Raw genomic sequence first — 71,395 nt, 5'->3', positions numbered from 1 at the left:
TGGACAGAACAATCGAAAGGCAAGGAGAGGAGCCAGCTGTGGTGGCTCGGGCATCTGTTCCAGAGTCTCCTGGAGGCCCCAGGGAAGACGCAGGACACACTGGAAGGACTATGTCTCTCTGTGGATCTAAGTCCCTGCTTAGACTGCTGCCCCCGTGATCCAGCCCCAGCCGGATAAGTGGAAGAAGATGGGTGGATGTAAGGATTTAAAATATGAGATTAATATGACAGGTTTGTGGACCAAATCCTTTAGATTCAACATCATGGATCATACATTTTAATATATCTTTCAAAAACAGCAAATCTCCTACAGAGCTAAATAGCCACTGCCCTCCTTCTGAAATTATGACATCATCAAACTAGAATATGAACATGTCCTATAGATACACTTCTTGTTGAATTGTATTATATTATAGCTGTTATTGTTTTTCAAGGTTCCATTTTAATGTACTATTTTCTCACTGCTGGATAAACTCTTTAATGAGAAGTGTTTGTCTCTTACAGGGCCGGCCCAGCCTATAAGCGAACTAAGCAGCCGCGTAGGGCCCCGAGGCGTTAGTAGGGCCCCCAATCTGGCAACCCGTCTTATGCGAAGTGCAAGCGCAGCGTGCGCCACTAGTGTAGTAGCGCTGCTGGCGCGGCAGCGCACACAGCGGTAACATATAACGCACAAACCGCATTTATTTGTAATCAAATCAAATCAAATCAATTTATTTTTGTAAGGCCCAAAATCACAACAACAGTTGCCTCTGAGGGCCACAGGGAGAAATGAATCAACAATGTCTGTTGTGGCGATGGAGTCAGACAATGTCTGTGGTGGCGAGGGACGATGTCCCAGGGTCCTCTGTCCTTAGACTCTCCTTCTCGGCCAGGAAAAACTACAAAAAAAACCTCTTTGGGAAAAAAGCGTAGAAACCTGGAGGAGTTCCAGTGAAGGAGAGATCCGACTCTCACAGACGGACACGAGGAGACTGGAGCTGGACCCACTCTTCAGGCAGATGAGGGACCGACTGAGGCGAACTGGACCCACTCTTCAGATGAGGGACCGACTGAGGCGAACTGGACCCACTCTTCAGGCAGATGAGGGACCGTCGGAGGCGAGCTGGACCCACTCTTCAGATGAGGGACCGACTGAGGCGAACTGGACCCACTCTTCAGGCAGATGAGGGACCGTCGGAGGCGAGCTGGACCCACTCTTCAGGCAGATGAGGGACCGTCGGAGGCGAGCTGGGCCCACTCTTCAGGCAGATGAGGGACCGTCGGGGGCGAGCTGGACCCACTCCTCAGGCAGATGAGGGACCGTCCACACAGGGCAGGGACCACTTCACCAGGGGAGGGGCATCTGGGTCCACAGGTCCTCAGGAGTGAGAGAAAGAAAAGAAGGCGGTAAACAATTTGCAAGTGGAATCAAAAAATAAATATTGTTTGATAGCATAAGTAGTCAGAAGAAGAAGAGGATAGTGCTCAAGCTGCCATACTTCCCCCAGCACAGTTACTCCTAGGGCAGCGTAGCTAAAGCTGTGGGTTTATGTTTCTGTTCCTAACTAGTCTGACCATAAGCGATTTCGAAGAGGAACGTTTTAAGCCTGGACTTAAATGAAGAGACTGTGTCAGCATATTTAACATGGGTCGGGAGACCCATGTTAAATATGCAACCAAGACACCAGACCTGCGCTGATTGGGCAACTTCATTGTGCGCGAGCAGAAGAGCAAAACATAAACACAACAGAACGTGGTCCCTGCGTGGTCCTCATGTCCAGAGGAATATATCCCCCCGATGCCGAAAAACGAAAGAAGAAACTTCTTGACGATGTAAAGAAACTGCAAACTCAACAACACTCTCCAGGTATTGAACTTCTCTTACAAAGAGACGGTTAATGCTGCTGTTTGAAACAACACGATTCTGTCACGTTAGTTCGATCAGGCTGGAGGCGACGAGAGCTCTGCACCGCGCATAATAATATGTGTGAATGAAAGATAATAAGCTTAACATTTACACCAGCCCGGTAGTGTGAGCTGCAGGTGAGGCCGGTGAGAGGCGTCTATGGCCCGGTCACTAAGAGGCGGAGATCCGGTCCGGACGAGCGCCGTCTCGTCCAGAACCTCTGACGTGAGACTTTAGAGCGAACAGTGTGCGGCCCCTGTCCCGGGCCCCTGTCCCGGGCCCCTGTGCAGCCTCAGTCAAAGATGAGCTGGTTTGAGTTTGCGTCCCTCTCTCTCACATCACCATGTTGTTGTTGTTGTTGTTGTTTTATGGCGGTTGGCATCCAATTGTTGCATTACCGCCTGACTTTATTCCTCAGACTTTTCGTAGTCCTCATGTGAGATCAATCGTGACTCGTGATGTCTGTTTTACTTTGACTTCTTAACGTGGAATGAGAGGAACGTAAAGGTTTATGCACGTCAGGTCCATCAGCCAATCACATCGCAGCATTGTTTCATGCAGGAGTCCAGTGTGTGATGTTCTAATCAGAACAAACATTTATATTGTAATTCACTTTTAATAGAGCAATAAAACATTTCAATTTATTTAAAAAGCATCATTAGACTATTTGTTATAAATTATAATAGATAGTGAAAAATAACCAGACATATTATGATTATGTCTGTTAAAGAATAATACTATATATTTTTATACAAAAGTGGCAAAGTTGCAGAAACGCAGTCTCTTCACTATAGCTAGGTTTGGACCTTCACTTCTAGTTCTGTTCATTCTCTGGGAATAACATGTTTGCACTGTTTTATCAGTGTTAATTGTTAATCAAGCAATGCTTATGCCATTTGTTTAATTTAATATAACTTGTTTTGTCACTTTGGCAAGAAGGAACAGTTGGGAGCTGTAAAAGATAAATTAGTAAGGACAACTATTACTATTAAAATGAATCAATTTGACCATAATTATTTTTCATAGCCAATATTGTATTGAGTAATTAAGTACACTAATGTATTACTAACTGGCTTTAGTCATTTTCACCTGGCACAGTTTCATCACATCATCATTTTATAGCATTACAACCTCAACATTTTACTCTTACTTTAGCCGGCTGGACCACATTAAAATGCAGCAGAAGACCCAAAAAAGGTCTGAAAATTTCTGGGGGAGACCCCCCAGACCCCCCTGTTCATTAATTTAAACTGCTAATGTGGCTGTCGACCCTTAATGCCCACAAATACGCCCAAAAACATATCTGGGACGTGTGTTATTTGTACAGGGAGTAGAGGTGATGTCAGCGGAATACCAAGTTGCATTGTGGGATTTAAGTTATCAATATTTGAGCTTGTGAGGTGCTGAGAATAAACTAACTGGCAAACAGATGCCCTGGAGTTTTGGTGCTTTGTTTGCGTTGAAGAAAGTTCCCATATGTGAATTGTTTACTGACAATGGCAATAAAACTGATTCTGATGACGTGGTGAGGGGCCCCCAAAAATGTTTTCGCTTAGGGCCCCCTGAAGGCTTGGGCTGGCCCTGGTCTCTTATTGTGAGTTTTGCGACTCAAAGTGATATTTTATTACAAAAACAATCTTTTCAACAGTTGCTCAGCTTTGCACGTTCAAAGGGTTTAGTAACTATTCATGGGTTTCAGGCATAAGAATTCCTTCCTGATTTGAAGGACATGGCAACGGCCCTTCTTTGTTATACTAATAGTTCAAATCAACATATTATATCTTTTGAATGGGGAACAGCTTCCTTCAAAACAAGAAGGACGCCTTAGCCTGAAACCCATCAATACTGTAAATGGCCATTTTGGTGTCATTTTTTTTTTAAATAAATGCAGGGTTAGTGAGCTTCATGATCTTGTTTACCTTCATTATTGGTTCAGAAACGTTTATACAAATTTGCCCCTGATATATGTCTTACAGGCACACTATCAACCTCCAAACACCATAAACTGCTTTCCTCAATCTTCTGTCATCAATCCCATCCCACTTCTCACCAGCGCTTTGAGGCAGATTGAGGCAGCGGTGATTACATGCTTGACAAACTGATACCGCTGCCGCCCCATCTCTTAAAAAAGGAAAAGGAATAGAAAATCTTTAGTTGGCCGTCTCACCATGCACAGAACTCCATATCCCTCTGACAGCAGGAATCCCCGCGGCAGCTCATAAAAAATTCAAGATGACTTTTGGGTTGTCCACTGAGGGAGAGACACACAAAGGAAAGAAGAAGTGATGACATGTAGCTCACATGTTGTGCGATCGCAACAGCCTCAGGTGAATACTGTTATTGTGTCCTTGGGCAAGACACGTGCCCCGAATCGCCCCCAGTGTCTTCCTTGATGTAAAGCGCGTTGACGGTAGAAGAGAAGTGTACGGTAAAGAGCAGGACCAGAGCAGAAGCAGGACTAGAGCAGAAGCAGGACCAGAGCAGGACTAGAGCAGAAGCAGGACCAGAGCAGAAGCAGGACTAGAGCAGGACTAGAGCAGAAGCAGGACTAGAGTAGAAGCAGGACCAGAGCAGGACTAGAGCAGAAGCAGGACTAGAGCAGGACTAGAGCAGAAGCAGGACCAGAGCAGGACCAGAGCAGGACTAGAGCAGAAGCAGGACTAGAGCAGGACTAGAGCAGAAGCAGGACCAGAGCAGGACCAGAGCAGGACTAGAGCAGAAGCAGGACTAGAGCAGGACTAGAGCAGAAGCAGGACCAGAGCAGGACCAGAGCAGGACTAGAGCAGAAGCAGGACCAGAGCAGGACAAGAGCAGAAGCAGGACTAGAGCAGAAGCAGGACTAGAGCAGAAGCAGGACTAGAGCAGAAGCAGGACTAGAGCAGAAGCAGGACCAGAGCAGGACTAGAGCAGAAGCAGGACTAGAGTAGAAGCAGGACCAGAGCAGGACTAGAGCAGAAGCAGGACTAGAGCAGAAGCAGGACTAGAGCAGAAGCAGGACTAGAGCAGAAGCAGGACCAGAGCAGGACTAGAGCAGAAGCAGGACTAGAGCAGAAGCAGGACTAGAGCAGGACCAGAGCAGGACTAGAGCAGGACCAGAGCAGAAGCAGGACCAGAGCAGGACAAGAGCAGAACTAGAGCAGAAGCAGGACTAGAGCAGGACCAGAGCAGGACCAGAGCAGGACCAGAGCAGGACCAGAGCAGGACCAGAGCAGGACCAGAGCAGGACTAGAGCAGGACCAGAGAAAGACCAGAGCGGGACCAGAGCCGAAGCTGAACCAGAGCAGGACCAGAGCAGGACCAGAGCGGGACCAGAGCGGGACCAGTGCAGGATCAGACCAGGACCAGAGCCGAAGCTGGACCAGAGCAGGACAAGACCAGGACTGGAGCAGGACTAGAGCAGAACCAGACCAGGACTGGAGCAGAACCAGGACCAGACCAGGACCAGAGCAGGACCAGACCAGGACTGGAGCAGGACTGGAGCAGGACTAGAGCAGAACCAGACCAGGACTGGAGCAGAACCAGGACCAGACCAGGACTAGAGCAGGACTAGACCAGGACCAGGACTAGAGGAGGACTAGAGCAGAACAAGAGTTTTTTAACTTGTCCCGAAAAGGGAAAAAAAACTCCCAGGATGCCTCTGGTAGATCAGTATTTGGAGGGAAGGAGACGGCGATCCTAGGAGGGCTGATTATCTGTCATTCCCCCACGCTTTAATGAGATACGTGCCAACGGTCTCAGCCTGAGAGTCAGTGGGAGGAGGAGGAGAGATGGATGGATATTTTTAGGGTTTTCCAAAAGGGCTAGAGGGCTGGCTTTAAAAAAAGAAACTTAAGATTTTTGATGAGGCAAGACGCGGAAAGAGGAAGCAATAGTGTGTGGGTAGAAAAGGAAGGAGGAGGTTGTCGATCAAGTGTGTTTTGGTGTTAAAAGGAATGAGCTCATTTCATCTCAGCGGTGAAAGGAAACGCTAGCCAGGCTGGATGTGATGAGACGTAATGATCAAAAGATGTTAGACGTGGTGAGGAAAGGCTAATTTTGAGGCAAGACTTTCTAATGGAGACGTACACCAAGACATGGGCTCCATCGAGTATATGACATGATATTTATGTGTCACTACAGTCAGTACCAGAAGCACACAAATCTCAATTTAAAGTAAAGTTGGTTAACCTTTAGCTCAAATGCCAGTTTTACATGCTAATTATTATTATTAACAGTTACATTTAATAAGACCTAAACGTGGTGCCAGCCCAAGCCCTCTGGATTATTCATAACGAGTTTTTCCGGGCTATTGCTAATGGCTACAAGACGAAATACTGGGGACTGACTCCAGAGTCCTCCGAATGAAGTTACTAATTTACATGTGACTCAAACCAGTTTAGTATTCCACTATATCAAAAATAAATAATAGTGTCATAAAATGGTTTGTTTACTGACCTTTAGTGATCAGAGTTAAGTATCAGAAGCGCAATTGCACAATGGCACAAAACAACCCAAAAAAGTGTATTTTTCTGACTAACTAATAAATCTGGTTCATGCCAAAGCACAAGCCAATTTACCAGTGTTTGGCATCTGCGTCCACCTTCTGCTGCAAAGTCCAACTGGGAGCACTGTGTTCCTCCAGCATGACATTGGTTTTTCAGATGGAAAAAACAGCCATATGACCAGAAAAGTTTGAAGTGATGTAACATTAGAATGATTTCACCAAACATTGTTAATAGCCAGGTTTACATATTTTGTTAGTTAGTGGAGCCTATTATGTTAATGTGTGTGTGGGAACAGCAGGTGCAGCGCTGTGGGCAAACAGCTGACGCCTGCTGCCCACAATGAGCCACTGATCTATCCCAACATGCACATATCAAAGTATTGTAATATCATTGTTGTGTTTGTTCATTATATATGATACTCTTTTTCTTGAGACATGTTCTCATCTGTGTCTCTTTGTGTCCACAGCTGACCCTCTGGTCGGGAGCATCGCCACACAGTACCTGACCAACAGAGCGGAGCACGACAGGATAGCCAAACAGTGGACCAAGCGCTACGCCACATAGACTGATGTGTCACTGCTGTAACCCCTGAGCCCTGCAGCCCCCCCCGACCCCCCTTTGACCCCCCCGTCTGAGATCTATGGAAGCACACCCACTCTTCTCATCCACCGGACCCCAAAAGACGAACTGTTATCTGTTCCATACTGACTTGAAAGCTTCTTTTTTATACAGAGTCTATTGGGATTGTATTTTCCAATACACTGAATGTTGATATGGTCATGAAAAGCTTTAATACTGTTACTGTTCTTGTTGATGTTGATGTTCTTATTGTTAATATGGGGCTGGGGTTGTAGGAGAACTATCTGCATCTGTATTTAGATCGATGTGTGGCTCTTAAACTGTATGTTTTTATTAGTATGCATGTGTTAGGATGTGTGCATGCATGTAAACATTTGTAAAACAGTTGTATACAAGTGACATGTATTACATCACCCAGCCTTGTATATTGCCTTGTGTGGATTTTGGTTTGTTGGAAGCTACAGTTCAGCTGTTACATAAAAAGAAGGAAGAATCTTGTCTCACTAAACTTGTCTTCAAAATGCAGTAAGATCTTGTCAAACGACTTAAAGGCACCGGATATTTTTACTGCCTTAAAATGAGAAAAGCCGACTGGTTCATTTTAAACTTTCAGCCGTCCACATGTGTCGCTCACTAATGCGTTCACAGGGAATATTCACTGAGATGAGCCCAGAGCGAGTTTTGTCACAGTCAAGCTAACAAACATTAGCATGCTAACCACTTCGCGCAGAATAAAACTCTCAATAATTAGAGGCAGATAAAGTACATTTCCCCCCAAATAGATGCTTTCACAATATATATTGTACTGTGTTAAAACATAATTTACTTTATTACATGTAAAAATACTGGCTCTGTAACAGTGTGGATCAGTCACTCTTCAGTCTTAAGGGGAAATGCCACAGGCAAACTTATTTTCTACTCTTTTGGCATATAAACATTATCCAATCTGCACCTAAAGAAGTTTAATATTTAATTTAATCCACTTGTATCCATAGATTTATATGGGACCTTGTAACTTCTTGTAGAGACAAAGAAAAAGTAGCACCTAAACTCACCAAGCTTTATGATCTTGGACCTAACAAGATTTTGACAGATCTTACCAAACGTTTTGATCAAATTCTAAGCCAGATTTATTAAAATTTTAACACCAAAATGTTCACGCCAATTTTCAGTAGCTCTGGTTCAAATACTAAATAAGAAATCCCAAACCGCTGTTATTTTGTATCTAATTTAGGAACAAAATGAAACAAGAAATATAAACTATCCACGTTTCAGATGTATACATCCCAAATATGTGCATTTTTGACTATTGTTACACAAAATGCCTTATTCATAGATGAAAACATGACATGGTTAAAAGTGTGTACAATATTTTGAAATTGCGATCTCTAAATGTACATTTTTTCCCACTGCAGTGTCTCAGCTCTCAAACAAATTCAGAATCTGTGGATTGATTTCAGTATCGTCATGTTCAGTCATTATTGGCTTATTTTAGAGACTCGCCTCAGAGGTTCCCAAAGCTGTCTTTTCCACACTTAAACATTTGCTTCGCTTTATGAAAATATCAAACACCTTGTCACTCAGCAGCCTCAAAACCTCTTCCATCCATCTCCTGCCACCATTATTTCCTGTCATGTTTGTTTTTGCTGGTAACAACCCTCAGTTCCGCCTCATCTAAACACGTTCGCACAACTCACGCCATGAGCACGACTGTAGCTGGGATTTGCACACATCACACACAAGCCTTAGCACAACTCTCGGTACAAATCCACGTTTAGTTCTGCCGCAGCCACAGCCCCATATGGTATTGCATTGTTGATAACATTGTTGCCACCCTCCTTATCTAAAGTGTGCGTGTTTTCCTGTTTTACGTGACGGTATCATGTGGAGACGAATCGAGCCAGAGCTTTTAGTGAGTACGTGAGTGTTTCTCAGCTCCTGGTCAGTAGTAGTGCATGGCGTCCGGAGGCTCGCTGGTACCCTGAGGCTGCCGGTACCGTTTGTGTTGCCGGTACCGTTTGTGTTGCCGGTACCGTTTGTGTCGGGCAGGTCTGGCCATCACCGTGTATGACGACGATAGTGCTAGTTTGCTGTACATTTATTGCCTTGTGAGATACAATTAAACACTGGTTGTAATGTGATAAGTTGGTGTTTCCGTTCTTGTTTTTTCTGAATGTGTTGGGTTTGATTGTGACCACTTCCTGTTTCAGATGAGCAGACGGGGGGACGCCGAAGACGGTGCATCATACATTTGCTGAGCTTTCCTTTTCCTCTCATTTGGGGTATTTAAAAATAAAAACCGCCTGCATGTTCTGTTCTCATTTCGCAGGGTTTAAACTGAGTACAATGTTCAGGGGGAATCAGGGTCTGGATCAAGGACACAATAACGGCATCGAGGCATGTTTCCAATGGTTCACTTTGGAGCTGATTGGGAAGTGTTTCCACTGTCTTGAGAACTGCACCGGCTCATTTAAGCGGACCCTGAGAATCTAGCTTCCCCAGCGGTCTGACTCGCTTTAGGCTCCCAGAACACTGTAGAGCCAGATTATTGGATAAGAAACTCAAATGAAAAGAGAAAGAGAATATAATCATTTCTCACCAAACGCTAACTTGACCTTGTTGTAATCTCTATTTTACACTGATGCTAACTTCCATGTTGAGCTCACATGCTTTGCAAAATAAAGCTAGCACACTGCATAGGCTTTGGATAAAGAGACGTTAAAGCACAATCTGGAGACACCGAAAAGTGAAATAAATGTAGAAAAAGATGACACACTGGAAGTTGTGTCTTTGTTTAATCTTACTTTAGCCTCGCCTCACAATGACACAAAGTTACTATTACTAAACCTCTTTTTGGCTTCAGGATTAAAAAGTATAATTCAGACAATTTCATTTTATTTATTCAAAACACATGTGTAATGTTTAGGTGGCATCGTGGCAGACGCCTGTGAGCCAGGCCCAGCATGAGCATGGAAGCACAGGGCGCTCTTAAAGAAGCAGTCAAAATGAGGCTAATAACAGAATGCCCCAGTGCATCGTACCGGCAACCCCCTGGTTAGAAGGCAAACACTCGCTACATAATATTTGTCTTCTAAATAGTGCGAACTGATTAGATTGTATGTTGTACATTTTGAGGTTCTTTGGTTAATCAATAAAAACTGAGTAGATTAGATAGATATTGTGTGATATTGTGGCCTCCATTGGGATGTACATATACTGTATTTTCCCGATCGTTGTCCGCCAAAAAACTGTCGGGTGAAAGACCAAAGTGAGCAGCTGAATGGTTCTAAACTCTTATGTGTTTGATAGTCCAGATAAGCCCTGCTCCACTGGTGAACGTCTGTCAACACCAATCGAGGTCCTTGAATTAGCAGAATATTAACCTCAGACACAGACTCCTCGCTCAGCTGTGCGTCCGGTCGTGCTCAGGCTGCAGCTCATTCTCCTGAACAAACTGCAGAGTGTGACGGGGAAACGCACACGCCGGCCCGCACCGCTCAGTGTCTGCTGTATATGCATTTTTATAGCTGCATTTGACCATCATTTCAGCTGAGCTATCACCGCAGTGCAGCGGGCCCCCGAGGACCCTTCTCCAGCGCTGGAGCCAGCGTCTTGGTCAGGAGTACCAAGCTGGAGGATTACCCCAGTATCCAGAGTATCCAGGTCTGTGTACAGTGAGGTGAGACACTGAAATGACTGCACCATATGAGCACGTGACATGTATGTGACACCATTTTCACCCCTCGACCATTTGCCGAATGTCCCTTTCTCTAATACATACATATATATATAATAGTTTTAATAAGTTTTGTTATAGTTTTGGAACGTAAATAGTGATACTCTTGAAAAAATAAATACAGTTTAAAAGTAAAAGGTATTTCATGCAGGTTTTGGGAATAATATCAATAATGAAAATATCAATGTTTTTGGTAGCGATTAAAATCAGTTTATTCTTTTCATGTGATTTGAATATATATTTTTTTGTTTTCACAGAGCTGGGGCTTGAACTCAAACCTTTAGGCAGAAAGTCACCATGAATGTACTAGATATACTCCCAAAGTGTGTGAAAAGTACCTTCTACTTTTCAGTCCAGTTCAAAAGGTTAAGAGTAGAAAGTACAAATACCTGTGCTCAGATGAAGTAAAAGTAAAAACTATCCACTGTACAAATGACTCAAGTCAAGTTTAGATATCTAAAGTACAGTACTTTTACTTTTGTACTTGTTACTTTCCACTATAGATTAAAACCAGAATTGAATGAACTAAACTGACTCAACCTTGACTTAAAATGTGTTTGTATTTGGTCTCACGTGTTTACAATGATTTTGACAGTGTACTTTTGTATTGTAATTATTATCAGGAAGGTTTAGAGTTCAAAAGACTCTGATACGAAAGAGTTTTGATTATCACGGAAACACATTCAAGACAAGCTGTACATGAGCTGAATTGTTAAATATTATTCAAACAACTTCTCCCTGTTCAGTGACTAATCCTCAGACTTCACCCTCTTCATCATCAACCAAATGACGCAAACAGTCAAATATGTGCGAATAAAACAATGTTATTTAAATATTAAAAACACATACACACACATTCAAGTTGAAGGATGAAGGATTTGGTTCTTGTGTGTTGATAATGAAATGATGTCATCTTTTATAATCACATACAGTACGGCTGAGATATGGAGCGGTGCTACGTTTATGACACTGATTATCTTGAGCATGTCGTCATTTATCCTATCCTATTTTTCATTCACATGCTTTTCAATTTATACTTTTTAGAACTGGAGTTTATTTAACTTTATATTAACAATTATTTAGTAAGTTTTCTCCCCTCTTAGTCTCACAGAAACACTCAGTTTCAATTTCCCCTGTTTTGTCCATAATTCCTCAGAAGAAATTCCTCAAATCACATTCATTACAACTGCCTGCTTACGGGGCATGTCGGGGCAAGCTAGCTTTTGTTTATTTCCTCATGGTAATTCCCTCTACTGCCAGTAGATGGAGCTCTAACACAGCTCATGTTTAGTGAACAGCACAGAAATAAAGTAATGTGTGCTATACAACTATTTGACATCACAAGGTGGAATAGATCATTCAACCTTTCTCATTCCTTCAATTTATAAACTTATATACGCAAATAAAATGTGTTAATTTGTGTGGTTTGAGCGTTTTAACACTTGGATTAGGTGTTTGTTGCCCTCTACTGGGAACAGTGGGTAGTGGAATTTGTTGAGATACTGATTAGCAGCAAGGCTAATCAGCATGGCCTTTTAACTTTATTTGATGGATGAAATTCTATCAAACAATAACGATTAACCTTTATTTAACCAGGTCAATCCCACTGAGATTTTTTACAGTTAAACTACAGATATTTAAAGGTTGAATGGACGATTTTTTTGGCACAAATCTGAGTCTTATTTCCTCGTGGCGTGGACGGCCGATTAGTCCTGCCACGTATCAATCATAAAACGCACCTACCGCTCACCTGCAGCCGCGTGCGGTTCGTCCCCACGTTTCTGAGTGTCTAAGCGCATGGATCTATCATAATATAGTTCCCTCAGTGTACGGGGCAAAATGAAGACTGAGAAAGACAGTTCAAGCTGACGCAGAAGTTGACAGAAATCTACGGGAGACGAGAGATGCGATGCGATCCATCGCGCTACTAAACAAACACACGTGTGTGTTGTATCAGTCCGCACGGGGGAGTGCGCATGCGCACTTCCACCTGCGTTCTCAAATCGCCAAAAAATCGCCCATTGCACCTTTAAGAAACTACATTTTAAAGCACAGACAAGTTTGGTAGGATTCTTGATATTTGTTATTTAAAACTTTGCAAAAACAAGCCCACATAAGCTCAGTTCAGACTGGCCAGAGTTCCAAGCTGTGGGAGCAGCATAACAGAAGTCTCGCTTCCCCAAATCAGTCAGTATTCGAGATAGGGATAAGCCAGAGTGACCTTCAGCTCTCTGCACAAGGTCGCACACTTGCAGAGAGTCCTCCTCAGCCCCTCAGCCCTCAAGTTATGTCATTAACAAAGTGATTCAAATGTTGAGCAGGTTGTGTTTTCAGCACTTGAAACTGTGTGGTGTGACCATGCTTGTGCTCGCCAGCTTCATTTTCACAGTGAGATGTTGGTAGAACCTGTGATCGCTGCAAAGGAAGCAGAACAAAGGACTGCTCGCTGAAGGCACTGTTTTGCAGCAGATATGACCGTTTTACTGCTGTTGTTCCGCGGTGTTGCCGAGGTAGTGAAGTGGAGCAGAGTGCATGAGTTAAGTACAGATGGCACGGCGAGAGAGGAGGGGGCCCGGGGTCCGAGGGCAACTCTGCGCCAGGAATAAAGAATGTTACAATGAGAGTTTGCACAGAATAAACAAGTAAGTATGGAAATGATGAAAAGTCTATTGATAGCAGCTTTGTTATATCTATATTTTTGGTCACTGAAAGTCACATAATCTGATTTATTTCTGATTGTCCACACTCGTGCAGGTTGACAGGGGAAACGATGCAAAAAAGGGCAAACTAATATAGCAAAGACAAACATGAAAGAGAAAATGTTATTGCTGATGTGACGAAGACGTGTGAAGAGAAAGTGTCAAAGGTTTTATTTTAAAAGTCATTGTACTTTGTCTCCCAAATACAACAGTTACTCTAAAGATCAACTAGGTACTTAAAGCTGGGGTACTCATCCTTCACTCTCACAGACCTTTAATATTCCCATGCATTCATTTTACGGCACGAGCGCGGTTAGAACTGCTTTGTTCAGACAGTGAAGTAAAACTGGGCTGGGCCTCGCAAGCACAGCCAATCAGAGCGCTGCTTTCAGCTCTCACGAGAAATAAAAAAGCTTTATTATTAGCCATAGATAATGCAGTGGTTTAAGTTTGTTACAACGCGTTTACAAGATACTCTTTGGTAGAAAACACCAAATGAACTCATTTACAACTGTTTTTATGATCGTAAACACTCAGATCTAATTAATCGGATCATTTTTTACTAGATTTTTTCACATAAAGCAGTTGTAGACTTACTCTCAGTGGGAAGAGGATCCAAACCTTTAACTAAAGCAAGACTCCTTTTACACGGCCAAAACCCTTTGCATACTGTACAAAACCTACTCTGAGAAATATTATAAAGTGACTCAAGTGACTGCAGTAATCCACACGAGTAACAGAGTACTTCCCACTGCACAGTCGTCTTTGATCCACGCCGTGCCTCTTCCTTCTGCACGTTAGTCGGCCGTCTTGTCTTCAAAGCCGTCCTGCACTCGCCCGGTGTAACCGGACTCCTCTTGTGCAGGGATAAGTGATAGTCCAGTCTGCCGTGACAAAGCGCACTGGTTAATGCTAACCTTTCTGTGTAATTAACTCTTTTCCCCCCAGAAGCTCCGCTCTGCTCCAGCTGCAGCTTGTTAAAGTGGGCTACATGCTAACAAATGTCAATAAATATGCCACTTCATAATTCGGCAGATGCTTTACAGTCGCCGCTTTGTTTAATGTGTATTTAAGCTGCGGCGCATTGGACATGGCAGGCCTGTTCATCAGAAACTCTAATGGTCTCTTAAAGTGTCACTCCTCGTCGTGTGGTTTTCCGTGAGGTAGTAACTCCAGCTAATGGCTAACAGTAGCGCGGCTTTACTGCTCCTGGAGAACGTTAGCTCTAGTAAAGGTTTAACTACCGTGTGCAGTATTGACACGTTATTATTGCGTGCAGCATCGTCTGGGCACTTAAAGCTATGCTATGTCATTTTTCGGGCGCTTGCGTGTTTCCGTGGAGATGTTATGCTTTGCCTGGAATGTTCCACACTACAGCATTTAACGTATCCAACTCGACGGAGACAGAGCAGGCCAAGTTACAGGTAAGATCTGTGAAGACCCACTCCATTCTAGACGCATTGCACTTGGGCCTCAAAACTCCTGCCGTGGACACAATAAATGGATACACCTTTGGAACGTACTTTTGGCCACAGGAAAAAGGCCCTCACAAAGAAATGGATGACATAAACCTCACAAACGATCAAAGACTGGACTGAGATTGTGACAGACATCAGACAAACAGAAAAAAACACATTCTGACTACATTTGTAAATGGATAAATTTGACAGACTTTGAGCTAAATGGGACTTTTATTTGAATTTAAATGTGTCATGATTGTGTTGACCTTTAATGATTGTCCACTTGTGTTCTTATTTTGATCACCTGATCGTGTTGTGTTCTGTATTATTCTGTCTTCTATGTTTATTCTTTAAAGAAGTGATGGTACTTGTGGCAGAAGTGGGCCATGCAATAAGAAACATTGCCCATATTTGGCTAAATAAGTATGGGCCACTGTAGATACAAAATGTCCCAAATATGTCTTTGGAAGGATAGACCCTTGAGACCTAATGACAGATCCTCCACACATTAAAGTATAAATATAAGAACGACAAATAGAGAGAAAACAAACAATTTCACTAACATACAATTTAGTAAATCAGTGACATAAGCTTAAGAATAACATATCCAATTACAAAAGAAATACAATAAACACATTTAGTTTTTGTAGAGACAGGAGCAAGTTATCAAAGATGCAAAAGGCGGGAAAACAGGGATAAAAAGTAGTTCCATCTTAGTCAATTTAAAGTTTTACATATACAATCAAAGAAATAATCAATTGCAGCTCTATCTACCAGCAGTATTTAAAACAATGACTTGATGTTAGTAATTTAAAAAGAACAAAGGAACAACAGGTACACACATATCGTTCTGGTTGATTCATCAACAAACTCCAAATGAATATCACGTCGATGAGAGAAAAGAGAGATTGTGATGTCATTCTTTGGGCTGCAACTTTTAAAATGTGTCCAAAGTTAAGTTTAAGGGATTTTGAGGCATTAAAACACCTGTGATGCAGAAATGCAAACTGGATTCAGCAATAACCCTCCCCTGACTTTGCCAGGAGCCTCCAATAACAAAGGATTAGTTAATTTACGTGCAGACTCTTCTGTTCCTGCTCAATGATGGTCTCATTCTCACTTTAGACATTTTTGAATATTTGTTTGACTGTTGCAACAGAATCAGAATCAGAAAGTGCTATTGTCATTGTCAATGAACAGGATATAAAAACTAGGAACTTGCTTTGGTGTTAAGGTGCAACTTACAACAATGAATAATAATGATATATATGAAATATATTAAAAAGGGCATTTACAAATGAAATAGACTTCTGAATATATACACAATTCATAGTTCAGAATAGTGCATCAAGTGAACGATGCATGAATAGTATTGGTTAAATTATGGTTAAAGTGACAGTGTTCAAGGCAGAAGGAAAGAAACTGTTCTTATGGCAGGAGGTTCTGGTTCTGATGGACTGTAGCCTCCTGCCTGAGGGGAGTGGCCTCCTGCCTGAGGGGAGTGGCCTCCTGCTTGAGGGGAGTGGCCTCCTGCCTGAGGGGAGTGGCTCAAATATTCCATGTCCAGGGTGAGAAGGGTCTGTGATCTGACCTGTACGTCTCTTCTCAGCAGAGCGCACAATGCGCTGTAGTCACAGGGAGGGCATCTGGCATAAAGTGACATCAAATGGGCTGGTTTAAACTAGGGCAAAATTAAGTTTCCCTTTCTTTCGGAGGGCCAAGGCCTCTGGGCCGAGGGTGCACAACACACCAATGTTACAACATTTTGGGTCACACACAATATCCCCAACACTGTTTGAATAAACTGAGTCAATACAATACAACACTGATACTGGCCATCCAGAACTGAACCAGAATTAAAGCCACGCTAGCTGCGATGATGGCTCTCGCCACCCGCGCGACCGCCTTCCCGCGCGACCGCCTTCCCGCGCGACCGCCTTCCCGTGCGACCGTGTTTTGAAAGCAATCGCCCCGACACTGCACTTCTCTTAGACCAGGGGTCAGCAGAAGCGCCTCTGCTGGCCAATAGTGAAAAATACACAATATCTCTAATGCACTTTTTTCATGGCGTCTCGAGGAGAATATAACCCATGAGTTTTAAACAAATCAGACAATGTTGAGTTTTTCACACAATGGGTAGGGGGCGCTATAGAGTAAATTTGTTACATGGTATTCATTATTTCCAATCAGACATAAAAACACATTAGGGAGTGAAATATGAGCTCCGTTGATCAATTCCATTAGGTGTGACTTGTCCTCGAAAAAACAGGAAATTAAACCTTTTTTGAGGGCGTGTTACGAGGAGACCATAAGCTGACTTCCTGTTTATCATAGAGCGATGCTTTCAGGTGTTTTACTAGTCAAAGGTCAGAGGTCACAGTTAGCTCAATCACTGTCACACACAAGTTTCATGTACCTAGGCCAAAGATTAAGAGTTTCATGTTTTTTCTTTTGCTCTAGGTGGCGCTGTTGCAACGGGTGTTTTTGCAAGTTCCATTTAATCCGATTTCGAGCCGAGCCGATCGCGTCTATGTCCCCATGTGCGACATTCATCAATGTTCAGGGGGTCAAACATGCCCGAGTTGTGGCAGAAAACCATGAATAATAATAATAATAAGAAGAACAAACCAGGGGAGAACGATGGCGTCTCGTGTTTCATTCCATTCCATGGCTCAAGCCAATTAAACTAGGAATAGACTTGGAATAGACTTGGACCAACCAGGTCTGAACCGGGTCTAACCCTGAATCAAAACAGGTCTAAAGCAGAACTAAACAAGGACTAAATCAAGATCAAACAAAGTCCAAATTAGTGCTAACAAAGAAACCAGAAAACATGATGGGTTTTGGCCAGATAAAATCGCATGGAGGGCCTGATTTGGCCCGCAGGCCTTATGTTGACAGACCTGGTTCAGACAGAGAAAAGTCTGAAGGGGTAAGTTAGCATTAGAGAATCCTGCCCTTTAAAAGATAACACAAGTCCATGTCTTTTGGCTATAAGCATGCAGCGGGAGGCAGGGTGGGGTTTATCTCTGCAGAAAGAACAGGTCTGGGGTCCTCAAGCCAGGACAAGTGACAGCCAGACGTCTGCTCCAGGCCTTTAGGGGGTCGCGTTTAGTATAGATCTGTATTCACATATCTATTCAAATGAAGCCCTGCCCCTGAGCCTACTTTACAGTAGGGCTGTGCGTGTGGACATCGGTTCCCTAGTAGCTTTACAGTTTGGGGTCAATTCACCATTTCCTCTGAATTTGAAACTAGATATGTTTTATTTTATTTTTCTCTCGGTCTACGACAAGCAGCGGCGCGTGCGTGCTTTTATTTTGTATCCGTTGACCGGAAGCAGCGCATGCGCACACAGCGGAGCATTGACAGCGGTGTCCAGTCGGCGGAGGCACAGAGGCACACACACGGGCCGCGCACACACACAAAGAAAGGTACGGAACCGTTCATCTCCCGCGCGCTATCACCTCTCGGTTCTTTATATGTGCGTGAGCGTGTCGCGTGCGCTCGGGGGGGGCTCGCGCTCGCGCTCGCGCTAATGTTTCCGCGTGAGGAGTCCGTCCATCCTGTGGCTGCTCTCAGATCAGTTCAGCTGCGTGTCGACGGCGGCGCGGCTCCGAAACGACACGGAAAGCGTTTATTTACCTCCAACTGCCTTTTGTATCCCGCCGCCGCTGAGACGCCGCGGCGGAACGAGGCGGGCAGCGCCGCTTCACTTGTGCAGCCCAAAGTTTCCTCCGCCGGGAGAGAGTGCTGAGGTGTTGTTGGGGCTTCTCCGCCTGCGACATCGCCCCGTCCATCTATGTCTGCTTTTCCCTTCGACCTTTCTGCATCGACACGAGCCCCCGGTCCCGTCCGAGGCTGTCGTTCCGCCGCGGCTCCGGTCCAGACGCGGGGCCTTGAGCCGAACTATCTCACTTAACGATTTCCTTTGTCGCAGGCGAGAAAAGCTAAAAATAACGCCCGACTGCAAACATTAGCCGAGGTCATGATTGAGCGTATGAACCGGGAGCCTGCTCGGTAAGTTCCTCAAAGAGCAACACCAGGGCCCTTTAAACCGCCCCGGTGAAACTAGTTCCCCCCGGACCGGGCCGTGCCAGTCCCGGGCCGTGGACCACAGCGGTCTGTCCCGGGACGATCACACGGGCTGAGGGTGAAGGGTCAGGACACTGTAACCGGGTGTTTGAGGTGACGTTAGGCAGGTGAAGGTTTGTGCTGTGATTATTGATTAAAAGAAACATTGTTGATCATGTTATGGTTAGTTTCCCCCCTTGAATAGATAGAATAATAGTTATATTCAGTCATGTTGCACCACATTTTATAATAAGTCCTATTTGAGCTATTAATATCAAGTTTATGAATACAAAAGTGTCCCTATTTGGGATTGCTGGTCCTAAGCGAGATGAAATGTGTGTAAATTGCAAAACCGTGAAGAAACCACTTTTTCTCTTTGCTCTCAATGTAATTATCTCATTGTTTCACACTGTTTGAGTCATAAAAACAAGTTTTTACCCCCCCACCATAGATGATACATTATAGTGATTTAATCAACAAGAAAGTGTGCTCTCCACGTTTATTTAATCAATATCTAAGTACACAAGTGTCTATAAGTGGCTCATAAATCTAGTTACACTTTGTAGAAGGACAAACTCGTGTAAAGTACTTTAATATCTGGCTGCTAATGTCACATTAACGTTTCCATTCATAAAGTTTGATTTCCTGAAGCTGGCGACGCACGAGGAAATGGTCATGGTGTCTGTAATCGTGAATAATCGTGGCGTTACAAAATCAATATCCTTGGACGCTCCGTGGGGACCGTGCAGGCCCTCTGGCCAGCCTCTGTGCTGCTTGACCTGGGTCCGGGCCAAGCAGGTACTAAAAAGTACAGTTTAAGTAGAACAGTAGGGGCAAGTGGGGCTGGTGGAAATAAAAACTAAAATGGTGAATAAAGAAGAAGAATAGCTTAGAAAAGGTCTGGCATGTCCACTTATTGTTCCCTTTTCCAATTTAAAGTAAAAGTCAGTTGTTCCATGTCATTTGTCCCGTGTTATTTCAGTCCAGTTCTTGACAGTTGTTTCCGTTCCTTTCATCCATTTCTCTACTTTTGCCACACGTATCCATCCCTCGTTTCCATTGTTGGCGTTTCATGTCCTCGGTGCATAGTTTCAAAGTGGGACGTGCACATACGTTCCCACTCTTCATCCGTTATAACACAATTTCCTTCTTTTTCCAATTTATTTGAGAATTAAGCCACTTTTGCATTAACTCCCGTGTCTTTCGCGTGTGTCCAGGCTCGGTATGTCGGATGAAGATTCGCGTGCCAGCTCCAGCTCTTCTTCCTCGTCATCTTCCACGCAGCAGCAGCAGCAGCAGCAGCAGCAGCAGCAACAGCAGCAGCAGCAGCAGCAGCAACAGCAGCAGCAGCAGCAGCAGCAGCAGCAGCAGCAGCAGCAGCAACAGCAACAGGACGTTACCCCCAAGAAGCGAGACAGCAAAGGCAGCATGAGCAAGACCTCCAAACTCCTCTCCACCAGCGCCAAAAGGTTTGTCCTGCTAACGTGTGTGTGTGTGTGTGTGTGTGTGTGTCTGTGTGTGTCTGTGTGTTTCTGTCTGTGTGTGTTTCTGTCCGTGTGTTTCTCTGTCTGTGTCTGTCTGTGTGCTTCTCTGTCTGTGTGTGTGTGTGTTTGTTTCTCTGTCTGTGTGTGTGTGTGTGTGTTTCTCTGTCTGTGTGTGTGTGTGTGTGTGTGTTTCTCTGTCTGTGTGTGTGTGTGTGTGTTTCTCTGTCTGTGTGTGTGTGTTTCTCTGTCTGTGTGTGTGTGTGTGTTTCTCTGTCTGTGTGTGTGTGTGTGTTTCTCTGTCTGTGTGTCTGTGTGTGTGTGTGTGTTTCTCTGTCTGTGTGTGTGTGTGTGTGTGTGTGTTTCTCTGTCTGTGTGTGTGTGTGTGTTTTTCTCTGTGTGTGTGTGTGTGTTTCTCTGTCTGTGTGTGTGTGTGTGTGTGTGTTTCTCTGTCTGCGTGTGTGTGTGTTTCTCTGTCTGTGTGTGTGTGTGTGTGTTTCTCTGTCTGTGTGTGTTTCTCTGTCTGTGTTGTGTTTCTCTGTCTGTGTGTGTCTGTGTGTGTTTCTCTGTCTGTGTGTGTTTCTCTGTCTGTGTGTGTGTGTGTGTGTTTCTCTGTCTGTGTGTGTGTGTGTGTGTGTTTCTCTGTCTGTGTGTGTGTGTGTTTCTCTGTCTGTGTGTATGTGCGTGTGTGTTTCTCTGTCCGTGTGCGTGTGTGTTTCTCTGTCTGTGTGTATGTGCGTGTGTGTTTCTCTGTCTGTGTTTCTGTCTGTGTGTATGTGTTTCTGTGTGTATGTGTTTCTGTCTGTGTGTATGTGTTTCTGTGTGTGTGTGTGTGTGTGTGTGTGTGTGTGTGCGCGTGTCTGTGTGTGTGTGTGCGCGTGCGTGTGTGTGTGTGTGTGTCTAATGTGAGGGGATTAAGGAGCTCAACATTGGGTGGACACGCACTTTTTGGCTCTGGAAATAGAGTCGCTTCATGATAAAAATGGGTGGCACAAATAGACGTTTTATTACTAGGTCACGATATAATCATAAGAACTAAAAACGAATGATTGTAAGTATTTTAGAAATTAAATTATGTCATTTCTATTGAATCTGGACTCCAAAAAGTACAGCCAAATGTGTAGTGAAAGTTTGATTTCATGAAGCATAAACATGCTACTGGACCAGCCACGTATTCGAATGAAAGAAAATGAAGGATTTCACTTTTCTTTTGTTACGCGTCAATAATCGTGAATAATCTTCATATCGTGGTGTTTTTTCTCTCACAATAATCGCACTAAAATGTGACATTGTGACATCTCGAGGCACAAATTGAGACACTCTAAATGTAGGGCTTGATTTATTCTCCATATTGATTGAGAAATATTTGATTTAATATGATCAAAAATAATTATTGTATTGTATTTTACGAATGCACAGGTTTTATAAACGGTTTTGGTCTCATTTTCCCCGTCGGGATTCCAAAAAATACTAATAGTAAATGTCTTAAAGCTCAGTTCTAGGGCTAAGTATTATTTTGGTAGTTGATTAGTCTGGCAATGATTCTTTTGATTAATTGATTAGTTTAGAACACAAAAGGCCAGTGATTATGAAACAGACGACGTCCTGGTGGAGATTATTTACAGACTCGATCTCCACATGTCATGTTAATGTGAATAATAAAACCTCTTCTCAACTCAGCCATTTTTTGGAGGTATTGATCAGGTTTATGATTATTCCAGTATCAGTATTTCTATAATCGATTACTGGATTCACTTATTGCAGATTTGCTCAGGGCTAATCAACTATGTAGTTAATAATGAAAATAAGACCTATAATTTTCTGTGCAATTTCTGAAACGTTATGAACCGTAAAATGTGTTTTTGGACTGAAAACCACCGCGTTATGGGCAGTAGTGACCAGAGTCGTGCCCTTAAACTCTTAACGTTTGCATTTTTTACAACATCTATGGCAGGGGCGTCCAAACTTTTTTCACCAAGGGCCGCATTTTGAAACTTAAACGGGGCAGAGGGCCACAAACAACTTGACAATGTCGAATTTGTGTGAATCATTCAAAATTTTGCATTTGACGTAATTGCGATGAGCCTCCACACCTTTAATTAGACCTAGAACATTAATATTAGGTTGGTATAACATCCATATGCCTGAATCTTACCAATTTCACAGTAAAAAGTACTACTTTTTGTTGGTTGGGCCATAATAGCAGGAAGCTGGAGGGCCAACAAAAATGGGTCTGAGGGCCGCATTTGGCCCCCAGGCCCTAGTTTGGACATGCCTGATCTATGGCAAAAATGAATGAGAAATGTACTTCTGGAACCACAGTGAATTAAAAGTGAGCAGAACTGCACAGGTCCAGTGCCCTGCCCTAAATAAATGGAACCTACAAATAATAACTACTGTAGCCAAATGTTTAATGAAGCCTTTTCCTTCAGTTTAGTTTCAACTGGTTTTAACATAGTCGTCACTGCAGTTCAGGGATTCAAGGTTTCCATGTTTTGGGGAAAGTGGGGAAAGATCTTAGTTCAAATGCAATACTGTGAAATGATTGTGCAGATGATTGGCAGATGATCCCCCAAAGCGTGATATCAGCCAATCAGAAGAGAGTGTGCTTTTGGGGACAGGATCACGCTTGAAGCCAAACTAAGACGTCTGATTAGTGTTGGTAACGTGTCTTCTCTTTGTTTTGGCAGAATTCAGAAGGAACTGGCGGACATTACACTGGACCCTCCTCCAAACTGCAGGTGAGTCCAGGAGGTGGAGAAAGGCCTGTGGTGTGGAAACGGTGGCGTCTGTGGGGGTCTGTGGGGGTCTGTGGAGGTCTGTGGCGGGGTGTGGAGGTCTGTGGCGGTCTGTGGGGGTGTGGAGGTCTGTGGAGGTCTGTGGAGGTCTGTGGAGGTCTGTGGAGGTCTGTGGGGGTCTGTGGGGGTCTGTGGGGCTCCGGTCAGGGTCTGTGGAGGTCTGTAGAGGTCTCTGGGGGTCTGTGGAGGTCTGTGGGGGTCTGTGGAGGTCTGTGGGGGTCTGTGGAGGTCTGTGGAGGTCTGTGGAGGTCTGTGGAGGTCTGTGGCGGTCTGTAGAGATCTGTGGGGGTATGTGGGGGTCTGTGGAGGTCTGTGGCGGTCTGTGGGGGTGTGGAGGTCTGTGGAGGGGTGTGGAGGGGTGTGGAGGTCTGTGGGGGTCTGTGGGGCTCCGGTCAGGGTCTGTGGAGGTCTGTGGCGGTCTCTGGGGGTCTGTAGAGGTCTCTGGGGGTCTGTGGAGGTCTGTGGAGGTCTGTGGGGGTCTGTGGAGGTCTGTGGGGGTCTGTGGGGGTCTGTGGGGGTCTGTCGAGGTCTGTCGAGGTCTGTGGAGGTCTGTCGAGGTCTGTGGGGCTCCGGTGGGGGTCTGTTGACAATTTCATAAAGAGTGTGATCTTGTGTAAGCTGTGTTACACCTGAGTGTGGTGGTGGTTCTTCTGCTGCTTGGCTCTTGGTGGCAGATGTTTTTCATGACAGTTAAAGAGACGTAATGTTGGCTTTTGGTGTCTAATAATAGTTGTTTGTAATACATCGTTGTTCTGCAGGTCAAAGGTCTTATCCATTGTTTTGCTTGTGAGTGGAGCTGACAGATTTGTCCCATCTGTGGACAGCGGTCATGTGCAGCTTGTTCACTTCCATTTGATTCTAATCCAGTCGATGGCGTGAACCCACAATATCAATATATTCTATAAATACAGTATAATCTAAAACCAACATGTCAGTGTTTGACCTCCTCACATCTCAGACGCTGAGCAGGGATGGGCCTGGTTAGTATTTGGATGGGAGAACACTGGAATACCACAGTAGTACGCACTGTTGTGTCCTTGGGCAAGACACTTCACCCACACTACCTCCAGTTTGTGAGAGTGAATGTGTGACATCAGATGGAATGAGCCCATGTCCACAGCCTGTGTCTGCAGCATGTGTATCATGTTCATTACCAGGACCTGGCCCCACCAAATACATGAGTAATAATATTTATAATCAATTTACTGTTCGCACAAACGTTATCTTTTACACAAAGTTATTAGTATCCTGGAAAATGAAATGTGTACAATATTTTTTTGAGAACTATAAAAACAGATTTATGAAATACTTAAGAAAAACATGTTGTCTGCTTTCCTCGTTTCTATATAACTGCAGAAATGTAAGATATCCTTTTTTATAACTTTGAAAAAGGATGTTTGACCCTCTTGATACGTCTTGTCTTGTTTGGGAACATGAGCTGCTTCTTACCAGCTTTAAACTACAATCAGCTTTATCCATCCATAATAGTGTTGAGATTTATTTTCATTTTAGTTTATTCATTTTTTCATTATTTAGAGTCGTATTGATATTCCAATAATTGGTCTGGAACATGCCAAACAAAGCAGTAACATCTCCATGGAGACAAGCAGCTGAGCGAATCAGCGCATCTTTCAATTTTCATCCATCTTCACAGTTCTGTATGGATATGAATATGAATATAGCTATGATGTTGAATCCGTTGTTCCTGAGAAACGTTCCATCTTTTCTCTTTGGGAGAGATTCTGAACGTCAAGAACAGTTGTCATTCGTACAAAACTATCATTCAACATCACACTTAACTGTTTTCACGTCTAACTGCTGCTGGCTTGTTATTTATTGGCAGGCTCTCAAACAGGATTTGCGCCGCAGTCTTTAAATACCTGGATGCACACGCCCATGTGGCAATAGTAAAGCCCGACTGTGTTAGATAAGAACACTGGTGCTGAGTAAGGCCTAAAACATGAGCTGGAGGGTCCTGCTCTGATCCAACACGTCTGAGCGCGGCCCAAGTCCACTGGGACTTTGTGACTAACACTCAGCAATAATGAACAGGTTTGTCTTTCAGTCGAGCTAATTACATCATAATACTAACGATAGAAGAGTCAAGTTACTAAAAAGAGTGAGTCACTATTAAACCCAGACAAACAAACATTGACAGATTCTCATAGACTTGTGTTTAATATTCTTATAAATACAATAAATAAAAGTATTAAGCGTGCAAATCGACAAAAAGCATAAATTTTTTTCACAATATAATGTTTGATACAGACAAAGCTTATTTATTAATGTTTTATGTCAGTTTGCTCTCGACACAAACTTTCATCTGGAAAAATCAAAATTGTAGAAACTGAACCTAAAATGTTTTTTTAATTGCAACACACACACACACACAGAGAGAGAGAGAACGGCAAAAACCTGACCTATTTATTTCTAATTTACTCCTGATTTATTCAAGTTTAGTTTTACATTTTCAGTAAGATCTTGTTATTAGTATAGGTAGTTTTAATAAGATGTCCAAAATCACCTTTTCATTTACATTTCAAACAAATCTAATCATCATCCAATCTAGTCATCAAAATTAAGAAAGAAATTTCAATCTTTTTCATTTTTCAGACAGAATTTTGGCCTTTTGCGTGTAAAATGCCATAGAATGGGAAAAAAATAAATAAATTACATTGCTATCAGTAAAATTACAGTTTTAAAGTAAGTGTTAAATTGAATTTGAAGTTTGTTAAGTTGGTAAAGCACTGCTTCCCCTCTGACCAGTGCATTACAGCTCAAATGTTGAATGTGCTTATTGTCATTATTGTCTTATTATGTTTCGTTGAATCAAATTTAAGTGCAGTTTAGTTTTGTGACTGCGATTGGAACGTTTGATTCTGTTCCAAACATAAACCAGTCCAGGAAAGCAGAATCTCATGAATATCAGAACACGTTTGTAGAGGTCTAAACTACAAGCGCAGAAACATTTTTTTTATAGAAAGACAGAATATTTAGTTCTCTTTTGGCTAAAAATATGCTAAATACTGTAATTGCAGCCTTTGCCATTTGATAATTGCGCCAACATTAGGAGTCATGATATCAAGCGTGAAAATGATATGATGAAATGATGATGGGCATTTATGAGAATCTAAGACAGAACATTTTCAGATAAATCATAGTGTGTTAAATGTGTTGCAGTAGAAAAGATGAGAAGACTGTGGTTGAAGGTCTGCGTGAAAAGCTTTAAACGGGCTCTTCTTATGCCACACGTGTTTGAGGCTGCGCTGCCCTTTGTCCTGCCGTTCTCACCGCGCACGGAACGTTTCCCCCGAACGCCTTTGGATCGCCCGCACGCGCTGAAAACCACAAACGTCCACTCTCATTGTCAAGTGGCCGAGACCCCGGACTGACCCCGCACTGCATTCTGGTCCGGCAGGCAAACGCTACAGATCTGTGTTTGATTGAAGAACACGACTTTCCCCTGGGTTACATACAAAATGACACTAATGTGGAACACTAATGTGGAACACTAATGTGGAACACTCCAGGCAAAGCAGCGGCGTATGGAGACCCTTCACCAGAAAGGTCACATGACATTCTCTCTTTAATTTAGCCTCATCTCTCACAATAAATCTGTAAAACACTGATTTGTATTGCACTTTTCATACATTTAAAAAACAAAAAAGTGCTTCACACACACCAATTAGCACCAGACAAACACCCGCCCTTTGCTCCTAAGTTACAGGATAAAGGGTAAAATGAAGAATAGATGGTTAAAATCAAAGACAATCTCCGGGTTCTCCGGCTTCCTCCCACCATCCAAAGACATGCATGTGTTAGGTAAAATTGGTGACTCTAAATTGGCCCTAGTGAATGAATGTGAGAGTGAACTGTCTGTTATGTCTCTGTCTTTGTGTTGGCCTTGCGACAAGTTGGCCACTGTCCAGGGTGTACCCCGCCTAAGGCCCGAAGTCACTGGGATAGGCTCCAGTCACCCGCGACCCCGAAAGGGACCAAGCGGTAGAAAATGGATGGATGGAAATTGTGTCCCCCCGTCTCATCAGCAGCTGCTCTGTGTTCCACTAGATTTAGGTCACGTTTTAGCAGCGTCGCATTCACAAACACGGCGCTAAAATTAGAACCGTTTAATTTTGTTTGACCGCGAGTCATTTATTCAACAGCCATATGAGCGTCCCATTAAATTAATAATCACCACGTCATTATTTATCATCAGTCATGCACGGAGTTGAACAGAAGGATTTACACACTTGGTTTCAGTGCATGGTTCAGTTTGATCACATTGACTTTATATTGGAACATTTGCACTGATTTTTCTTTTGTACGCTCACTCTTCCTTTACAGTTTATAATAACTCGTCTGCAATTTAGTTCCAGGCAAATGTCAGCTGCTAACCTTTCAAATATGGCTCAAACTTTTCTGTAATACTCATTCTAATAAGTCGACTTTGGACGGTAAATCTCCTAAATCCGCTCAAATCCAAACTTCAAAAATCTGTTACACAATGCCGTCTTTAATCTTTTTTGTATTGCTGATGCAAACACTGGCTGTTCATTCTTTCTTTCTTTCATATCCTCCACTTTTCACATGGCGTTTCGTTTACCTCAGTCCTCCTCACACTGTGCGGCGCCGTGACGCTTAAAGGTCCTGCACCATTGTGTTCTTGAACATCACGCCGCGCTCGTAGCACTATATGTCCTCAAGCGTTTCTCAACAGCTGGTTTGTGTCTTTAAGAGGGCCCATCGTCCCCTGGGAGGAAGTGGCGGGCCCCGAAAGCATCACAACACTAAGAGCTGCAGTAATGCTCCGCAGCGTCTCGGTGGAAATACATTTAGAGCAAGATTCACGTCAGGTATGAATTATTAAAGCTGCTGCTGGGTTTGTGATGATGAAGAGGGGTTCACAGAGTTTTACCAGGGACTTTCTGTGAATTCTTTTATTTCTTCCAGTTCAGAAAGATGCATTTTTTACAGTTTATTGCCATTTGTACGAAAAAAAAGAAAACGTTTGATAGTGACGGAGGTACCGATACTCGTGCAAAAGTATGATGTCTTTTTTTAATCAAATAACTTTATATTTTAGTTTTTTGTATGTCACGGATGAGGAGAAAATAATGATCACAATGGTAAAATTATTTCTAGAGGAGTTTACCAAACGATTTTGTTTTTAATTTTCAAAATCAGGTTTAATTTTCTTTATCCGAGTAGTTTATATATACTACAAGATATACTGTGATCAATAAAAAAAAAGTATTACTTGCTGTGTCATAATTCTACAATGATACATTCTAAGTCGTGTCGTGACCCCCAGCGCAGGGCCTCACCCCTAACCCCAGTGAGGGGTCATTGGTATCAAATCGATATCGCGATACTTGCCATAGTATTACTTGTTATCGGATATAATCTATATCTTCCTGCCTGTGACTGTCCCACACAGTGTCTGTCATGGTCCAACATCAGAGTGAGGGAGAGGACCAAGTGGGCGTGGCTAACAGTTTATTCTGAAACGTGTTGGTCAGTCATTTCAAGACGAGGCGGGTGATTCATAAAGACCACAAGGACATTTAGCATTTCTGTCACCAGTACATGGAGTAGTGTTTACATTACATTCTGGGATTTCAGACATCTCAGGTCATGTACTGTATGTGTACTCTCAGTGTACAGTCTACTCTGCGTACAGTCTACTCTGCGTACAGTCTACTCTGCGTACAGTCTACTCTGCGTACAGTCTACTCTCTGTATACAGTCTACTCTCTGTGTACAGTCTGCTCTCTGCGTACAGTCTGCTCTCTGCGTACAGTCTGCTCTCTGCGTACAGTCTACTCTCTGTATACAGTCTACTCTCTGCGTACAGTCTGCTCTCTGTGTACAGTCTGCTCTCTGCGTACAGTCTACTCTCTGCATACAGTCTACTCTCTGCGTACAGTCTGCTCTCTGCGTACAGTCTGCTCTCTGTAGACAGATAATTCATTCATATCAAAACTAGAGATTCAAAGGAATATTGTTTTCTGAAAACATAAAACGTGATCCTGTTTAAGAATGGTCTTGATCTCTATCAGAACTACACTGTCCAAACTAAAGTCTCCACTTGGACTCAACTAAGAACACAGGTCGTCTCCTCCTGCTGGACAACTGCAGGTGATGATCTTTCAGCTGCAACACAGTATTTAAACCTGACAGAGAGCAGCTTCTCATTTCTGAAACAACCATGTGGAAAGACAAATCCCGTGGTCATGGAAATAAAAGATGTCAGTGTGTTTGAGAAGGGTTAAATCATTGGCATCGACAGAGAAAACATCTAAGGAGAAGCTGAAGCTAATGTACAACAGATCTGAACCCCAGAGAGTGTTTGGGACGAGCTGGAGAAGGCTTTGTGCAGTGGTCACTCTCTTTGTGCAGTGGTCACTCTTTGTGCAGTGGTCACTCTCTTTGTGCAGTGGTCACTTTGTGCAGTGGTCACTCTCTTTGTGCAGTGGTCACTCTCTTTGCAGTGGTCACTCTCTTTGTGCAGTGGTCACTCTTTGTGCAGTGGTCACTCTCTTTGTGCAGTGGTCACTCTCTGTGTGCAGTGGTCACTCTCTCCATCATCAACACAAGATCAGCTGGGACAAATAATTACACACTGGATGGAAATAAATCTTTAAATATTGCAAAAGCTTATTGAAACTATACCAAAGTGAATGTGAAAGCTAAAGGCTAAAGGTCCTACCAGATATTACAGCGTGTGCCCCTTTTTTTTTGACCGGCTGTGTATTACAAGACCTCATGGTAATAGCTGCACAGTCACTATTTCTTGTATTTTTCCTTCTGCTCCGGAAGAACTTTGTCACACATTTGACTGACTGTTACTTTTCATATCGGTTACTCTTAAGCTGCGTTCATTCCACCGAGTCAAAGTGTCCAGTTTACAGTCAGTTTTGAGTGTCGGACGCGGCGCAGCAGCCAATCAGAGATGACGCTCCAGTGACATGCTACATACGACTCAGAAGAAGACCCAAACAAACCCCGCAACGATAAAATAATCCTCAAGACGCTGCTCTTGGAGCAAATAATGATATTGACTAAAGTCTGCTCAGCTCTATCTGCGGGTATCTGCGGGTCCCAGACGGGCCCCGGAGCCCATCGCCTCTGTTTTTGGAAAGTTAATACTCCAAAGCCTGTTCTGCCATCGCACCTAGAGGAGTGGAGAACACAACTACTGCTCCACTGCACATGTGCGTTGGACGCCTTGGACATGTGTCTGCTGGGAAGTTTATTTTTTGGACGTGCATTTGGATGCAGCGATGTGAAAGGGCCTTTATTGTTCCTTCTTTACTTTAATAGACAACACCCTAGTCTGCAGTGTGCGCAAATAACCAGAGGATGGAGCCAATGCGTCTCTTACATACTCTATTTAGTGAGCGATGTCTCACCATTTAGCCGTAACATTTTATTTTAACCTTGGAACACTTTTGCTTGACACTGGAGTGAGAAACCAACTCGCTCCCAGTGGCTCCACCAGTCCAGACGCTGTGATGTCCAGTGGAGACATCGGAAGTCTTCCAAAGGTCACGGGTTCAAGACCTGGCAATTAGACATATTCACTGTGTGCGGCCACTCGGAGCAGTGGTCTTCAAACCTGAGGGTCAGCGGTTCATCTCCTCACAGACCAAACTACGAGTCTTAGAGAAGGTCAAATCGGCACGCAACTTCTTCACTGTGCCGACCGAAAGCAGCAGAACGAAATGCAAAAAAAGCCCACTTACTGCTTTCCTTGAGCGCTCCCTCCCTCGTGTCGACACAATCGTGGCCTGTTGGATGCAGAATAACTCCCAGTGAAGCCGCCAGACACATGGACACTGTGACAGACCCCCACCCTCCCCGTGTGACCGACCCCCACCCTCCCCGTGTGCCGGACCCCCGCCCTCCCCGTGTGCCGGACCCCCGCCCTCCCCGTGTGCCGGACCCCCGCCCTCCCCGTGTGCCCACTCCAAAGGTTAAAGGCTTTACCCAAATGAAACAGCTCAAATGTCACCGCCGCTCTTTCTAACCTACACCGGAAATCATCTCAGGAAAGGGAATGACAAGAGATGGCAAGTGCACGCGGCGCCGGGGCTCCGTGTGGGCGGGGCTCCGTGTGGGCGGGGCTCTGTGTGGGCGGGGACACGCGCCAACTGCTGCAAATAAACGCTACAATATCTATTTGCGGCTGTCGCGAGATCTGCCGCCGCGACCACGTACTCTAATGGAAAACACATGCAAATGGTGTTGGCAGAATGTGTGAACACAGACGCCGTGCAGCCACCACGCTGTGTTTGTAGAGGACTCTGAACACGTGTAAAGGGAGGAGAGGGGCGTGGCCGCTTCAGCATCATTTACACGCTCTCACTTCAAACACAATGAGAAATGTGAATGACAATAAGTGTATTATGACAGATCATACTGAAGGATTTGTTCATGTCAAATTAAAAGTTTAAAGGTTGAATGGACGATTTTTTTGGCCCAAATTTTAGTCTTATTTCCTCGTGGCGTGGACTGTCGATTAGTCCTGCCACGTATCGATCATAAAACGCACCTACCGCTCACCTGCAGCCGCGTGCGGCTCCTCCCCACGTTTCCACGTGCCTAAGCGCATTGATCTATCATAATATAGTTCCCTCCGTGTACGGGACAAAGTGAAGACGGAGATAGACAGTTCGAGCTGACTCAGAAGAGTCTGAAATCTACGGGAGACGAGAGATGCGATGCGCTCCGTCACGCTGATAAACAAACGCACGTGTGTGTTGTATCAGTCCACACGGGGGAGTGGCATGCGCACTTCCACCTGCGTTCTCAAATCGCCGAAAAATCGTCCATTGCACCTTTAATAAAAGAAGGGAAAAAAGTATCTTAATTTTCACTTTTTCACAACAAAGAAATTCCATTCAATTCAAATCAAGTTCGATCAAATACTAAATAAAATGTCTCGACAAAATAAAGCAAGACATTGAAAACTGGATCCATCCATATATTTTTTTACACATCATTTTTGAAAACTTTACATGATGGAAATCTTGTAATACAGTTTTCTTTCTTTTTTCCCCTTTTCACCTGCAACTTCTGGTCTTCTCAATCCACCTACAAATATTGCTGAAAAGTACCTGACTTATTATTTTTGAGTATGAATTACAATCTTAAATCAGTCGATTGTAGAATTCTGAATGATCAAATATATGAACGTATGCTGGATTATTTGGGATTGTAAAAATGTGCACGGATACGATGTCATTTAAAATCGAATAACTTACATTTCACTATTATCTGGAATTCCTTAGCTTTGTGCGGTGTCCTTCCCCGGGTCGTCACTTCTTTCACACTGAACCAAACTGAAACGACAGCAGCTCAAATACACTTAAGTGAATTTAAGGCCTTTTTGTTAGCCGACTCGTATTGTAATCCACTTCAAAAGTGCCTGTTTTCTCTTCTTGTTTTAATCAAATGGCTGTAAGAAACACTTCAGAATGACCATCACAGCTGAAGTGCCACATTAGCGGGTCAGCAGTTGTAAGGTCAAAGGTCAGACTAATAACCCACTTGTCGATGTTCATTAGGTCATTGAGTGTGCATTAGTGCTTCGTGGCAGTTTAATGGCTTTTGTGCGAATGTCCTTTTAAATCTGTGTTTAAATGAGAAACAACAGTTTAAAATCAGTTTGTAGCAGTTGTGTCTTCAGTCTTAAGAGAAGGCTTATTCAGAAAGACTGATTTACATGTCATTTGGTTCATGTTCTCATTTTGCATACTGGGAGTGAAAGTTTGCTGAATCCTCTGCAGTCGGCTCCACGACTCAAACTGTACTTTTGTTTTGTCTGTGACGATAAGGCTACTGTCGGAGTAACACATGTGTCTACAGTCAGATAAGAGGGTGTTGTGTAGCTGCTCATGTTTACCACAGTCAGGGGCCAGGGCTTTTGTTACACTTAGGATTCAATTAAGAAGAAAATCAAATCAAATCATAGACATTTAGAGCAAATCAAATGGAAAGAGGTTAAAGGCGTGGCTCATAATACAGTTGTTTTCAGTAAAAAGGTTTTAAAAAATGCATGAAACTAAAATATCCAAATTTAGTATACACTGGGACGGATGGGACTGACTTATTCATTTATTCTTTGGGCTACTCTGTTTCTTTTTTATTTTGTTTTTTTCTTGTTCTGTTTTTCCTTTAATATACCGTAATAAGAGTGTTTACTTTACCATTATGATTAGTATTATTTTGTCCTATGTTAGCTTAAATTTATCTTATTTTTTTTTTTCTATTTATTTTTCAATTTTAATATTTTTTCTCTATTCCTATTAAGAATATGAGAGGTTCTGTACATAGGAGTTTTGTTTATAAGATTTTGTTTTTTTTTATTAAGAGTGTTATCTGTTCCTTTCTTCTGTATCTCCTTGTGTTGCAGCACCGAAATTTCCCCATGTGTGGACAAATAAATCTTATCTTATAAAAACTTAAAAAAAAAGAATATAGTCACAGTTACAGAGAGCGTTTCTTACAAAAAATAAAACAAAACATACAGCTAAATGTTAACTTGGTGGTTTATAAAATATGATCTGAAACAAGTTGCAACTAATCATTTGCTGAAATAATTGTCAACTAATCAGGGACTGATCTGGTGCAGAACATCTTTGTTTTTTATGAGCTTAATGTCTCTACATTGTCCCTTCAAATAAAGATTAAACCAAATTAATTTAATCATTGGAATCATTTATTTTCTGAACTACACACAGGCTCCAAAACAAGTCATACGCTGAGAGAAAAGATTTGAAAGGTCATTAATGGTAAAATAATGGTGTTTGTTCGTGGTAAATATAGTTTATGTTCTTCACTTTAGCTTCATCTCAGTCAAATATTGTACAAAACCTCATATTCACGAACCCTAACAATAATAAGTCAATTCTATTAATCAAAAGAATAAATAAATGAATCTATTTTACCAAAATACTTGTTTGTTGCAGCCCTAAAAATGATTGTCTTTAGTTTCCACACTGAAGCGAGCGTTCAAACCTCTATTTGTTTCAACATATATTCAGATGCAAATCACTTTTCCGCATTAAAAGAACAAATATACTAAAAAGCAGGTTTGTTACATGATGGCTTCTTATGTCAGTAAATGTTTAAAGGAAAAGAGTCATGTTTGTGTTTCTGTGGCTGGGCATGTTTAATGGATCATGGAACTTCACCATGTCACTATATAAATGTTCGGCATCTGTGGATTTATTTCAAGAAATTTAAAAATCCCACGGTATCAACATCAAATCAAATCAAATCAATTTATTTTTGTAAGGCCCCAAATCACAACAACAGTTGCCTCTGAGGGCCACAGGGAGAAATGAATCAACAATGTCTGTGGTGGCGAGGGAGTCAGACAATGTCTGTGGTGGTGAGGGAGTCAGACAATGTCTGTGGTGGCGAGGGAGTCAGACAATGTCTGTGGTGGCGAGGGACGATGTCCCAGGGTCCTCTGTCCTTAGACTCTCCTTCTCGGCCAGGAAAAACTACAAAAAAACCTCTTTGGGAAAAAAGCGTAGAAACCTGGAGGAGTTCCAGTGAAGGAGAGATCCGACTCTCACAGACGGACACGAGGGAGACTGGAGCTGGACCCACTCTTCAGGCAGATGAGGGACCGACTGAGGCGAACTGGACCCACTCTTCAGATGAGGGACCGACTGAGGCGAGCTGGACCCACTCTTCAGGCAGAAGAGGGACCGTCTGAGGCGAGCTGGACCCACTCTTCAGGCAGATGAGGGACCGTCTGAGTCGAGCTGGACCCACTCTTCAGGCAGATAAGGGACCGTCGGAGGCGAGCTGGACCCACTCTTCAGGCAGATGAGGGACCGTCAGGGGCGAGCTGGACCCACTCTTCAGGCAGATGAGGGACCGTCGGGGGCGAGCTGGACCCACTCCTCAGGCAGATGAGGGACCGTCCACACAGGGCAGGGACCACTTCACCAGGGGAGGGGCATCTGGGTCCACAGGTCCTCAGGAGTGAGAGAAAGAAAAAGAAGGCGGTGAACAGTTTGCAAGTGGAATCAAAAAATAAATATTGTTTGATAGCATAAGTAGTCAGAAGAAGAAGAGGATAGTGCTCAAGCTGTCATACTTCCCCCAGCACAGTTACTCCTAGGGCAACGTAGCTAAAGCTGTGGGTTTATGTTTCTGTTCCTAACTAGTCTGACCATAAGCGATTTCGAAGAGGAACGTTTTAAGCCTGGACTTAAATGAAGAGACTGTGTCAGCATATTTAACATGGGTCGGGAGCTGATTCCATAACACAGGGGCTTGGTAGCTAAACGCTCTACCTCCTACAGTACTTTTAGAGACTCTTGGGACCACCAGAAGGCCGGCATTCTGAGAGCGAAGAGCTCTGTTTGGATGATATGGTTCTATAGCATCTTTGAGGTAGGATGGGGCCATGTCATTTATGGCTTTGTAGGTCAAGAGTAGAATTTTGAATTTGATTTTAGACTCGACGGGGAGCCAGTGAAGAGACTTCAGCACTGGCGTAATGTGCTCTCTTCTTTTTGTTCCTGTTAGTAATCTTGCTGCTGCATTTTGAACCAGTTGAAAGCTTTTTATGGAGCTTTTAGGACACGCTGCAAGCAGGGAGTTGGAGTCAAATAAGACTCCAAGGTTTCTTACAGTAGAACTGGAGGCTACACTGACATTGTCCAGTGTGACTATCTGCTCAGATAGAGCGTCTCGTAGATGCTTAGGGCCAAGCACAATGACCTCGGTTTTTTCAGGGTTAAGAAGCAGGTAGTTAAGTGTCATCCAGGTTTTTATCTCCTTCACACAAGTACTAAGTCTGTCTACTTGATCGCTCTGATCAGGTTTCATTGATGAATACAGCTGAGTGTCGTCTGCATAGCAGTGGAAGTTAATGTCATGCTTTCTGATAACGTTGCCTAATGGCAGCATATAAAGAGTAAACAGAATTGGACCGAGTACCGAACCCTGTGGCACACCGTAAATTACTTTAGAGCTTGGTGAGGAGCTCTGGTTTACATTAACAAATTGGAACCTATCAGATAGATAGGATTTAAACCAGCTGAGGGCTGTTCCTCCAACACCTACATCACATTCTAACCTCTACAGTAGAATGTTGTGGTCAATGGTGTCAAACGCTGCGCTGAGGTCCAACAGAACCAGGATTGAGACCAGTCCATCGTCAGCGGCTAATAACAAATCATTTGTGACTTTAACTAGTGCAGTTTCAGTGCTGTGGTGGGCTCTGAACCCTGACTGGAAAACTTCAAATAAGTTATTGTCCTGCAGGTGGCGACAAAGCTGTTTTACTACAACTTTTTCAAGGATTTTAGAGACGAAGGGAAGATTTGAAATAGGTCTGTAGTTTACCAATAGGTCGGGATCTAGATTAGCCTTTTTCAGAAGAGGTTTAATGACTGCATGTTTGAAGGACTGTGGAACATAGCCACTTTCGAGTGAAGTATTTATTATATTAAGAATAGGGTCTATAATTAGGGGAAGAATGTCTTTGAGGAGTCTGCTTGGAATGGGGTCTAGGACACAAGTTGAGCTTTTAGAGGACATAATGGCTGAAGTTATCTCTGCTTGATCAACAGCTGTGAAACTTTCTAGGTTTACAGGTGGATTTCTATGGGACGTTAGATTTACAGCTTGGGCTAGTTCAGGGCTAATAGCGGGGGTAATTTCATCTAATTTATCTCTGATTGTTTTTATTTTATTATTAAAAAATAGGAGGAAATCATCAGAGCTGAGTGTAGCTGGGATTGAGGGCTCTACTGCACTGTGACAGTTTGTTAGCCTAGCTACAGTGCTGAAAAGGAATTTAGTGTTACTTTTGTTGACTTCTATTAGATTTGAATAATATCTGGTTTGGGCCTTACGCAGAGCCTGCTTATAGGACAGCAGGCAACTTTTCCATGCTTTTAGGGATTCTTCTGTGTGAGAGCGACGAAATAATCCCTCTAACTTTCTAACTCTTTGTTTATGTGAACGCAGTTCTTGGTTGTACCATGGGGAGGCGCGCTTTGGCCTAATGACCTTCTGTTTTAACGGCGCGACAACGTCAAGAGCAGACTTCAGAGAATTCATGGTCAAGTCGACACATTGATCACTTAAACTGGGACTAAAACTATTCTCAGCAGGATCACATGACATGTCACTGAATATTGGCTCTATTATTTCTTTGAATTTTGAGATAGATTTTTCAGATATTGTCCTTTTCATTATAACTTTATTTTGTGGGACTGGATGATCTTTAAGAATAAACTGAAAGGTAATTAGGAAATGATCTGACAATATAGGGTTTTGAGGGAAGACAATGAGGTCACTAATCTCTGTTCCATACGTTAGGACAAGATCCAGAGTGTTCTTGTGAGTGTGAGTCGGTTTATTTACATTCTGAGTGAAACCAATGCTGTCTAACAAGGCGCTGAAGGCATTACTGAGAGCGTCATCACTCATGTTCACGTGGATATTAAAGTCTCCAGCTTTAACTATTTTATCCCAGGCTAACACAAAGTTTGATATAAAGTCAGAAAACTCTGTTAAAAACTCTGAGTAGGGACCAGGAGGTCGGTAGATAACTATGAACAAAACTCCTTTTTGGTTTTTCATATTTGGATATGTGATTGACAGCATAAGGCTTTCAAATGAGTGAAATGCATTGTTAGTTTTAGGGCTCATGAGTCGCTTGAGTGTGAGATCACTGCCACACCACCACCTCGGCCTGTGCTCCTGGCAGTCTGAAAGTTAACATGGGTGGGTGGGGTGGACTCATTTAGTCTGACGTAGTCGTCTTGTTGAAGCCACGTTTCAGTTAGAGCTAGAAGATCTATGTGATAGTCACTAATTAATTCATTAACTAAGAGCGATTTGGAGGAAATTGCTCTAATGTTTAGCAGTCCACATTTTACGTGTTTATTCATTTGTGTATTTGTGTCATTTGTGATTGTTATTTTCTTTAAGTTATTTGGTCTGACGCCTGAAATATTTTTTCTGAGATGTGACTTTTTGGCATTATTTGTACGAGGAACACGAGGGACACACACAGTCTCTATCTGTCTTGAATCTGAACACTTCACATGTAACAGAACGGGTGAGAGAACATAACAACCTTTAACAGCAAAGACTTGATGGAATGAAACGACGTTCTCACTTGTATTCAGTCTTTTCTGTTTTGATTTTGTTTGTTCCAGCGCGGGCCCCAAAGGAGACAACATCTACGAGTGGAGGTCTACCATCCTGGGCCCCCCCGGCTCTGTGTACGAGGGCGGAGTGTTCTTCCTGGACATCGCCTTCACTCCAGACTACCCCTTCAAACCCCCCAAGGTGAGTGGTGGAGGAGCCAGACAGCGGCAGTCATTCTCTCTGCAGCCACTAGAGGGAGCCCACGCCCTGCACACAGTTGAACAGCAGAGTGAGCTGACATAGAGCTGCTCAGGAGGATGAATTAGAGATGTGACAGGGTGTTTATTGTTTGCTGCTGCTGCTGCTACGGTGGCCTGGAAGTGCTAAACAAGCCATCAAATGTATGTCTAAAAAAAACACAAAATGGCCTAAACATTTTACAAAGTGGGAAGCATTTTTGCATATTGTCGTAAACATTAGTACAGGTCGAAAACATTTTTACACAAAGTCAATTGTCTGTAGATTTGCATTAAAAACCACAGAGCCGTGGTGTCAGGAGGTTTGGTATGTGATATTTTTATAGTTAGTGTACAGTGAGCATAACTTCCCGTGGCTTTCGCTGATTTAAAACAAACGTGGGCACAATGATCGACTTTAATGAACCTTTCTGCAAATAGACATTCCTCTTCTGTTTGTAAAAATGTTTTCAATAAAAATAAAAATTAAATCCACCTATTGTAAGAAAATTAATGTTTCCTCCTTTGTAAAATGTTTTGGCCATTTTGTGAAATTGTTTGGATGAAGATGTACATTTCTTTGCGTTTCTATAGAACATAGAACATTCTGGCTGTCGCTTGCCTCTGTAGATTCGACTTTGGGCTTGGATGTCCCCTCCTCCTCCTCAGGGTTTCACAAAGATTTAACATTCGACAATTCAGGAAACCCTTTATAACCAAATAAGAATCTGTAATGTGTGTGTTTGTTGTTGTTGTTGTGTTTTCCAGGTGACGTTCCGCACCAGGATCTACCACTGCAACATCAACAGTCAGGGTGTGATCTGTCTGGACATCCTGAAGGACAACTGGAGTCCAGCCCTGACCATCTCCAAGGTCCTGCTGTCCATCTGCTCCCTGCTCACCGACTGCAACCCTGGTGAGAGAGAGAGACACACACACGCACACGCACACGCACACGCACACACACACACACACACACACACACACACAGGCACACACACACACACACACATAGGCACGCACACATACAAACAAACAAACGCATACTTACACATGCACAAACACGCACACCATCTGATTTCCAAACGACAGCTGAGTTGACTGTCAAGACTGTTATATTTATATATGTATTAATATTTGTGTACTCAAGGTCGACCATAAAAGTCAGACTATAGAGCTCCCCTGAATATAATATACATATATCGGCTGCACCTTTCTATAAGCTGCAGGTGTAACTTCTGATGTTTAAACAGAACGATGGTGAACGGCAGTGATGCGCCGGTCGTCTTTTGACCCACGAGCCTCATGGAAGTTCTCAAGAGCGCCGTATCCCACGTCCGCGCTCCACTTGTATCTTGGCTTAATCTTAAATTCAGTTTCTCATTCGACTCATTTCTCAGTGAATACGAGTCAGATTGAAATACAACAAAGCACAAAGTTTCACATACAGAGAAGACGTCTGAACAGTCCCTCTCTGTCTGAGCTGATTTACCTGTGTCTGTCTTCCTCCACGTCTGGCTCTGCTCAAGGCTGTTAAAAAATATAAATTAGCCGCATCGTCTTATAGGATGGGTTCAAAATGTGTGAAAAATGTAGTGGCTTGTAGTCTGACTTTTACGTATACCTGAATGAAAGAATTTGTGTATTTATTTATTTATTTATTTATTGCTTGATTCCTTTCTCTCTGTCTTGCTGATATTAGAAAAACCTGTTGTATGTAACACATCTGTAACCATGGTTCCCGGTTGTGTCCACAGCTGACCCTCTGGTGGGGAGCATCGCCACACAGTACACCACAAACAGACCCGAACACGACAGGATAGCCAAACAGTGGACCAAGCGCTACGCCACATAATCCCACAGACGCATCGGCTAAAAGGCAACACTGGGCTGCGGGGGGAGGGGGGGTGTGGGGGGAGGGGGGGGTCCACGATGGAAGTGTGAGGGAGCAGTGGGGGGGGCGGGTTTTTATGACACGCAGTTGAAGTCTTAAACCCCCTTGTCGTATTTTTAAGTTATCTCCGGCCCAAACGTGATCTGGCTACTACTTTTTTTTGTTACTTTTTTCTGTTTTTTTTTTTTGTTACTTTTAGCTCGTGCTTGAAGATGGACGGTAAAAGCTCTAGGTAAAATGTGTCCGCATGATTTTCCAGCCCTTAAACTCGATGTGCGCTCCCCCTCAAAACTCTAAAGTGTTTTACAATAAAAGTAGACAGGTAGATTGGAATGGTTGTGATTTGTGTATTGTACTGATAAAAAAACTGTTCTGTTCATCCCATTATAAATAAAAACATGACCAACTTCAACATCCTGTGTTTTATTGTGAGTGTTAGCCACTTGCTCGTCTCCATGGAGATGTTATTGCTTTGCCTGCAATGTTCCACAGTATGGCTTTAAATCTAGCATGTGTCTTTAGCTTCAGAAATGTTATAATCATCCAAAATATGAACAATTAAAGGTGTGTTTAAGGTGTGGTTGTTCAAATGCTCAAAAAACAGACCGACACAAATGTTTAATTAGAAAAGCTACACTTTATTCAGTGCTTTTACAATTTAATAGACTATTTTAATAGCGTAAAAGAGGAACAAGCAATTTTAGCCTGACGGTGCATTTAAATCATTACAATATACAATAGTTATATAACTCCCATTCAGTCGTCGTGGAGGGAATGTGGCTCAAAGTGGCAAAAATAAGTTAAGCAATAAATATTTCATCTTAACACTGACATTGCTAACGTTAGATTTGAAAGCTTTAACTAGCAGCCCTATGACACAGGTTTAGAATTATTACTGACTCGCTGTACCATGAAGATTATTGCTTAGTGAAGTATGACATGATTTATAGCTTAGTGGTTCTGGAAGTCCTAACGAGAGGACGAAATCTGCGCCGCAGTCACAATACACGGTAGTAAGCTTTTGTAAACTATAAAAGGTATTTAAAAGAGAAGCTAACCTCAAAACGGGTAAGTTTAGTTTTGGTTGTCAAGTCTTTAGTGGAACGGGACTGAACATTTGAAGCATTGTGAAAAAACCATGGCAATACATTTTAAAGAGCCTTAACATGATTTTAAAAGATGAATAATTATCTGTCGATCTGCATACAATAAGTACAATTTCTGGATTAGAATCACATGCACAGGGATCAATTATAGACGCATTAATAGGGTTTGTAAAATAAAAAGGAAGAAGGAACAATATTTTGTAAACCATGATAGACTTAAGTTAATGTCCAGGTTTTAAAAATGGCATTAAAAGGAATAGAAAATCTTTAGTGAATGAGCTTTTCAACATTACGGTTCCCCGACACTGCACATGTCCTCAGCAGATTTGAACGACACATCGACTGCAGGCCTCTTGATTATCATACACAAAGGCAAAATTCTGAATACAAGCAGATTCAAGACCCAACACTGGCCCCCCAGACCCAAGAAACGGTTCCATTCTTGGTGCAATGAGTCTTCATCGTGAGCAGCTCGAGGAAACAGGAAACTACTACTGATTTAGCCTCAGCTTTTTCTGCATTTATTTCACTTCTCTGCAAAGCCTCTACACCACATTTAAAGTGTTTTGCAATGCACAGGGTTTGGATAATGTTAGATGCATTATGCACTGGAAATATCATATTTTGGCAAGTGCCGTGCATCAATAAATGGGAAACATTAACGTGTGCTAGCTTTGTTTTTCCAAGTCTGTTCCTTCAACATATAATTTATCATCAGTGGGAATACGGCGGTTGATCACAGGATCCAATCAGCGTTTGGTGAGGAATTATAATTTTAGTTTTTTATCTGTTTTTAGCCGTCTTGTGTTCACCAGAGTCTCCGCTCCCTCTTGTCCACTCATCTCGCTCAAAAGCACCAAAACCCACCCACTCCAAAGTGAACCAGTGGAAATGTGGCTTACGACAATAAATTTCACCATTTGCACCTCTCCCAACACTATGCTACTACCAACTGTACATTTTATTACTGCACAATCTATTTGAACCCAACTAAATGATCAGACTATGCTCCAGTGCCCATAAGACGTAGCTGACAAATCAAATCTCTGTCTCTCTCTCTTTCTCACTCCCCCGCGGTCTTAACGGCTTCACATGTCGGTGGCGGCGGTGCCTTTGCTCTTGCGCCCGGGCAGGGGGAAGGCGGACTTGCTCTGAGGCTGGGTGAGGCGGCTGGTGAGCTGGGTGAAAGGTTCGATGAGGGAGTTGCGCTCGGACACGCTGACCTCCCACAGCTTGACCTTCTCGCCGCGCGCCCACTGCTGAGCCACATCCGCGTCCACCTGACGACGCTCGCACAGGTCCGTTTTGTTGCCCAGGACGATCACCGCCACCTGAAAACACCACCACAAGTGTTCAGTGTTGGACAGAGGAATTCAGGCCGACATCCCCATTGTGCAGGTTTAAGTGTTTCGTTTCTAGGTGCAAAAAAAAAAATCAGATAACCCAATAATGCAATCTGTGTTTACACAAGAGAAATCTCATCAAGAAATAATTCTGCTGGCATTTGTCAGTTAATCAGTGGAATCAGCGGAATTTAGAGTAACTGTTGTATTTGGAAGATCAAGTACAAGCAATTGGAAGATAACCCTTTCAATGTTAAGCAGTTTCTTTTTTTTCCCTTATCAAAACCTGCATAGCTGTGAACAATCAGACAGAAATCAGATTACTCACATCAGATGGAACTGTTTACATGACATTTCAATTATCTGAACTCCAGAAATCAGATAATGGTCAGATTTGGCCACTGATTGGTGCAAAACCAGACTGCCCTGTGGTGTAGTACACTTGTGGCTTACCTCCTTTTTATCTCTGGACTTGTCGATCTCTTTCTTCAGGACATCCACCCTCTTGAAGGATTCCAGGCTGTCCACGCTGTAGACCAGCACAAAGCCGTCTGCCACAGAGTAGTAGTGCTTAGGCAGCTCCAGTCCATCGTGAAGGCCTTTGGTGTCGTAGAGCCTCAGCTGTTCCTTTACTCCTCTGTCTGTTTCCACCGAGGCCACGTACACGTCCTCCTGCGTCTCTGTCGACTCAGAGCCTGGAGCACAACACACCATGTGTTTTTACTTTCACTTTAAATGTCTAAAGATATGTGAAGTAACATGGCCAACACAACAGTAGTGAACAAAGCCAGACATGAATATCTTATCAAGCACAAACAAAGTGTATGTTTTATAATTGAAGTGATCCCTTACCTACAATGTGATTTCCATATAACAACTGCTCCAGGATTGCAGTCTTTCCCACTGCAGCCTGTCCACACACCACAACCTTACAGCCTTTCCCCATGTTCTGCTCTGCACACAAGTGACTCTAGGATCACGCTGCTGATCACCTTCACACATATGTAAGACATTATAAAGAACTGCTGATCATCTTTACACATATAAGACATTATAAAGAACTGCTGATCATCTTTACACATATTTAAGACATTATAAAGAACTGCTGATCATCTTCACACATGTTTAAGACGTGATAAAGAACTGTCTTTCAACAAAAACAATAACACTGCAGCTCGGTTAGCTTGTTTAGCCGTGCTGTTATGATGTTTACAGTATTTGTGAATGGATATTTTATACCCTAAACTATTTAACAGGTATAAAGCTAATCATTACCTCTGTTTGGTGGATACGAAGCTGTATCTCAAGTCTTAAAACGCATCATTCTATCCATTCTTCTCTTTTCGACAGGACTTTCATTTTGTTGCGCAAGCGCAGTTCATATGCTTCTAGAACGCATTTACGTAACAACGTGAACAATCAGTAATGCAGTAATGAAATGGGAAATATACAAGAAATGAATAAAGTGTTTTAAATAATATCTTACATATAATAAAACTCGCCACTTCCAGATACTTTTACGGCTAAACTACATTTCCCATGAGCGGCTCACCGGAAATACGTCATTGACGTTTTCAAAAGGCATGCTGGGTAAGGACGCTCTCTCTTTCCGGCTGGTACGCCATCATGTAAGACAGATTTTCAATGCTTCTACCGGAATATAATCCACTCAAATCGTTCATTTTAAGCAAACATCTGCTATTTCCACTTAGAACCTACATTACTGACATATTAACGATGGCTGCGTTGTGGTTATTTCTGGGATTATCGCCTTCTAAGTACAAAAATGCCCCTGTTACCTCCGCGCTCCGACGCTATCGCACCGGTCGCGGCTCTGTGGGTTTAGACCACATTCATTTGTGCCTTTTAAATAATAGTCCGTTAACACCGGGAAGTAACTAGTCGTGGCTGTAATTTAATATTGCATTAAACTGTAAATTGTGGTTAGCGTGGTAATGTGCAAGGTCCGTGGCCAACGCTAGCATGCTAACTGCTCATGTGTAGCTCCATCACACTTAAGTGGGTAGTGGAATAAGTGCTTATATTGTCAGCTTGAGCCAGTATCGATGTATGTACTTCTTTTGACTTTATTGGTTGTTATAACCCCCCTGTGCACTTTTTGTCCATTGTAATAGCATTTGAAATTTGGTCCAAAGAATGTAACAACCTAAATATAGTATCTCAATGTGGACAATCACAATGAATATGTTGACTCAAAATATTGTGAAAATATGAGCCTCCTACTTGTTACATATAGATTGTCCCATTGGCTTTAATATGCCACAGAATGGCATAAAACTAATCAATCTCCATGATTGTTTCCTAAAAGGTGGTTTTAACTGTCCCTGTAATCATGCAAAATGACTTTCCACGTCCAGAATGTTACAAGGTGTCACTTTGAAATGCGTTTTGTTGAAGCTGAAGCGGATGGAACTAGACCTCCATCAAATATGTAGACACTCATCGTGATATCTTAAAGTTCTTTATTTTTGTGTTCCTGGTATGGGCAACTGTTCATCTCAAACCTATCAAGTTCAGTTCTCCAAAGCCAAAGTTCTCTTTACCAATAAACTGCAGCTAACGGTGCTCTTCTCTTCCAGATAAGTCAACATGGGAGCGTATAGGTATATGCAGGAGCTATGGCGCAAGAAGCAGTCGGACGTGATGCGCTTCCTGCTCCGCGTGCGCTGCTGGCAGTACCGCCAACTGTCCAACCTCCATCGCGCTCCTCGCCCCACCAGACCTGACAAGGCTCGCAGACTGGGCTACAAGGCCAAGCAGGGTATGTCTACTACAGAGGTTTTAAGCGGATGTGTCCACAGAAGTCTTCAGACGTCTGGACAGTGTTTTTAAAACAGACTTCCATCACAAAGTCATCAGATTGAAAATTACTTCCTGCCACCTAGTTTTTGTATGCAGTTCCCCTGATTTTTGTCATTCTAGTTGAGTTTTTATTATTTGCACCGTTTCAATTTTAACGGTGTCAAAATATTAGCACTAGGGCTGTGCTCAACATATATCGTGATGGACTTCTTGACAATACGAGTATCGATAGATGCAAATCGTGACACTTGAATAGTTTTACACTTCTGAACCTACAGATTGATGTATCAAGGCTGAATTTGAAAATATGACGATTGTAAAAGTTGTTTTAAGGACATTGTGAACACAAAATCCTAAAGCTTTTTGTTCCACTTGATAAACATTATTTTAGTAAACTTAACATGGTTATTATTGTAAAGGGATATCCATGCATTAAGATGCCTATCGTATCCAGTTCCATGTATCTGGATTCGTATCATCAGGTACTTTGCATTACCCAGCCCTCATTAGTGGTAAGGCTGGGAATCACAGGGCCCCATACGTTTCCAGAAACTTCACGTTTCGATAATAACAATTTTGCGATGTTTTGCTCATGTTCGGATATCTATTTTAAAAAACTAATACATTTTAGCTTTTTTAAACCGTGACTCTGCACAAACTAAAAATATCAAAATGTCATGGTTCTTTAAACGAGCATCAAAATAGCAGTCCAGTCACCAATTATTCAAGGCATTACCCAAAATGACTCATGGCGATACATCTAGACAGTAGCCCACGATATCGATACTTTATCACTAAATTTAGAATTGAACGACAATTTTGGCAAACCCCTAATTAGTAGTGCAAACTTTTTATGGTTTAATTTTCAACTGACAATCCTGTCATTTAATTGGAAGTCTAGATTAAAACATTGACCAGAGGATCAATAGTATGTCACAATACTGCAGATGCATAGACTTTACCCTCTGTACCTACTTTTTACATTTCTTAACTAATTCAAATATCTACTCTATTCTTTACAAGTTTTGGTATGTGATTTTTCCCACTTAAGCTCATCCTGTCACAAACACTATTGCAGTGAGTTTAGGATTCACATGGACCATTTCTGTGGTGTAAAAGTATTTCTGTAGTAATTCCATTTTACCTTCAGATTCTGAACGTCTTGTCCCACTGTGCTGTCCCTTCAGGTTACGTAATCTACCGCATCCGTGTGCGTCGTGGAGGCCGCAAACGCCCCGTGCCCAAGGGCGCCACCTACGGCAAGCCTGTGCACCACGGTGTCAACCAGATCAAGTTCGCCCGCAGCCTCCAGTCAGTCGCCGAGGTACGTTTGACCCCAAAACTCTTTAGGTCGTGTTCAAGGCAAACTGACTTGAGAAATACTGTGTTTTTGAATCGAGATGTCACCATATCACATTTATGACTGAGAAACGGCAATGTAATCGTAAAAATGCTGTCCAAAATATGTCTCCCGTGCTGTACAGTGGTCCCTCGTTTATTGTGGGAGTTGCGTTCTGAAAATAACCCGCACTAAGTGAAATCCGCAAAGTAGTCTGCTTTATTATTATTTTACAATTACACTTTTCTCTGACGGGCATTAACATTTCCTCACATTTCTCTTGTTTAAACGCACTCCTCGATGATCACTTTGAATTTGTTGTTCACGTATGCTCCTCTCCATGCAGAGAAACGCTTAAGTCCATAGCATTTCTGTAACTTCTCAAACCAGCCATTGCTGGCATTCAATGGTTTTGTTTGTGTGAAAAGCCCATGTTGTCCTGGGCGCTCCCCATCATCCTGCTCCTCGCTGTCATGGACGACATCGCTGTCAGCCACTTTCATTCATCTTTTTAGCTAATGGACTTTTTTTTTTTTTTCCTAAGCCAATCTTGACGCAAAACATGTTAAAAATAACTCCCCCAAAAAAATCCGCCAGGCCGCTCAACTATGACTGCTATGATGGATCAAACTGATTGGACAAAGTTGTTGCATGATTTTTGCAGATATGCAAATTTACAATTACTATAAGGATTTTTTTTTGGAGTGCAGCTTGAATTAAAACACGTTTTTGCCCCTATAATTGTCAATTGTTTAAGTATATTGTGACTAAAATCACCATTAACTTTAATGCTCTACTTTTTGGACTAAGCTGTTACTTTTTACCCACGCTTTAAACCCAGCGGTCACTATAACTATCCTATAGATTTTTACTGTGAAACTGCCTCCAGGAAGCAATCTAGCAGGAAGTGCAAGCATTTGACACGCTGAAGTCAGTTGACTGTTTAAGCACTGTCCAGGGGACACGTCGTGTTCTCATTTAAGCTTTTTAAAATGCAGTTTTTATTACAATCAGGCTTATTCAGAGGAATTGGTCTAATTAGTCCCGGAGGTGTGCAACGAGCCCCTGGTTCAAAAGACAACTGGTGTCACTATTGTGTTTATTTGTGTAAATATCTTATGTTACAACGTGGGGCACCTGCGGTTTATTGACTGGCCTGTATATGAACACTGTTTTGTCTAAAATCCGTGTGGCTTTTATTTTGGCGCGCTGTATAGGCCGAAAAGTGCAGTAATCACGACATCTTAATGTAAGAACCTGAAACGCTTTACATGAGTGTCCCTGAGGACAGTTAACCGACTAACTCGTCCTATGATGCGGTGCAGCTCTACTGATGCCTCTGGTCCAGTTCCCCTCTAAACTGCAACAGAATCCTTTCTGCACATGCAGCGCTGGCTCACCACATGAACGAAGGAAATACTTCTAAGTAACAGGAATCTGGAGTGGCTGTTGGTCTGAGGGCGGCTGTGGCTACAGTAGTAATGTGCCTCCAGAGGTGGAATGGTTAATGTGACTTGAAAGTGCATCACTACTTTCCCATGTCACTTTGGCACTGGTGCATTCAGAGGACGTGTGGTGCATTCAGAGGACGTGTGGTGTGCATTCAGAGGACGTGTGGTGTGCATTCAGAGGACGTGTGGTGTGCATTCAGAGGACGTGTGGTGTGCATTCAGAGGACGTGTGGTGTGCATTCAGAGGACGTGTGGTGTGCATTCAGAGGACGTGTGGTGTGCATTCAGAGGACGTGTGGTGTGCATTCAGAGGACGTGTGGTGTGCATTCAGAGGACGTGTGGTGTGCATTCAGAGGACGTGTGGTGCATTCAGAGGACGTGTGGTGCATTCAGAGGACGTGTGGTGCATTCAGAGGACGTGTGGTGCATTCAGAGGACGTGTGGTGCATTCAGAGGACGTGTGGTGCATTCAGAGGACGTGTGGTGCATTCAGAGGACGTGTGGTGCATTCAGAGGACGTGTGGTGCATTCAGAGGACGTGTGGTGCATTCAGAGGACGTGTGGTGCATTCAGAGGACGTGTGTGGTGCATTCAGAGGACGTGTGGTGCATTCAGAGGACGTGTGGTGCATTCAGAGGACGTGTGTGGTGCATTCAGAGGACGTGTGTGGTGCATTCAGAGGACGTGTGTGGTGCATTCAGAGGACGTGTGTGGTGCATTCAGAGGACGTGTGTGGTGCATTCAGAGGACGTGTGTGGTGCATTCAGAGGACGTGTGTGGTGCATTCAGAGGACGTGTGTGGTGCATTCAGAGGACGTGTGTGGTGCATTCAGAGGACGTGTGTGGTGCATTCAGAGGACGTGTGTGTGGTGCATTCAGAGGACGTGTGTGTGGCGCATTCAGAGGACGTGTGTGTGGCGCATTCAGAGGACGTGTGTGTGGCGCATTCAGAGGACGTGTGTGTGGCGCATTCAGAGGACGTGTGTGTGCGCGGCGCATTCAGAGGACGTGTGTGTGCGCGGCGCATTCAGAGGACGTGTGTGTGCGCGGCGCATTCAGAGGACGTGTGCTCGAGGCAGGTGTAGACTAATGCCTGTAATGTGTTTGTGTGCAGGAGCGTGCTGGTCGTCACTGTGGCGCTCTGCGGGTGCTCGCCTCGTACTGGGTGGGTGAGGACTCCACGTACAAGTTCTTTGAGGTGATCCTGGTGGACATCTTCCACAAGGCCATCAGACGTAACCCCGACACCCAATGGATCACAAAGGCCGTGCACAAGCACAGGGAGATGCGCGGACTCACGTCTGCAGGAAAGAAGAGCCGCGGCCTGGGCAAGGGCCACAAGTTCCACAAGACCATCGGAGGGTCTCGCCGTGCCGCCTGGAAGAGACGCAACACTCTGCAGCTGCACCGCTACCGCTAAACCCTCTTGTGTACATTTACTTCAAAATAAAGGCCTTTTATGGGGACATGGCTTGTGTTTTTACTGTGGCACCGCACATGGAGTGTACTGGCAGCAGGGGGCAGTGTTTACCTGGAAAGAGCAATATTAACCACTAAAGCATTTCTGTTAAAACCATTCCATGAATCACACACTGTAAATGTGTTTAAACTGAAGATTAAAGTCTAAAGGTTTATTTTCTTTGAAACCATACAGAATATCTTGCTTGCAGTACTTGCATATGGTTCACATTTTCAGTATTTATGACTGGAACAGAACGTCCCAAACACTAATCAGCTTTCAGACAGCTAATGCATTAAAGGACTGTTGGGCCTGTAATTTATGAACTGGACAGTCAAGTCTGCAAACGTTTCAAGCATGTTTTTGGGTGAAAATTCAAATTTTCTGTATCTGAAAAAACTAGTTCTTTATTTTAACTCAAACCAAAATTCTATAATGCAGCAGATATCTATAAATTCACTGCCTTTAATGTCAACAAAATTAATTAAAGGCTATCGATTTCAGATGTTTTTGTCCCATAATTGTGCAAAAACATTTCTGTAAACAAGGATTAAAATGTAGATCTCAATGTAATTCTTCCTGTTCCAGTGTCTGGCAGCATCTGTTTGACAACTTGCCAAACTAGTGTTTTGAAGCTCTCATATGATCCTCGGTGGCTCCTGGAGCCGGCCCCTCACGTGTGCTGAGCAGAAACACCAGTTTGTACACTATGAACACTGCCAATCATGAACACTGTTCATTTTAACTGCAGATGGAATTACATGGTGTGTTACATAATCTTACCAAAGCAGATCCGAGGTGGAGGCAGCAAAACAGTCTTTCCACGTGACTCTTTGGTTAAACAGAATATCTCAGAGGGAAAGGTAATTACATAATATAGCAGAGGAAAGGAGTCAAAGTACACTCGAATGCCCTCTGACCACAACAAATGAGAAATGAATCACAGCTATTTAAGCAACAGAACATTTACAAGATAATAATTCAGTTATTTCAGCACAAACACTCAGAAACATCAATAATTAATCAAACTTTACATGCAAAGACAATATCAAAGGAGATATTTATTTAGTCCTAAACTAGAATATAAGACGGTCGTTTTACATTCTGCTCATTATAAACTGCAATATTGATCTAAAACTGCTTTGTAATAAGAACTGGTCCATTGACTTCCTGTTCAGACCTGCAGAACTGATAAGCCCCGCCTCTTCATTGTCACATGTCACTGTAACCAGCAGCACGTGGTCAGTTACACGTGGCTGCTTCACATTTTAAAACACAAGGTAGATTTATTTTTCTAATAATTGCAGAACAAAAAAGAATACAGGGATGTAGGCGGGGATAGGGGGTAGGTGAAAACAGGAATTTTCTGAGCAATGGAGTTGGTTCTAACAACATTCATACTGTTCCTTTTTCCCAGGGCATTTTACTCATGATTTGCTATTGAGGTTGTCTGATAACTATGAATTTTAGGAGATTGTTAAGAGGAGCGGAGAAAGAAAAGAATAATTTGAAAGAGTTTCTTCTCACAGTAATCCAACTAGACTTTATGAAATATATAGCTTATATTTATCCGAGCCTTTACGGTATACATGACCATCATATAGTAGTGTGTGTACCAAACCTCTCCTTTTGTTCTCTCTGACTTCTGACATTTTAAAACACATTAAGACACAACTTTACCTGGTGCACTTGTTTTTTGTCTGATTCTAATACAAACAGAAGATCTTAAAGGAGTTCCACTCTCCTAATGAGCTCGTCAAACTGTGTCTCTTTGAGGAGAGAAGTGTTTTATCATAGAAAGATCATCTGCTGTTGGTTTTATGTGTCCTAAGGTTCAAATATAAAGCTAACATGGGCACTGACTGTAGCAGGATGAATGTTTGTGTCTGCAACATTAGGTAATAGAGATGTTCATCAGGAAGTATCCTCTGAGCTCTGGAGTGAAATGTTCTTTTACAGATGGTGTTGTAGTCTCCAGCCGTCGCCATGGCCTTCATCACTGGTTCAAAGTATTGGTGGATTGCCAGGTTTGGTTTTGGGTGTCACCTTTGTCCTTTGATGGCTTAAGCATTGTGTCCCCTCCAATCATGAAAGGCAGATCAAAGCTTGTAGTTAAAAGTTGTGAAAAGTGATCGGAAGTAATCTAAGTACATCATTTAAAAGTCAAATAGAATGTGGATGTTGAAGACATTATTCTAAGTCCAGTGTTTATGAACATTAGCTTAAAATGCTATTGGTGCCTCGTATTTGTGCCCAAACTGTTTTTAATTGATTCCTGCAGTCTTTAGCTAGAGAACAGTCTTTATCCTTCCCCTCGGATGAGCAGACAGATGGGGGCTACTCACCAGGATGAGTCAGCCTGGTTCAGCCCACCCTCCAGGAAGCACTCTGTACCTGTGACACGCCCTTTTGGCCTTGTTACTACTACACATCATTAGTTTACTCAAAGTTTGTTACGATTGGTTCCTGCATGTTTGAGTTATAACTGTTTTGTCCTGCAACTGAGGCTTCAGTGCTCAGAAAAATCCTGTTTTCACCTACCCCCTATCCCCGCCCACATATCTGTACTTGGCAGCAATTATTTACAGAATGAAGACTCAAAGGGTCAATTCCAAAATGTCACGTTGGCATTTAAATAAAATAAAGACATGACAATCTGCTGCTTGTTACAGTGAAATGAGGCGGGGCTTGAACAGGAAGTCAATGGACCTGTTTCTATTTCTTAGCCGTTTAGATTAAAGGCGTAATGGACGATTTTTTTGGCCCAAATCTGAGTCTCATTTCCTCGTGGCGTGGACTGCCGATTAGTCCTGCCACGTATCAATCATAGAACGCACCTACCGCTCACCTGCAGCCTCGTGCGGCTCTTCCCCATGAGAGCAGCACGTTTCCTCGTGTCTAAGCGCATGGATCTATCATAATATAGTTCTCTCAGTGTGCGGGACAAAATTAAGACGGAGAAAGACAGTTCGAGCTGACGCAGAAGAGACGGGAATCGCCGAAAAATCGTCCATTACGCCTTTAATATTGTGATTTTCAATGAACAAATTACAAAATGATGTTATAGCTCATTACAAAGTACTTGGGGAAACGTACAAATGTCTCCTTTAAGTATTTTCATTGATAACGGAAGTAGCTGTGCACATGGCTTCAGAGGAACTCGTCACACATCACACCCACTGGGACTGGTCCATACAAAGCAACGACTTTTATGTGGAAAGAGCAGCTGTGCTCAGAAGCCCAGACAGAACACTAAAATATTCATCTAGTGTAACATCCCACGTGTCACTACACCAGTATCGCACTGACTCCAATACAATAAGATATTCCTTGCTTCCGAAGAGTGCACACGCTTTTTTGCTCGCTCCGCTTGCTATCGCTGCTTTCCTTATTTATTTTTCTTTTTAATCAGTTTTTGTCTTCCAAACATTTTTGCTTTAGACTTTTTCAAGTAAACCAAGGATTTTAAGAACATTTTTCCAGTTTTAACGACATATCTGACGCCAGCGACATGTCCGGGAGAAGAAGGGAGAAAGACTGTGAACGCTGTCGGAAATATCAACAAGAAATTAATGAGCTGAAAACACGGATATTTGTTTTGGAATCTGAAAAAGTTCTTCACGATACCATTCCTGTGTCAACCGACGGTAAGAAGAGCACACTTTTTACAAGAAAAACTGCTACTTTCAACCTAAACCGCAGTGACTCTGTGTCGTTTCCAAAACTGTCTAAAAACCAGAAAGACCAGGCTGTTTCTTGGAACAAACTTGGAGCAAAGCCTAAACGATACAAAGATAACGTGAAGTCACCTAAAATACAGCTCACCAACAGATTTTTACCACTTTCAGAGATGGAATTAAATGAAAAAAGGAAAGATGACGTGGCCAAAATACAGCGAGGAGGATCTGCCAAGGTCACGCAGATTGTTTTAGTTGGGGACGGCGCGATAAGTCACGTGACGCATGAAAAGATAAACACACATTCTTTTCCAAGCGCCACTGTTTCTGAGATAACGTCACTCCTTCCAAATATTATGGCTAAGCATGGAGGAGCTAAACAGCTGATTGTGCACGTGGGTGCAGTGGACATGCGGCGGGAACAGACTGAAGTTTTGAAAAAAGACTTCTTGAAGTTATTCGACGTGCTTGATAAAATGGAAATCAAAACTTTCATAAGTGGACCTCTTCCAAACATCGACAGGAGGATAAACAAGTTTAGCCGGCTTCTTCAGCTGAACACATGGCTGTCCAAAGAGTGCTCCCCGAGAGGACTACACTACATTGAGAACTTCTATCTATTCTGGAAACGAGAGGACCTGTTTAAGAGAAATGGCCCCCACCTATGCAGAGGTGGAGTGAGGGTGCTGACAGAGAACCTGCTCCACGCTCTGAGGCATTGGACTGGGCCTGGACAGGGTCCTGAGCAGATAGTTAGAGAAGAGAGGAATGAGAGAAGAATTCCTGCTCCCTCAGCCAGAGACCGAGCCAATGTTTCAACATCAAAAGCACCACAACCTCAGCCTCCACCAAAGGATTCATCAGCAGCTGCTCCACCACCACCAGCAAAGGATTCAGCTCCAGCTGCTCCACATTCACCTCCACCGCCTCCAGCAAAGGAACAATCTTCAAAGGCCTTGGACCCATCTGTGACAAGCCCAACAACATCCCTGTCATCGCCCCTGCCTTCACACCAGCCCTGGGTTCCCCCTGCAACATCTACTCCCACTAAAGATTCATCATTCTCCTTCTCATCTCCACTCTCACCCATGGGCCTTCCCAGCCATTTTGAAAGTCTGATCAAATCAGGCATTAAGATGGCTCCACTCACGCCCAATATAGCAAGGGCTATGCCGACTACACCAACAAAAGCCCCACCACCCATCCCCCCTCGCCTCTCACCTGGTCCCAAACTCTCCTTGGCTACAAAAGCCCCACCACCCATCCAACCTCGCCTTTCACCTGGTATCTCCCATAGCTAGGATGCACTGGGTCTCAGCGTTGCCGGGACTTATTGTCACATTAAAAATCAAACCAACCCGGGGCCCTATGTAAAAAGAGCCCCCCCTAGTGCTATTTCTGTAGTCACATCATCACACAGATGGAAAAACAAAATGCGAGTCAGGCCCAATCTGAGAAATGCGATTCATATTCCCTGTGAAAAGATAAAGCCCAGTCCCACTGAAACTAGTCTGAAACTTGCTGTGCTAAATGTCAGATCCTTATGTAACAAATCTCTCTTAATTAATAATTTTATTTCTTCTTATAATCTTGATTTTATGTTTTTAACTGAAACATGGCTTGACAAAAACACAGGAAATGTAGTTCTGATAGAATCTGCTCCACCCAACTTTAAGTTTGAATCTGAAACACGAGAAAACAAAAAAGGGGGTGGAGTCTGTGCTGTCTTTAGAGATGAAATAATTACCCGCAGGTTGTCTTTTGGGGTGTTTTCATCATTTGAGTATGTATCCTTTAAAATGGAGCTAAAACGGTCTCCATCCATTCTCTTCATTGTTTTATACAAGCCTCCCCAGCACTGCCAAAGTTTTATTGATGATTTTACTGAGATGCTTTCAGTCATATGCACAGACTTTGATGGTTTGGTCATTACAGGTGATTTCAACGTGCATGTTGATAATGTTTGTGACAGAAACGCTAAAGAGCTTGATGCTGTCCTTGAAACCTTCAGTCTTACTCAGCATGTGAGAGGCCCCACCCACAGCAAAGGACACACTCTAGATCTCATAATTACAAAGGGGGTAAATATTTCAAATGTTAATGTGATCGATGTTGCTCTGTCTGATCATTTCTGTGTCTTCTTTGACCTGTCTGTTTCTCCCAAACCTCCGGTTGGTCCTGCAGTTGTTCAGAGGAGACACATAAGTGATGGCACAGGTGCACTGTTTATGGAAATGATAAACTTTGAAAATGTCTCATGTTCTAATGTAAATGATTTGTTGAACTCTGTTACATCTAGTGTTTTGAATGTTCTGGACACCATCGCCCCTATAAAGGCTAAAATGGTTAAAAATAAGCAGAAGGCGCCGTGGAGAAATGATGATTCGGTCAGGGCACAGAAAAGGGAGTGCCGCAGGGCCGAACGGAAATGGCGCAAGTCAAAGCTCCAGGTTCAAAAAGAGATTTACAAAGAAAAGCTGAACATGTACAACCTAATCTTATGTAGAACTAGGGAAAGATATTTTTCTGAAATAATTGGAAGCTGCAGTAACAACTCGCGTGTCCTGTTTGCCACAGTAAACAGATTAACAAACCCTCCAGCTCAGCTGCCGTTAGAACTCATTTCCACATCCAAGTGTAATGAGTTTGCATTATTCTTTAATGACAAAGTTCAGGGCATTAAAAATGCTATAAATCCCACAATGCAAAAAATTACCCTAAAACCACCAAGACACTTAGAGCTAACTCACTTTGCACCAGTAACTGACAAAACTGTCCATGAGATCATCACCAGTCTGAGTTCATCTACATGCTGCCTTGATGTGTTACCCACCAAATTTCTAAAGTCTGTGCTGAACAGTTTGTTAGCACCACTCACTCACATAGTTAACATGTCGCTTCAATCTGGAACATTCCCAATGTCTTTGAAAACTGCGGTCATAAAGCCTCTCCTAAAGAAGAGCAGTCTTGATGCCGCAGTACTGAGTCATTACCGGCCCATCTCTAATCTGCCATTTTTGGGCAAAGTCCTTGAAAAGGTTGTTTACCAACAGCTCACAGATTTCCTCTTAATAAACAACTCATTTGATGTTTTTCAGTCAGGTTTTAGACCTCATCACAGCACTGAGACTGCTCTTGTCAAGGTGACAAATGACATCCGCCTGAACACTGACACGGGCAAAGCCTCAGTCTTAATTCTGTTAGATCTGAGTGCTGCTTTTGACACTGTCGATCATGGGATCCTCTTACAGAGACTAGAGGACTGGGTGGGCATCACTGGCACTGCCCTAAACTGGTTAAGGTCCTATCTGGAAGACAGGAAGTACTTTGTTGAAATTGGTAGCTGTGTCTCAGACCACATGACCCTGGCCTGTGGAGTGCCCCAAGGGTCAGTCCTGGGTCCCCTTCTGTTCAACCTCTACATGCTGCCGTTAGGTCAGTTGATACGCAGTGAAAATGTGTCCTATCACAATTATGCAGACGACACTCAGATCTATGTTTCACTATCGGCAGGTGACTATGGACCAGTAGATTCACTCTGTCACTGCATCCAACAGATCAGTGTGTGGATGCAAAACAACTTTCTCCAGCTGAACTCAGACAAGACTGAAATAATCGTTTTTGGCCCACAGAAACAAAGAGAAAGTGTTAGCGGTCACCTCCAGAGTCTCGCTCTAAAACCTACAAACCAAATTAGAAATCTGGGGGTAATAATGGACTCAGACTTGAACTTTAATAGCCACGTCAAATCAATAACATCAGCAGCTTTTTACCATCTAAAAAACATTGCCAAAATCAAAAATATAGTGTCAAAACCAGATTTAGAGAGACTTATCCATGCGTTTGTCTCCAGTAGATTAGACTACTGTAACGGCCTGCTCACTGGTCTCTCCAAACGAGTTGTAAAACAGCTGCAGTACATCCAGAACGCTGCTGCTCGGGTCCTGACTAGAACCAGGAAGTATGATCACATTAGTCCTGTTCTCAGGTCTCTGCACTGCCCCCTGTGGCTCAGAGAATATACTTTAAAGCAGCTCTGCTTGTGTACAAGTCTCTCCATGGCCTAGCACCAAAGTACATCTCGGACATGTTAGTGCCATATGAACCATCTCGGACTCTGAGGACCTCAGGGACCGGCCTCCTGCGGGTGCCAGAGTCAGGACAAAACATGGTGAATCTGCGTTTCAGTTTTATGCAGCTAAAATCTGGAACAGTCTTCCTGAAGATGTGAGACAGGCTTCAACTCTGACAATGTTCAAATCTAAGCTAAAAACAGTTTTGTTTAGCTGCGCATATGACTGAAAGGATTTTTTCTTTGCACTCTTCTCTTTTGTTTGTGATTTTATTAGTTTAGAAAATCAGTTGGATTGATAATTTTTAATTTAGTTAATTTTATTGTATTTCTGTTTCTGTAATTTCTTTGTGATTTGAAAGCATTTTTCCTGCTGTGTGAAGAACTTTGAATTGCCTTGTGTATGAAATGTGCTCTACAAATAAACTTGCCTTGCCTTGCCTTGCCTTTATTGTCCACACATGGGGAAATTTCATTGTTGCAACGCAGGTAGATACAGAGGAAAAGAATATATAAAAAATACATATAGAACATATAAAAGAACATATAAAAAATAAAGAACATATAAAAAATAAAGAACATATAAAAAATAACGAATATATAAAAATAAAGAACATATAAAAAACATATAAAAAATAAAGAATATATAAAAAAAACATATAAAAAATAAAGAACATAAAAAATAAAGAACATATAAAAATAAAGAACATATAAAAAATAAAAGAATACAAGCAGTAACTGAAGCAGAGAGAGCGGTATACAGGGCAGTATGTATAGTGTACATCTCATAGTATAATAGACCAAATGTTCTTTATGTTCTGAATGGTATCGGACCATGTGCTGTGAAGTTCAATGGAATGAGAACAAACCAAAGCGTTGAACGTCTGCTTCCTCGCGCAGGGAAATGGATGGACACGTGTCAGTACCACAAAGACCTACTTTCAAATAACTCGTCCAGTGACCCCACCTGACAACACGACAAAGAAGGTGTATCTCAAATCTGCACGTGTGGAATTACACCCAGAAAAGAGCTGTCGTAAATAAAGTCACCTCGGGTCATTCTGGCAGCTTTTTTACGTTTGCCAAAGTAACATTTATGTTTCAAGTATTGGTAACTTTAAAGGTGAAGTATGCATATTTTTTCCTTATACATTTGTGAATTCCGGTTTATCCCAGGAAGTCCAGTATATAACATTTTGGGATGAGAGCTGATTATTTATTTATTTATTTGACAGTGACAGTGCATCATACATAGTTACTAAACAAAGCTTGCTGCTGATGTGATGCACACAAAGTTTATAGCCAGAGCTAATTTTCAGCTTTTGTCCCTGGTTGGGTTTTTCTAAATCCCCCACGGATATAAAAGGCTTTAAAACACATTTCCATTATTGTAAATGTCACTCGTGCACGTCACTCGTGCACGTCACTCGTGCACTCGTGACGTCACTCGTGCACTCGTGATGTCACTCGTGCACGTCACTCGTCACTCGTGCACGTCACTCGTGCACGTCACACGTCACTCGTACACGTCACTCGTGCACGTCACTCGTGCACTCGTGACGTCACTCGTGCACGTCACTCGTCACTCGTACACGTCACTCGTGCACGTCACTCGTGCACTCGTGACGTCACTCGTGCACGTCACTCGTCACTCGTGCACTCGTGCACGTCACTCGTGCACTCGTGACGTCACTCGTGCACGTCACTCGTGCACGTCACTCGTGCACGTCACTCGTGCACTCGTGACGTCACTCGTGCACGTCACTCGTGCACGTCACTCGTACACGTCACACGTCACTCGTACACGTCACTCGTGCACGTCACTCGTGCACTCGTGACGTCACTCGTCACTCGTACACGTCACTCGTGTACGTCACTCGTGCACTCGTGACGTCACTCGTGCACGTCACTCGTCACTCGTACACGTCACTCGTGCACTCGTGACGTCACTCGTGCACGTCACTCGTGCACGTCACACGTCACTCGTACACGTCACTCGTACACGTCACTCGTGCACGTCACTCGTGACGTCACTCATGCACGTCACTCGTGCACGTCACACGTCACTCGTACACGTCACTCGTGCACGTCACTCGTGCACGTCACTCGTGCACGTCACTCGTGCACGTCACTCGTACACGTCATTCGTGCACGTCACTAGTCGTATTTACTTCCGAGATGCACTTTATTTCAGGAGATGATGAATTACAGAGTTTACAGCTCTTAAAGGAGAAGATGATTGTCCTGCTCTGTGGGATTTGACAGTTTTGGTTTGAGGAGCCTCTTGTAACTCTGCTGCTGTTTAGTCTCTGTATAAATGTACTGATCAGTTCAGGGGCCGAGTTATTGATACATTTGAAACATAATACACAGGTTACTGAAGCTTTCAAAACTTAGTAAATTGTCTGTCTTTAGGTGGTCCTCTCTGCTTCACTTCATCTGAAAAAGCTGTTCTAAATCTGTGCTAGTGGCCATAAAACATGCATGTGAATACTAGCGATACTGGCCAAAGGGTCTGTGAGAACTTAGAATGAGTTAGATTTAAATATCTACTTACTCCTTTTACAGTTTGACAATCTGGTACCCCGCCCTGCAGAGAGATTTTAAACGACACTCGCAGAAGCATGTAGTGTTCCAGGAAAAAGGAACATTACAACAACCAAGAATATGAAATTAGTATTTGGGTAAACTACAAAGTAAAGTGTGTTGTTGTTGCTGTTGTTGTTGTTTTATGGTGGTTGGCATCCGAGTGTTGCATTACCGCCAGACTTTATTCCTTAGACTGTTGTTGCTGTTGTTATTGTTTTATGGCAGTCGACAGCCGAGTGTCCTCGGAACGACAAATACAGTGTCCAAAGAATACTCAAAGAAGTACACTTTGAAGTTTTTCTTTTTCTTTTACTCTCAACCACCAAGATGTTTTGACTATTCTCCACCGTACACGGGAGATGGCGGAGGAGAATGGATCGGTGGTCGAAGACATTCTGGACGGCGTGGAGGAGCAGCCTTTTCTGGCTGCACGTGCCCGGAAACGTAAAAAGTCCCTTAGCTCGTCCGAGGGTTCTGGGAATGAGCAGCAGGATGAGGCTGAAGCTATTGATATCCGGGGTGAGAGCAGAGACTGTAAGGTGATCATAAAGCTTGCACAGGATAGTGCATCCTTTAAGGAGTGGAATTCAGTGGCATTGTCAAAGAGCCTAACTGTAGCTGTGGGAGTGATCAAGAGTGCGAGTGTCCTTAGAGATAGCTCGCTGCTGGTCGTGTGCAAGGACTCGGCTCAGCAACGGAAGGCGATTGGAACTAAACGTCTGGGTGGAAAGGACATTCTTGTGTCTGATGCTGAAAGAAACACGGTCAGAGGAGTTATCGTAGGTGTCCCTACGGCGACGTCTGTGGATGAAGTTAAGGAGAATTTGACAGGAGCTACGGTGGTGGGCGCTAGGCGGTTGAAGGTGACCCGGTCTGGGGTAAGATGTGACAGCTTGTCGGTAATGGTAACACTTGAAGGGAGGTGCCTGCCTAGTAAGGTGTTCATTGGGTTCATGTGCCATGACGTTAGGCCATATGTTCCACCGCCCCGGCGTTGCTTTAAGTGCCAGCGCTTTGGGCATATTGCAGCGGTCTGTAGAGGGAGGCAAAGATGTGGTAAATGTGCAGGAGATCATGAGTATGGGAAGTGTGACGTGGGAGCAAAACTGAAGTGCTGTAACTGTGGGGAAGAACATAGCTCTGCCTACGGGGGATGCAGGTTTAGCAAAAGAGCTGCTGAGGTGCATAAAATAAAGGTCTCTCAAGGTATATCCTATGCAGATGCAGTCAAGAAAGTTTCAAGTAACAAGTTTAGAGTAAATACAGAGAGAGGAGCCAGCGCTGCTCCCAGCCAGGGCGAAATGAGAAAGGCCAGCGTGGCTCCCAAGAAGTGTGAATGTTTCAAGAGTGGAGGTCCCAAGTGTGCAGGTTCCAGAATTAATGAGAATACCCTGGTTGTGGATAGAGAGGATTTTGTACTCTTTATGGTGGATGTTGTAAACTGTGCTGCTCAGACTCAAAGCAGAACTGAAAGGATCAGGATCATTGCTAAAGCTGCAGGGAGATTCCTTGGATATATATTCCAGATATAGAAAACAGGCTAAAGGCGCTAAATGGGAGTCGGAGTGATGGGGGTCTGCTTTTGGGGAGTCAGAGTGATCAGAGTGACGAGGTGGGGGTGGGGGTGGTCTCCTGTCCTCGCCCAGTTGTTGTTGTTGTTGTTGTTGTTGTTTTATGGCGGTTGGCATCCAATTGTTGCATTACCGCCAGACTTTATTCCTCAGACTTTTCGTAGTCCTCAGACTGTTGTTGTTGTTGTTGTTGTTTTATGGCGGTTGACATCCGAGTGTTGCATTACCGCCAGACTTTATTCCTTAGACTTTGTCGTAGTCCTAAAAGTTCTTCTTCCAGTGCTTTGTCCTCAGACTCTGTCGTAGTCCGTAAAAGTACTCCTTCCATTGCTTTGGTGTTACAAAGCCCATGAGGTCATGATATGTCTTTGTGACTAGAATAGTTGTTGTTGTTGTTTTATGGCGGTTGGCATCCGAGTGTTGCATTACCGCCAGACTTTATTCCTCAGACTTTTCGTAGTCCTCAGACTCTGTCGGAGTCCGTAAAAGTACTCCTTCCATTGCTTTTGGTGTTACCAAAGCCCATGAGGTCATGATATGTCTTTGTGACTAGAATAGTTGTTGTGTCAGAGACCAACCGACTTTATTCCAGGGAGACTCTTCTTCATCTTCCTCTCCCTCTCTGACGTTCGGTGCTTTGGAAGTACAAAGCCCATGAGGTCATGGGACGTCTTTGTTGTTTTACAAAGCCCATGAGGTCATGGGACGTCTTTGTCGTTTTATCCTTTAGAAGTCCTTCTTCCATCACTTTGGCGTTTCTAGGCCCATGAAGTCAAAGCGCGTTAGAACATCCTCTTGCTCCTCATCCTCGGCTCAGTCTCCAACACCCCCCAACTCTATAAACGTTTACCCAGCCCTGTGCTACATAAGTAAGCAACCACAGCCTGACACAAACCCTGTGATTGGATCGCCAGAACGTTCCGCAGATTGAACTCCCGCCCATTATTCCGAAACCACAAGGCCAACCCGGCCCTTTCTCTATCATAAGCCTCACAGCAAATCAGCACATGCTCGACAGTCTCTGGCACCCGACAGTGACCACACAGACCGGTCGGATGTTTGCCTACCCTACTCAGTGACCAATTGAGTCCAGTATGGCCAATCCTCATGCGGGCGAAGGCCCTTTGTTATTTCAGAGACCGACCGGCTTTATTCCAGGGAGACTCTTCTTCATCTTCCTCTCCTTCTTTGACGTTCGGTGCTTCCACCGTACAGCTTTATTCTTTAGGCTTCATTCTATAGGCTTTAATATTTCCACTGATGTCGCCGCTTGGTAGCTCAGCGGCGGAGGGCGATTGGAACTGGACGTCTGGGTGGAAAGGACATTCTTGTGTCTGATGCTGAGGGAAGCACGGTCAGAGGAGTTGTCGTGGGTGTCCCTGCGGCGAGGTCTGTGGATGAAGTTGAGGAGAATTTGGCTGGAGCTGCGGTGGTGGACGCTGGGCGGTTGGGGGTGGCCCGGTCTGGGGTGGGATGTGACAGCTTGTCGGTGGTGGTGGCACTTGAGGGGAGGTGCCTGCCTAGTGGGGTGTTCATTGGGTTCGTGTGCCATGACGTTGGGCCGTGTGTTCCACCGCCCCTGCGTTGCTTTGGGTGCCGGCGCTTTGGGCATGTTGCAGCGGTCTGTAGAGGGAGGCAGGGATGTGGTGGATGTGCAGGAGATCACGAGTGTGGGAGGTGTGACGTGGGAGGGGCTGGGGTGCTGTGGAGGTGGGGAGGACGTGGCTTGCTGCGGGGATGCTGGTTTAGCGCGGGGAGCTGCTGAGGTGCAGGAGTGCGAGAGGGTCTCTCGGGTGTGTGTCCTGTGCGGATGCAGTCGGGACGGTCTAGCAGATGGGCGATGGATTACGATGAGCTCCGAGCTCGCGGATCAGGAGCGACGGCTGGGCAGCGTGTGCGGGGGCAGCGTGGCTCCCGGGGGGTGTGGAGGTTTCGGGAGTGGAGGTCCCGGGTGTGCAGGTTCCGGAATTGGTGAGGGTGCCCTGGTTGTGGATTGAGAGGATTTTGTGCTCTTTGTGGTGGATGTTGTGGGCTGTGCTGCTCAGACTCGGGGCGGAGCTGAAGGGATCGGGATCATTGCTGGAGCTGCGGGGGGATTCCTTGGAGCGGGGGAGCTTGATTGGGCAGATATGGAAGGCGGGCTGGGGGCGCTGGATGGGAGTCGGAGTGGTGGGGGTCTGCTTTTGGGGAGTCGGAGTGATCGGGGTGGCGGGATGGGGGTGGGGGTGGTCTCCTGTCCTCGTCCAGTCTCGTAGACGCACGGCTACCAAGCGGCGACATCAGTGGAAATATTAAAGCCTATAGAGTGAAGCCTAAAGAATAAAGCTGTACGGTGGACGCACCGAACGTCAAAGAAGGAGAGGAAGATGAAGAAGAGTCTCCCTGGAATAAAGCCGGTTGGTCTCTGAAACAACAACAACTATTCTAGTCACAAAGACATATCATGACCTCATGGGCTTTGTAACACCAAAGCAATGGAAGGAGTTCTTTTACGGACTACGACAGAGTCTGAGGACTACGAAACGTCTGAGGAATAAAGTCTGGCGGTAATGCAACAATTGGATGCCAACCGCCATAAAACAACAACAACAACAACAACAACAACTGGACGAGAACAGGAGACCACCCCCACCCCCATCTCGTCACTCTGATCACTCTGACTCCCCAAAAGCAGACCCCCATCACTCCGACTCCCATTTAGCGCCTTTAGCCTGTTTTCTATATCTGCCCAATCAAGCTCCTTTGTTCCAAGGAATCTCCCTGCAGCTTTAGCAATGATCCTGATCCTTTCAGTTCTGCTTTGAGTCTGAGCAGCACAGTTTACAACATCCACCATAAAGAGTACAAAATCCTCTCTATCCACAACCAGGGTATTCTCATTAATTCTGGAACCTGCACACTTGGGACCTCCACTCTTGAAACATTCACACTTCTTGGGAGCCACGCTGGCCTCTCTCATTTCGCCCTGGCTGGGAGCAGCGCTGGCTCCTCTCTCTGTATTTACTCTAAACTCGTTACTTGAAACTTTCTTGACTGCATCTGCATAGGATATGCCTTGAGAGACCTTTATTTTATGCACCTCAGCAGCTCTTTTGCTAAACCTGCATCCCCCGTAGGCAGAGCTATGTTCTTCCCCACAGTTACAGCACTTCAGTTTTGCTCCCACGTCACACTTCCCATACTCGTGATCTCCTGCACATTTACCACATCTTTGCCTCCCTCTACAGACCGCTGCAATATGCCCAAAGCGCTGGCACTTAAAGCAACGCAGGGGCGGTGGAACATATGGCCTAACGTCATGGCACATGAACCCAATGAACACCTTACTAGGCAGGCACCTCCCTTCAAGTGTTACCATTACCGACAAGCTGTCACATCTTACCCCAGACCGGGTCACCTTCAACCGCCTAGCGTCCACCACCGTAGCTCCAGTCAAATTCTCCTTAACTTCATCCACAGACGTCGCCGTAGGGACACCTACGATAACTCCTCTGACCGTGTTTCTTTCAGCATCAGACACAAGAATGTCCTTTCCACCCAGACGTTTAGTTCCAATCGCCTTCCGTTGCTGAGCCGCGTCCTTGCACACGACCAGCAGCGAGCTATCTCTAAGGACACTCGCACTCTTGATCACTCCCACAGCTACAGTTAGGCTCTTTGACAATGCCACTGAATTCCACTCCTTAAAGGATGCACTATCCTGTGCAAGCTTCATGATCACCTTACGGTCTCTGCTCTCACTCCGGATATCAATAGCTTAAGCCTCATCTTGCTGCTCATTCCCAGAACCCTCGGACGAGCTAAGGGACTTTTTACGTTTCCGGGCACGTGCAGCCAGAAAAGGCTGCTCCTCCACGCCGTCCAGAACGTCTTCGACCACCGATCCACTCTCCTCCGCCATCTCCCGTCTCTCCAGACCGGACCTCGTAGACGCACGGCTACCAAGCAGCGACATCAGTGGAAATATTAAAGCCTATAGAATGAAGCCTAAAGAATAAAGCTGTACGGTGGAAGCACCGAACGTCAAAGAAGGAGAGGAAGATGAAGAAGAGTCTCCCTGGAATAAAGCCGGTCGGACTCTGAAATGGAAGGAGTACTTTTACGGACTACGAGTCTGAGGACTACGAAAAGTCTGAGGAATAAAGTCTGGCGGTAATGCAACACTCGGATGCCAACCGCCATAAAACAACAACAACAACAACAACAACAACAACAACAACAACAACTATTCTAGTCACAAAGACATATCATGACCTCATGGGCTTTGTAACACCAAAGCAATGGGAGGAGTACTTTTACGGACTACGACAAAGTCTGAGGAATAAAGTCTGGCGGTAATGCAACAATTGGATGCCAACCGCCATAAAACAACAACAACAACAACAACAACAACAACAACAACAACTATTCTCCAAAAGTCTGGCGGTACTGCAACACTTGGATGCAAACCGCCATAAAACAACAAAAACAACAACAACAACAAGTCTGGCGGTACTGCAACACTTGGATGCAAACCGCCATAAAACAACAACAACAACAACAACAACAACAAGTCTGGCGGTACTGCAACACTCGGATGCCAACTGACATAAAACAACAACAACAACAAAGTCCTTTTCAATCTGTTGCATATCTTTACGGACCGGCTCCACCAGATTGAAAATGACTTTAGGATGGAAACTTCTCGATTTCTGAAATAATTGTCCGGATGAAACGTCTCAAACCTTTTCTTCTTCTACTCATCACTGATGCTTTGTGGTTTGGTCTCAGCTTCAGCACCAGACGTGGACTGCGCGGCCAGACTTGATACATTTCATTCTCGACCCGTTTTAAGCTGCGCAGTTGCATTATTTTGCGTGTTGCCTCAGGATTTCCTCAAGTTACCGCACGGCGCGCGATCTAAAGAGCGAAAGCAAAAGTGAGAGATTGAAAATGTGTCCCCGCCTGTCTCACTGAACCACGAACAATCATTTGTGTTCTTTAAACGGTTTCACGCTGATCGTCTTTTGGGAATGTCTCCAAATGTCCTTTTAATAATCCGTCTATAAATAGTATTGATTTTGTTATTGCCCTGTCTCCTGTCTCCTGTCTCCACACACCTGTCTCCACACACCTGTCTCCACACACCTGTCTCACACATCTGTCTCCACACATCTGTCTCCACACATCTGTCTCCACACACCTGTCTCCACACACCTGTCTCCACACATCTGTCTCCACACATCTGTCTCCACACACCTGTCTCCACACACCTGTCTCCACACATCTGTCTCCACACATCTGTCTCCACACACCTGTCTCCACACACCTGTCTCCACACATGTGTCTCCACACATCTGTCTCCACACACCTGTCTCCACACATCTGTCTCCACACATCTGTCTCACACACACCTGTCTCCACACACACATCTGTCTCCACACATCTGTCTCCACACATCTGTCTCCACACATCTGTCTCCACACATCTGTCTCCACACACCTGTCTCCACACACCTGTTTCCACACACCTGTCTCCGCACACCTGTCTCCGCACATCTGTCTCCGCACACCTGTCTCCACACACCTGTCTCCACACATCTGTCTCCACACATCTGTCTCCACACACCTGTCTCCACACACCTGTTTCCACACACCTGTCTCCACACACCTGTCTCCACACACCTGTCTCCACACATCTGTCTCGAGAAAGTACTCCTTCCATTGCTTTGGTGTTACAAAGCCCATGAGGTCATGATATGTCTTTGTGACTAGAATAGTTGTTGTTTCAGAGACCAACTGGCTTTATTCCAGGGAGACTCTTCTTCATCTTCCTCTCCCTCTCTGACGTTCGGTGCTTTGGAAGTACAAAGCCCATGAGGTCATGGGACGTCTTTGTTGTTTTACAAAGCCCATGAGGTCATGGGACGTCTTTGTCGTTTTATCCTTTAGAAGTCCTTCTTCCATCACTTTGGCGTTTCTAGGCCCATGAAGTCAAAGCGCGTTAGAACATCCTCTTGCTCCTCATCCTCGGCTCAGTCTCCAACACCCCCCACCTCTATAAACGTTTACCCAGCCCTGTGCTACATAAGTAAGCAACCACAGCCTGACACAAACCCTGTGACTGGATCGCCAGAACGTTCCGCAGATTGAACTCCCGCCCATTATTCCGAAACCACAAGGCCAACCCGGCCCTTTCTCTATCATAAGCCTCACAGCAAATCAGCACATGCTCGACAGTCTCTGGCACCCGACAGTGACCACACAGACCGGTCGGATGTTTGCCTATCCTACTCAGTGACCAATTGAGTCCAGTATGGCCAATCCTCATGCGGGCGAAGGCCCTTTGTTATTTCAGAGACCGACCGGCTTTATTCCAGGGAGACTCTCTGTCTCCACACATCTGTCTCCACACATCTGTCTCACACACACCTGTCTCCACACACCTGTCTCTACTTACCTGTCTCCACACACCTGTCTCCACACATCTGTCTCCACACATCTGTCTCCACACACCTGTCTCCATAGATCAAAATGCTGTTGCTTTGGCTATAATATTCCATAATATTGCTTAAAACGTATCTAGATTTATCTTATCTAGAAGTAGAATGTTCAGAAGTATAATCTTAACTTTCTTTTTCCATGGAATCATGCAGTAGACTTTACACCTCCAGAAAGTTACATACTTTAAGTAAAAGTATTGAAGTGTTTAAAATGTAACTTTTAGAGTAAGAAGAAAAAGCCTGTTTCGAAGATTTTTTTTAGTCAATCAATTTCCCAATGTTACTCTAAACCTTTAAATACAAGAATTTAACCCCTAGAGTAGAAAGTTTCCCTCAAATGTAGTGAATTAAAATGATACGGTTGCTACTGTAAAACGTATCCAAGTAACGTAATGATGATGCCTAAAATGTAACGTACAATACTTTTACTTTTGTATTTTGCCACTATGCCTGTCCAATGCCAACCAACCTGAAGTGACAGATACATATCAGGCCTGACATTGTTTTGCCCTCCTGGATGTTGATTAATCTGAAGACATCCCTTTTACTCCAGGTACGACTGACCTGAAAACGTCCACGAAAGCTGGTCTGCCTGCTACATGGCCTGGGCGGGTGACGACGGGGACCCATTCTCACGTTCCTCCCTCCTCATTGTCTCTCGTACATTAGTGTGTGGGGCAGCCGTCACCCCTGACCCTTTGCACACTATTCTGAAGAAGTAAGGGGAGAACGGGCTTGTGAGGCGTGGGACTGCGGTCTCCATAAAGAGCTCGTATTGTGAGCGGCGCGGAAACATTAGCTGAGATACAGAGTGCCCTGGGACATCCACTGTGTTGTGTGTTGGGACGGGTCCAGACGGGAGTGGAGCGTTTATGTGTCAGGATAACCCAGAAACTATGTGGAGAGCGAGAGGGGGGGAGAGAGAGAGAGAGGGAGGTGGACAACGCTCTCCATCTCACTCATGGCTGTCGGCTCATTCTGGATTTAGATCTGGCATAAAATGTATCAATAAATACCAATATACTTAAGTAACAAACGATAAAACTGGACTGGACATTTGGAACTACCTTTTTGTTTGTCAGCACTAAAAAGTATAGCAGTGTGAGTGTGAAGGCAACAGAAGCACAGTGAGACGACTTGCTCAAATACATAAACTGAATTTAACACATTTAAAAGAACGAATAGAATTATTCATGTCTGAGCACTCTCTTTCCAGTCACATGATGATTTTGAAGATTTTTACCACAACCAGCCTCTACTGGAGTGAATCATGGGGATGAACTTGAACTGTGTGTGATTCTGTGTGATTCTGTGTGCTTGTGATGTGTTCTCTATTGTTGTTTTAAATTGTGTTACTTTTACATCAACCTGTCTAATATTTAAGCGACTGTCATCACCCAAACATACAAATGTTGTCTTTGTAAATACATTCTTAATTGTACCTGAATTATACTTTTTAATCATGAGGCCAATCTCAGCAATTCTTAAAAAGACGTTTAGTAATTCCAAGTTTGTTTTGCTGTGAGACGTGGCTGGAGCTGGAAACAACACAAAAATGTTTGCTTCGTTTATTATAATTAAGCTTTTGCTGTCTGTCTCTTTATGTATTGCATTTAATTTGGATCATGTTAGATGCACTGGAAATATAATATTTTTCATCTTGAAGTGTTGTGCATCAATAAATAGGAAACAGCTGATGCTGATGTGTGCTTGCTTTGTTATGCACCAGACCGAGCTAAGCACAAGATCTGAAGATGAAGCTCTGCTGTACTACGGCCCGCACGGCTCCTGAGGGCCCCAGCTGCATTGAAGGATGGGTCAAGTACGAAGAACAAATTTCCCTATGAGGACAATTAAGTGCACCTTAACCTTAAGCATCTCGGCTCAACATATCACTGGAAATACAAAGGTTTATCACTGTTTAAATCTGAGTCTACGTTCCCTCTCATCCAATCATGAGATATAATATAATAATCTCTTACTCAAGCATTCTGGGAGTCAAAGCGAGCCACCTCAGATCACTTAAATGGACCGGTCCAGTTCACTTAAGACAGTGGAGACACTTTAGGTCTGAACCAATCCGCTTCAAAGTGAACCAGTCGAAACATGGCTTCCTCTGTATCTACCTGCGTTGTATCAATGAAATTTCCCCATGTGTGGACAATAAAGGATTATCTTATCTTATCTTATCTTATGTTAGGGTTGAATCAGCGGCAAATCATGACCTCACTAAAATTAAGTAAATATTCAAACCCTGTGATTTTTAAAGTTCTCCCACTAAGAAATGATGGAGGGGTCTGAAATGTTCATCGAAGGTGCATTTCCACTGTAAAATCACAAGTATTTGAACACCTGCCAATCAGCAAGAATTCTGGCTGTCAAAGACTTGTTAGTCTGCCTTTATAAAGTCCACCTCTTCTCCACTTATTAACCTGTTACCACCCACCTATTTTCGCCCTGTGCACAATGGTTGGACATACCCAAATGGCATTGCTTATTAAAAGAGGATCTTATGTTCCACATGCAAGTGTGATGCATCATTAGAAAGCTTAGGCCTTCTAGTTTCTGCAGATGTGCACATGAACACTGTCAGGGCTTCAGAACTTACACTACAGAGGCCCAAACATAAACAAAACATCCTTTTTTAGTCTCGCCTGAATATTGTTAATTTGTAATGGTCCTGAGCATGACATACTTCATTGTGTGCATATGCTGTTCACTGTACATGATGTTTATCTTGTTGACAACAACTGTGTAAAGTTTCAGATCTCTAGGAACAGGCATTTTGGTGCTGTTGACCTTTTTGTATCAAAAAGTATATTCGGAACAAGTGATCCAAATATGTGCCAACTGTGCCAAACTGTTTTATTAAAATTTTAGCTCCTCTATGATCATAAAACATACATTTTGATGTTTTGTAGGCCACTAATAGCAATTATAACCGCTAAAAAAAAATATGTGAAAATGTGTAAATATGAGTTTACCCATGAATTTCCCATATAGAGGTTAAAAAAAAAAAAATATAT

At 43.7% G+C, this 71,395-nt stretch overlaps 4 protein-coding genes across 5 annotated transcripts in view; 3 read left to right on the top strand and 1 right to left on the bottom strand.

Annotated features, from left to right (window-relative positions):
- LOC140361624 (ubiquitin-conjugating enzyme E2 E2-like) overlaps positions 1 to 9,091 on the top strand; it is a 113,546-nt gene extending 104,455 nt beyond the window's left edge. Inside the window, exon 6 of the mRNA XM_072447363.1 lies at positions 6,835 to 9,091. Within this exon, the coding sequence (XP_072303464.1) occupies positions 6,835 to 6,932 (98 nt within the window). The 3' untranslated portion in view covers positions 6,933 to 9,091. The remainder of the gene's footprint in view (positions 1 to 6,834) is intronic.
- A 9,047-nt stretch (positions 9,092 to 18,138) lies between these two features.
- LOC140361619 (ubiquitin-conjugating enzyme E2 E1-like) lies at positions 18,139 to 40,869 on the top strand. Its single transcript, XM_072447355.1, has 6 exons — positions 18,139 to 18,276; positions 20,134 to 20,385; positions 23,088 to 23,138; positions 38,396 to 38,528; positions 39,332 to 39,479; positions 40,321 to 40,869. Exons 2-6 carry the CDS (start codon positions 20,141 to 20,143, stop codon positions 40,416 to 40,418), a joined length of 675 nt encoding a protein of 224 aa, XP_072303456.1. The 5' UTR covers positions 18,139 to 18,276; positions 20,134 to 20,140; the 3' UTR covers positions 40,419 to 40,869.
- A 504-nt stretch (positions 40,870 to 41,373) lies between these two features.
- nkiras1 (NFKB inhibitor interacting Ras-like 1) lies at positions 41,374 to 44,458 on the bottom strand. Of its 2 annotated transcripts, none has more exons than XM_072447358.1 (4): positions 44,182 to 44,458; positions 43,759 to 43,860; positions 43,360 to 43,601; positions 41,374 to 42,894 (listed from the first exon to the last, which is right to left on the bottom strand). In XM_072447358.1, exons 2-4 carry the CDS (start codon positions 43,850 to 43,852, stop codon positions 42,652 to 42,654), a joined length of 579 nt encoding a protein of 192 aa, XP_072303459.1. In that variant the 5' UTR covers positions 43,853 to 43,860; positions 44,182 to 44,458; the 3' UTR covers positions 41,374 to 42,651. The 2 variants fall into 2 exon arrangements, with proteins under 2 accessions (XP_072303459.1, XP_072303460.1); XM_072447359.1 differs by having other exon boundaries at positions 43,759 to 43,855; positions 44,182 to 44,284.
- On the top strand, positions 44,349 to 49,986 carry rpl15 (ribosomal protein L15). Its single transcript, XM_072447356.1, has 4 exons — positions 44,349 to 44,534; positions 45,507 to 45,688; positions 46,917 to 47,053; positions 49,635 to 49,986. The coding sequence occupies exons 2-4, from the start codon at positions 45,517 to 45,519 to the stop codon at positions 49,938 to 49,940; spliced, it is 615 nt and encodes a 204-aa protein (XP_072303457.1). The 5' UTR covers positions 44,349 to 44,534; positions 45,507 to 45,516; the 3' UTR covers positions 49,941 to 49,986.
- The last annotated feature ends 21,409 nt before the right edge of the window (positions 49,987 to 71,395 follow it).

This window comes from Eucyclogobius newberryi, unplaced genomic scaffold (assembly GCF_026437365.1).
Source record: "Eucyclogobius newberryi isolate DKJ021-1_F unplaced genomic scaffold, fEucNew1.0.hap1 SCAF_16, whole genome shotgun sequence".
Taxonomy (NCBI): domain Eukaryota; kingdom Metazoa; phylum Chordata; class Actinopteri; order Gobiiformes; family Gobiidae; genus Eucyclogobius; species Eucyclogobius newberryi.
Note: the sequence above shows the minus strand (reverse complement) of the source record. Positions and strands in the feature narration are given on the sequence as shown.

Excerpts from the sequence above, each read along its gene's own strand:
- LOC140361619 (XM_072447355.1), top strand. The coding sequence starts at position 20,141 with ATGTCGGATGAAGATTCGCGTGCCAGCTCCAGCTCTTCTTCCTCGTCA. Across the intron at positions 20,386-23,087 it reads CTCTCCACCAGCGCCAAAAG|AATTCAGAAGGAACTGGCGG; the intron begins GTTTGTCCTGCT and ends TTGTTTTGGCAG. Across the intron at positions 39,480-40,320 it reads GCTCACCGACTGCAACCCTG|CTGACCCTCTGGTGGGGAGC; the intron begins GTGAGAGAGAGA and ends TTGTGTCCACAG.
- nkiras1 (XM_072447358.1), bottom strand. The coding sequence starts at position 43,852 with ATGGGGAAAGGCTGTAAGGTTGTGGTGTGTGGACAGGCTGCAGTGGGA. Across the intron at positions 43,602-43,758 it reads ATATGGAAATCACATTGTAG|GCTCTGAGTCGACAGAGACG; the intron begins GTAAGGGATCAC and ends GTTGTGCTCCAG. Across the intron at positions 42,895-43,359 it reads AGTCCAGAGATAAAAAGGAG|GTGGCGGTGATCGTCCTGGG; the intron begins GTAAGCCACAAG and ends TGGTGTTTTCAG.
- rpl15 (XM_072447356.1), top strand. The coding sequence starts at position 45,517 with ATGGGAGCGTATAGGTATATGCAGGAGCTATGGCGCAAGAAGCAGTCG. Across the intron at positions 45,689-46,916 it reads GGGCTACAAGGCCAAGCAGG|GTTACGTAATCTACCGCATC; the intron begins GTATGTCTACTA and ends CTGTCCCTTCAG. Across the intron at positions 47,054-49,634 it reads GCCTCCAGTCAGTCGCCGAG|GAGCGTGCTGGTCGTCACTG; the intron begins GTACGTTTGACC and ends GTTTGTGTGCAG.